Here is a 53,302-nt window from a genome sequence, read left to right on the forward strand (position 1 = left end):
GTGGATTCTGAGTGTTGAAAGTCAGTTACAACTTTAACCCTGGAGCAGTCACTGCCAGTTTGTAACAAACATGGTATACTACAGATTTTAATCGTGCATTTAAATACTCTATGGCTATATATACTATTACTACCATGCAAAGGAAACCTTTCTACCATCCTTGAGCAATATCCTTTAGTTTTATTCAGCTTGAAAATATTTATCTGAAAGTCAATAGAGCTGTTTTGTTTGCACACATTTTTTTCATATTTGAATGTAAGCACAGTATTAGCTTAATTAATCTAAGGAATAGGTCTTTTAATATTAACTAGATAATTAATTTATGGGTCTAATATGTAATATGTTAGGTCAAACTGCCCCACACCATAAGCCAAAACTGTTCTAAGGAGATGATTTTTTTTTTATCCTTGGACCTATTCTTCTCTGGAGAAAAAATTACAAACTAATTGTTGTGAAGCTGCTACATCAAAGCTTCTCTAAGTAGTGGGCTTTCCTAAACAGGACACCACCTTTGCACCCTCTTAGGCAAAGAATCTCTTTCCCTGTGTAATTTGCCTAGCTCCATCCTGTAGAAATGGTAGCATGCCACTCAAGAATGGCAATTCCCACAAGGGGTGGTGATCTGTTTAATGAGATACTATGAGGGGGCTTAAACTTTACCACCTGCAAGGCTGGGGGGAAAGAACCCTAATTAGTCATATACTACATCTGGGGAAGTGAGTAACCAGGGGAGGTGGAGTGAGGCCTTATAAATAGACTGAGGGATGCCAGCTTGGGTGAAGATTGTAGGACAGATGTGTCTCTTTAGTAGAGGAAGCCTTAAGATAGAGGTTAATCAGCCAAGTAACAGTTAAGGAAGAATGCTACAGGAGCAGGTAGGGAAAACTTTGAGGTAGAGCTAATGAGGGAATAGCTATTAGTTTGAAGATATTTGGATTCTCATTTGCACTGGTTTGTCCTATCCTGGAAGGGGTTTAGATGTTTGTGACCTGACCAGAGGGCTGAGCTATAGGAGATGAAGACTCAGAAAGATGTATTGTAAGCCCTGAGGGACAACCCAATAGGGAGGTGCCAGAAATGAAGATCCCTATAAAGATGCCCTCAGATGGGAGAGGGTACACTACAGGTGAGGACCTCCACTTACAGACACCCAGGTGGTAGCAAGGGGCAATTAAGAGGTAGCCCAACAGGAAATACACAAAGGGTTATGATCTTGTTGTAATTACAGTCACTGGCAGAACTGTTGACTTTGGATCTGAAAACAAAGTGACTGAATAATGAAGGAAAAAGCATACATGAATGCTATCACTGTAGACTGAAGCAACAGGGGTGTCTAGTTAGGCACTGGAGAAATGCTGATTATATCTCTAAGGTTGTTAGTGCTTACTCCTTTCCTTCAGCTCTGTTATCTTTCTCCTAGGCCTCAAATAATAATACTATTCTGAAGTATTTACAGTGCCTTTCCAACTTCAAGCCCTGCCCAAGCTGTTGGGAGGGCCAAGTAAGCAAGTATTGCTATCCCTGTTTTCAAACCTGAGGGGAAACTTGTCTCTAGGTCAGTTCTCAAACCCTACTTACTCATACCTACTTACTCATACCTTTTGTTAATTAATAATAATAGACAGTGCTTTAGGAGGCAGTGCTTTCTCAGGGGCTGGCTCAAGTGTGTGGAATGCAGCTTGCTGTGGGGAAGAAAGGGCCATCACAAATCTCTCTGCCCCTTGGTCTCAGTGCAGAGGACGTTTATTTGATGATGCCTTTTGTAACAAACATAGCTGTGTGTGTTTGGAAATCCAAAACAAGATGCTCCACTTCATACATGTTTTCCCCTGGAGGAGAGGGTGAAAAAACAAACATCTGACAGATGTTAGTCACATCACTGAATGCATTATTGGAAGATGCTCAGATATTATGGTGATGAGCCCAGTATGAGAACCTATGTAGAATAGAATTAATGGCCAAAATATAGTAAGTAATTTCTAAACACAGGAAGATGTAACGCCTCTCCTGAAAAGCTTTTATGACATGGCAGCAATTGAAAATGGAAAATCTCATTGATACATACCTTTAAATAATTTAACCTGTATGTTTCCAAAACAGTTTACTCTGTGTTCAAACACAGAAGCTAGGGTGCAGTGGAAGATTCCTGCTGGCAGAGTCCAGTCCCCACTGAGTCATGGTCTAGTTTGGTCTGCATTGGTCCTAGCAGTGAGGCTTTCCATCTTAACCTAGCTGGGGTTGCAGTTAATACTAATGAGGCTAGTGGCCTACAATTTATTGGGCACCAGCTATAGTAGTATATCATCATATTTTACCTTCACCCTGCAATAGATCAACACAATGTGTGTATTTTCTGCTGCCATTTGTGTGTGTGCCTTGCTTTGCCACTGTAACAGAGTGCAGGGAGCCAACATTTTGATGGCCATTAGTTCCCATTTTGATGGCCATTAGAGAAAGCTGACTGGGATAATTAGAGATAATTAGATAACTAGGCTGGTAGTCCGGGTGGGATAAAGAGCCCATCAGCCCAGAAGGATAAAGAGGCACAGGAAAGGTGCTAGCTAAGCCTAGTTGCCTTAGAAAAGGGAGACCACTGCTTTCTCTTCCCTTCCCCCATCCTGAGGAGACTGACAAATAACTGTTGTATGGGGACTGTAGTGGTATTGGTGGAGGGAACTCAGATAAATGATATTATGAATGCCCAACCTATGCGGTTTCTGTGGGGCAAGAAGACTGGAGCAAAGGGGCATGCCCTGCTTCAACCAACATGAGAGGTACATTGTTCTAAGAGCAAAAGCATAAATCCAGGGAGGAAGCAGTGATGGGTGAGCCTCAATAGGTTCATATCAGGCTGGATGAGCAACCAGGAGCATGAGCACTTAACTGAAATGTGGCTGAATAACTTGAGTGTGAATTTGGGCTGGAAATCTTGTGAGAACAGACTTCCTCTAGTACTCTTGACTCAAGTAAGGACAAAAATACTAGGAAAATGTCCTTTGTAAGGGCACTGGAGCTTTGGCACTTCTGCTTTCATCCCGTGACTGGAAATGTGTAGGATGAAGAGAGAGAAAACATTACAATAATTTTATATCAATAAAATAATAAAATCCCATTGAAATCTGGACAATTAAAAATCATTGTTAAGTTGTTTCAGGTACCACCTATACCCTTAAATCCCCTTGCCTGTTTTTGTGGTTTATATTTTTAAAAATGGTTTTCTCTCCCCTATTTGTATGTCAGAGGCCCAGTAAACAGAGGCAACAATGAAATCGACTGTCTGCAAAGTGCTGCCAAATGTATAAGGAAACATACTGGGGGGAAAAAATATGAGCAATGTGTTCCTCCTCCTCAAGTCACTCTGTTGTTTTCCTTTTATATGCTACCCATAACTGCGTTGGTGAAACATCTTAGAAGTGTGTTTGTTTTTTTTTTTTGTTTTTTTTTTTAAATTGATGTCCCTTTAAACATACTTTTTTTAGACGAAAAATATTCAGTTGAGATTTGGCTCAAATTTAAAAGTATAGTTCCGCCCTAAAAAGTGCATCCTATGGCTCTGTATTCTGAACACTGATTTGCATATTCAAATCTGCAGTGTGCAAATAAATGATATTTTCCTGCCAACCACTCCATTTCATAATCTGCAATAATAAAGATTCTGAAGGCCAAATTTTGCCTTCATTTGGTGGAACCCCATTGCCTTCAGATTGTATCCTCTGTGACCTTTGTGCAACTCACTGAGGACATAATGAAATATGAGGCTCCACAGCTCAGGGCATAATTTGGCCTCTGTTACTGGTGGTGATGGATGGAAGATCTCAGCTTCACTCTAAATCCAGTGTGGGAGATGAGAAAATCTGGGGCAGTATCAGTATATGTTGAGCCATGGAGGTTTTTACTGGACTAAACATGAAAATATCATCTAGTCCCTATCTCGTCTCATTCTGACAATAAATTAAATTGATTTTATGTGGCCTCCAATATTTTAATGTGCCACAGATTTGTATGTAGAAAATGCATAATTACATTGTAGGAGCTGTTAGTGGCTGTTGGTGTTTTAGGTTCCCAGGGAAGCATGAGGAAGAGGAGTTTTGGTTCTTGGCTTTCAGAAAGCTGTTGACCCTTTGGGCAATAGGTAGGGAATGTATTTCCTCTTTCTTGTTGCTTGCATCAGGGAGTCTTTAAATTGTTTCAGGGTGAAATTTACACTCCTCATTCCCCTGCAAGCAGCTGACTCTCTGCCTACCCCAGTGACTGCCAGCATATATAACAATAAAGGAGAACAGACAAGGGATGCTTCTGGTAAAATCATCAGCAATGGAATGATTAACAATGTTGAAATCAAAGTATTCATTGCTAGGCATCAGGGTTAACAGACAATTATGAGAAGGAGTAGCAGTTCAAGCCTCTCTGAGAGCTCTATTTCAGGCTGGCTGTGTACCAGTTCAGGGAGACAAACCTTCCTTGATTCATCTTTGGAAGGTTAGAGTTACAATTGGATTATTCTGCAGAATTCTGTAGCAGAGGGTGGATTCTGCACCAAAGGCCAGATGATCAAAGGTATTTAGGCTCCTAAAGATTCAGCTAGGTGCTTGGTGGGATTTTCAAACATGCCTAAACATGTTAGGTATCTATGTGCTTTTGAAAATCCCACTAGGCAGCACATATCTGCATCTTTTGGCACCTAAATACCCTCGAAAATCTGGCCTCCTGTTCTGTGGATGTGGAAATGTCAAATCCACCATGGGAACCTTGGCATTAGTGAAACCTAGTTCTTGTCTGAATTGCATAAAGAAGCTGATCTGAGAGGGGCCTCTGTCAATGTAAATTAAATCCTATTCTTGTTGCTCGAGAGAGGTGCATGCTGTACCTTCATTGCACTATACCAGAAGGCCATTCTGATCAATACATTGGGAGATTAGGTGGACTGTGAGTCATAAAAGCACAGTCCAACCTGTACATCTATTGGAGCTGCCTTTTTGCAATGTGGAAATGTATGTTCCAAATATAGGCATTTATTCTCTTCATTGTTTCTTCTCCCCTACCGAGCTGTGTGTAATATGATTGTGCAATGCTGAAATAAGTTTGAATCCCACTTTGCAAATATTAATATGCATTCATAAATCGGTCCCAACACTTCCTGTTATCTTATCTTGGCGCTTCAAGTGTCGATAGAGTAATTTCTGATCTCTTTCACTGCATCAATATACATTCACATAAATTCGTGTGGCAGTTTAGAGCCAATTAAAATTTATAAGCCACAAGTAGTGAGTGAAATTCTGAGGATTAATTTACTCACTGGAGTATTAATCTGTGTAATGTAGTAGGTTATCCTTCAGTAAACTTGGCTATATGGGGATAGGGAGATACATTTCCTTGCATGTTTTACTGTAAATGGAGTAATTAGTCCCACTGGGCCATCGAGCTTGAACGGCTGCAGCCAGCACAGCCTTGGTTTGAACTCTGGCAAAAAGAACCCAATCAGCAATTTGAACTCTAGTTGTGTTTATCTAGCAGAATCCATTTTATCTTCCCTGCTGTGAGCGTGAGATCAGGGAAGGGGAAAAAGTTTAAAAATTGCTATGATTATCAAAAGGTGGAACTCTTCTCTTCCCCTGTTCCTCACTTGCCACGGAGGAGAACAAACATTAGCAAAAGGAACTTGGTAAATCAGTATTTACGAGTTAGAACCCTTCACGACTGCAATACTTAACTGATCAGCACTAATGAATACATCCAAGTACTTAGATGGCCCTCATATTTGAGTGACCTCACAATCATTAATAGATTTTTTTTATCCTCACAATGGTCCGGTGAGCTGAGGGAAGTATTATTCCCACTTCACCAAGAGGGAACAGAGAGGTTAAGACCCAGATTTAGGCATTGTTGTGCTCAGTAGTGCAACACTTAAATGACCAGAAGTAATGCGCGTAATCTGGAGCAAGGGAGATCTCGATTAGATATTAGAATTTTTTTCCCCTAACTCTAAGGGTAATTTAAACTCTGGAAGAGGCATCCAAGGGAGGTTGTACATTCCCCATCATGGAGGGCTTTAAGAACAGTTTGGACAAACGCGTCTAGGGATGGTCTAGATTTACTTGGTCCTGCCTCAGCACAAGGGGCTGGACTTGCTGACCTCTTGGTCCCTAACAGCCCTACATTTCTATGATTTAAGAGCCTAGGTCTCATTTTCCAAAGGGATTTAAAATCTTCGTAGCCTAAATCTCATTGACCTGTAAAAATCAGGGGCTAAGTGACGTGCCCAAGGTCACACACACAGCCTATGTCTAAACTGAGACCAGACCCCAGGCCAGTGCCCCATCCACGAGACTGTCCTTCCTTTATAAAAGTTCTGTCCTGCCTCTAGATTAGTAGCCATGGACCACCCCTGCAAACGCACATTTGCCTGAGTAGGCTGGTTGAATCCACTCCTGCGAGTAAGGTGAGAGGAATGAGCTCCGAGAGAGCATTAGAAAGATAAATTTTTTCAGGAAGAGTTTTGGGGGAACCCACTAAAGAAAAAGCCAATAAAAAAATCTCCTGCAGAAATCCACAGCTCTGGGATTTTAGGATGAGGAGTTGCAATACAAATTCTCATAAAAGAGAGAGGCATTAAACCTATTATTCTGCACTGGCTCTTTGTTTTCATTGAGAGCACTGTGGTCATGGGTTGGGAAGCCAGTTTCTGTGTTATCTCACATTATTGCCTTTATCTATCATAGTTCCCCATCACGGGCGGTGGTACTGGAAGGGCAGAACCTGCTGAGTTGCCTTTATTATCTGGATGACATATATATTATCCCTTCTCTGCCTTGCAAGGCTCATTCTTTTGGTTTTATTTCCAGTGGACCATTTCCCCCCTATGCTCCCCTTGCCCCCCAGTACAATGGAGGTAGTGACCAGGCAACCAGCTGCACAAAATACTTACAGTGGTCTCCATGCTTCATGTTAGATTAAACAACTATTTAGGAAATGCGAAAGAAATATTTGCAGGAAAGCTGGAGCTAAGGAGGAGGACCAGCAATTGAATATCTTCTATGGCGGTGCAAACTCCACCACTCTCATCTGTAGATACAGATGTGAAAAATATTTAGCCCACTAGCACAGTTATAAAATCATCTGGTGTCTCCTGTTCCATAGAAATAACCCTCTGGCTCCAATCCTTCAGGCTGTTCCTGAGCAGCACAGCCCTAGAGATGCGGGCCCAGATGGTAGGCTGATATGTTTCTTACTGTAGTAGCTGGAGGTGCCAACCATGCTTGGGATGCCATTGGGTTAGGTACTGTACAGGCACATAATGAGGCTGTGCCTGCCCCAAGAAATTTATAATCAAAATGCACAAGGTAGAACTGCGTGCTTTTTAGACAAATGTTGGGAGAGGAAACAGAGGCACAGTGTGGTAAAGTGACTTGCCCTGGACACAGCAGGTGAGTGGTAGAGCTGGGAATAGAATCAAGTCTCTCTCTTCTCCCAGTTTAGTGCTTTATCTACTAGATTGTGCTTCCTCCCCAAACTCACCTTTGTACCTTCCAAAGTCCGAATCCTGCCTAGGGACTATCTGACTCCTGGCAAAATTTAGATCAGCTCCCAGGTGGTGATCTTGAGTGGTCACATCTGGGCTGCTCTGTGGGAGAGAATAACCCCTCCCACACACTTTCATTCCCAGCCACATCCTATGCCCGGTGCTGCATGGGTAGGGGTGGTGTAGGGCTGGTCTGGTAGCACAACTTTGGCAGAGGAATTCTCCTATGAGAGAGAGATTCTCTGATGGGGAAATCTGGCTATGTTTTGGTCCCTTTCCATGACCAGGGGCAGGAACAAGGCTCAGAATCAGGGCTAGAAGTCATATTGCAAAGCTTCCGCTGACTAGAATGACAGTGGGATTGGGCCCCATGAGTGCAATATGCTAATGTCTGTACCATGGGCCTGATTCTGTTTGCACATACCTTGGGTTGATACAGGTGTAACTCCACTGACTCACTCACCCCTGTTTTATCCTGGGGTAAATTAAAGCAGACTCAGACCTCTTATATGTAGGTTGTAGGCTGGAAAGGCTTCATACCAACAAATTGTTAGAGGAGGGAAATGCATTTGCATTATACCAGGTTATACTTAAAATAAGCTGTGAGTGGGATAAACCCAACCTCAACCTTAACCCTAGCTCAGGGAGCCCTATTGGCACCAATCCTAATCAGAGCCCAGGGAGCACAAAGTTTACTAATCCTAACCCAGCCAGCCCTAACCCTACCTTGTTTATCCCTAGCTCAGGGATCCCTATTGGCACCAACCCTAACCTTAGCTCAGGGAACCCTACCCTTTGCAACACTAACCCTAACCTTAAAAGGCCCTAGCAGCTCCAACTCCAACTGTAGCTTGGACAGCATGAAGCTTTGTAACCCGAGCGTGGGGAGCATTTCTGACCCCATCCCTAATCCTCATCTGGGGAGCCCCACCAAATCCATCCCTAAATTTGCCCCCCAAAATTGCAGCTTTGGAGTGACCAAAACTATTCATGAATTCGGGTCAAATTTGGTGAATAGTTTTGGCCAAATAAAACCTGAGGAGGAAAGCTTTGAAAAAGCCCCAGCAGTTTCTTTTGAATTTTAAAAATGAACCATTGACCCTGAACAAAATATTTTTCATTTTCTTTTGTTTTGGTGAGAAAAAACTGGAAAAAAAAATTGTTTCAGTTTGAATGGAGCCACTGAACCGGAAATCTATTATCCTAAGTATCTCTATGTAAGTGTTCATGTAATTAATGGCTTCTGAGTGCTTGCCTTTGTAACCTTAATGTTCTTTTAACATATATTTATATATTTGTGTAATAATTTATACAGTAGAAGGGAAAGGGAGATTCTGCTTTCTAATGAATGGTTATTTGCCGCTTTGCTATCAGAGTTTTCAGTTTATCCATAGACGTTTCCTACAGCTGACATTTTGATTATGGTATTAGAGAGGAAGGAATGTAGATAAAATTTTGAAGAGCTCCTCAGTTGTATTTTGAAAAGCATCAAAGTCCCTAAAGTTCAATGACATTTCAATAAGACTTGGTGTCAGGTTGCTGGGCAAAACCTGGACTAGTGGCAGGAGCTCGGTAGGTAGGAATGCCCGCTGGGGTTCAGAATCAGTATCAGAGTCAATAGTGAGGTCAAGGATCAAGCCAAAGGGAAGCACTGGAGACAGTTCAGGGCTCAGGCCAAGGGTTAATAACAGGTGTCACTGCCCAAATGGGTGTTGCGGAGTGTCAGGAGTCTACCCTCACTTGAAACTGGGCGGTTTCAAAGTGAGGACCCGCATGTCTTCCCCCCACCCCAAAATCCTAGGGTAGGTCTCCTTCAAGCTGCCACCACTCGGTCGATTACGTGGGCCGAGACACCCCTGTTTCCCCCCTTGGGAACACAGATCAATTCACAGAGGAGGAACCTTCCCCCTCCCCCCTCTCTCCAGCCTGCTCTGGAGACAGAGGTGCCTGGATTCAAACGCCTTGAATCTCACACACACAGGGAAGCAGCCCACTTCCCCCTCCCCTTCCCCTGAATTTCCCCAAGGGAAGGAATTAACCAAGTCCAAAGAAAAGAAAAGAATTTATTAAAGAGTAAAAAGAAAAATACAGAATCTCTATGAATCCAAGCTGGACACTCATAGGGTATAACCTTATCAATCTCTGGAGAGAATCCCCTCTCCCCCTTTTCTCAGTAAAAGCAATATCAGCAAACAGGAATAAAGCATTTCCTTTAGCAAACACACCATTGCAATTGTAGAAATCAAATCATAAAACTAATTCGCCTTTCTAATTAATACTCACTATTAATTAGTAGAAACTACTCCAGGAGAACTTGGGGACATGACTGTCTTCTGTTAGATTCAAAAACAGTTCTCACCCAGACAAAGGCTTCCCTCCACAGAGATTTGAAAAAATCTTATCTCTGATTGGTCCTCTGGTCAGGTGGTCACCAGGTACTACATGTTAACCCTTTACAGGTAAAAGAGACCTTAACCCTTAACTATCTGTTTATGACACGCCCCCCAAATCGCCAACAGTGGGAACTACTGGTGGTGATTTCCTCCTAGCACTGTAACATAAACAGATAAACAAAACACATGCACTATTACATATACTACTAAGTATGTAAACAACAAGATATTTGACACTGAAGAACACTTTGTATGCATTTGAGCGGACATACTTGGCAACGTCCTTGCCCATCCTCCCAGTGGAAGGAATGTTTTTAACCTGTTTTTGCTTTGTTGACCCCAGAATGGCCACTGGGATGTCAGGGCCCAAGCTTAAGAGCTTGTCCCAGTACTTAGTTGGAACTACCAACTGTCTTTGAGGATGCTGGCCTTCCTGGTGTCCACCAGAAAGAATGTCCTTATATAAAAGTCCTTGTTTTACAACAAACTGGAATTGGGTAGAAGAGCTGAGAGGCGGTGGGTTGCTTCGTGCCGCCGCCCAAAGCTTTTTTAAGGCTGTCATCGGCTTCCTGCTGTGTCTGGAACTGTTCCCTTGAGGCGGGAGACACCAGTTCCTTTGGGAGCGATGTAGGTGATGAGGTTGTTTCCATTGACTGTGGACCGCTCTTCGCTGGTGCACAAGGTGATATTTGAGGCTCTGGCTGAGCCTCTTGGGTAGAGTTGTCTGCTGCTTCTGCCAGTTTAGGCCCGTTGGCGCCCCCTGGCGGTGGAGTTGCAAGCGCTGGCGTCAGTGCTGGCGCTGGTTCTGCCGCTGGTTGCTTTTCCAGTTCCGGTCCTGGGACTGGATGTACTATGGCTGCTGTAGTTGTTGGCATGAGATCCGGTTCCACCACCTCTGTCTGGGTCTCTGGTAACACAGACAGGGTCCTGGTGGATGGCTCAGGAACAGGGATGGGAGTGCCTGCTTGTTTGGCCTGGCCGCAGGTGACCACTCCCCCACTCTTGGCCAGCTGCACATGGTTGGCCAAGTCTTTCCCCCAATAGCATGGGGATGGAATAATTGTAATAGACAGCAAAAGTTCTTTTTCCTGACCAGTCCTTGTACTGGTCTTCAGGGATGCTGTACCCATGGCAGGTCCTGTTAACCTTTTTGAAGAAGGCCTCAGTGTCCTCACCTGCCATGTAGGTGGGAAATGTTTTGGGATGGGGAACAGTGCCTTCTGGTGCTGGCCACACCCCTCTGCAGTCAGTGAATTTTATGTGTGGCTTGCTGGTGTTGCTTTTTGGTGCTGGCCACACCCCTCTGCAGTCAGTGAATTTTATGTGTGGCTTGCTGGTGTTGCTTTTTGGTGCTGGCCACACCCCTCTGCAGTCAGGGAATTGGTTTCCCCAATTCCTAACCCTTTCTATTCCCGAGAGACTGAATAGAAAAGAAACAAAACCTTTTCATTTGCAAATGTGTAGTTGCTGTTTGCTGATATACTGAGAAGACCAAAAAAAAACTGGTTTGTCCTGTTTCTAGCACTTGCTAAGTACCTCACAGTGGGGGTCCTTTCTAACAAGCCTCCTAGAAAAACTTGCACCTCTTTCCTAGCTGTTTTTAAGCAGACAGAAAGAAAAAAAGGAGAAAAAAGAAAAGAAGAAGGAAAAAAATCCTTTTCTAACACAGCCTGTTAGAAACCTTATGCCTCAGCTAAACCCAGCTGAAAATCTGTTTCCAAAAAAACAATCTTCCTAATAAGCCCAGCGGACCGGCTGGTGCTACTTAGTACCTGCAGAAAAGTGTAGTAAATCCTCTCAGAGATTTGTATTTCCCTGGCTCCAGAGGATTTCAAAAGACACAGGGAAAAAAAAATCTGGCTGGAGGGTTTCTGTCTTCCCCCCCCAAACCTGTTTTCCCTGTTGGATGGGAATGTACTTTGTCGAGCACTTCCCCCCACCTTAGGAATCCTGAGTGATACCTGATATCACAAAGGAAGGACACACCTCTAGGGAAGAGTTTTTCCTCAGCATAGCCAGCAGAGAAAAAAACCTCCTAACCCTGAAAACTGCTTTAAACTGCCTTTTCCTCCAGCTGCCTGTCCAAGCAACAGAAGAAAACTTGCTTCCAACAAAGCCTGCTGGAAAACTAAATTCCCTTCAGCCAAACTGGCTGAACTGTAAACTGCCTGTGCTCTGAGTTGCTGTACTCAGCAGCCCAGCTGAAAGGCTGCTGCTAACAATACCCCTGAGAAAAATCTGGTCTATTCCTTAGGGATTTGTGTTCTCCTGTCTTCTGATCCTTTCAAAAGACACAGGGAGAAAAAAAACCTGGCTGGAGGGTTTCTCTCTGCAACCCCCAAACCTGCTTTTCCTGTTGGATGGGAATGTACTTGGCGAGCACTTCCCCCCACCTCAGGAATCCTGAGTGGTACCTTGTATCACAATGGACGCCAGTACCTCTCCACCGGAGGCTTTGTAACAGAAAGCCCTGCAAAAAACTGAAAATACTTGTAACCCTGAAACTGCCTCAGAGTGCCTCTGGTAGAAAAGCCTTGCCTCTCTCTCTGGGTCCGAAACACCACTGCCACCATGTCAGGAGTCTACCCTCACTTGAAACTGGGCGGTTTCAAAGTGAGGACCCGCATGTCTTCCCCCCACCCCAAAATCCTAGGGTAGGTCTCCTTCAAGCTGCCACCACTCGGTCGATTACGTGGGCCGAGACACCCCTGTTTCCCCCCTTGGGAACACAGATCAATTCACAGAGGAGGAACCTTCCCCCTCCCCCCTCTCTCCAGCCTGCTCTGGAGACAGAGGTGCCTGGATTCAAACGCCTTGAATCTCACACACACAGGGAAGCAGCCCACTTCCCCCTCCCCTTCCCCTGAATTTCCCCAAGGGAAGGAATTAACCAAGTCCAAAGAAAAGAAAAGAATTTATTAAAGAGTAAAAAGAAAAATACAGAATCTCTATGAATCCAAGCTGGACACTCATAGGGTATAACCTTATCAATCTCTGGAGAGAATCCCCTCTCCCCCTTTTCTCAGTAAAAGCAATATCAGCAAACAGGAATAAAGCATTTCCTTTAGCAAACACACCATTGCAATTGTAGAAATCAAATCATAAAACTAATTCGCCTTTCTAATTAATACTCACTATTAATTAGTAGAAACTACTCCAGGAGAACTTGGGGACATGACTGTCTTCTGTTAGATTCAAAAACAGTTCTCACCCAGACAAAGGCTTCCCTCCACAGAGATTTGAAAAAATCTTATCTCTGATTGGTCCTCTGGTCAGGTGGTCACCAGGTACTACATGTTAACCCTTTACAGGTAAAAGAGACCTTAACCCTTAACTATCTGTTTATGACACGGAGTTTGAGCAGTAGTCAAGGTCCAAGCCTAGGTCAATACTGGGAGTTCAGGAATAGAGAATGCAGGGTGGTCAGGGCAGCTCAGCTAGCTAGTGAGCCACATTATTTCCTGGACATTTCCTGCAATGCCCCTTGGGTTTATATATGGCAGGGAGCCAATCAGGCATCACGAGGCTGCTATCTGTAGAACCCCTTGAGGTGGGACTTCCTGTGGTATGTGTCCACCGGGGGTAATAGGTAGGGGAGCATTGGTTGGTTGGCAGTGTGTCTGTGCTCACTGCCTGGCAACTCTGCAGTCTTGGGTTTGAGACCTGTTGGACCTTACACTTGGGCTCCTAAAGGGAAGATTGTCAAAAAGACATCAGCACGTTGGGTATACAGCTCTTCTGAAAATCTGATCTGAAGTACTACAGTGGGAACTGCAGGATGCTGAGCACTTTTGAAAGTTTGGCCCTTCATTGGGGTATAAATGGGAACGGAGCTCTTTTGAAAATCTGTCCAGGGGTGACTTAGGTATTTTTTGAAAACACTACCCCCAGGATCTGGTGAGAGGAGCAGAAATCACCTCTCAGGTTTACACCTTTTGACACAATGGGTAACTTTCCTCTTTAAAATTAGCAGTTCTCTGTGGGGTCAGATCCATTCTGTCTAGCAAATGAAAACCTATCTTAGATGGTTTTTAACATTACCTATGCTTGCAACATCTGGAACTCTTTCACATAGGAGAATCCAAGTTTTTCCCTCCTATATTATTTCTAAATTTCTTACACCATTTTTGTATTTATTTATTTTTATTGCTGGGGTATTTCAAGGCTTGCATACATGCCACAGACAGACTTCCCTGTGCAAAACAATTTTCAAATGTTGCATTTATAGTGCCTATTATTTTCTTGGTGTTTTCAACTTCTTGTTTATTTTTAAGCATTGTCACAAATATTACTACTAATCATTTATAAAAAGCTGCAAAAGTAGCTCATGCTTTATAAAACATACAGCAAGATACTCTCATAACACTGGGAGTATGCACAGAACTGCTTGATTTTTTTTTTTAGTTTAAAATCTGTCTTGCCCTATTTCAAGATTGCAGATGGCAATAGATGTTTCATTAGTGCAGTTTATTTTCCTGCCTAATTTTTGTTGTTGCTAGTTTGGGATCTTTCTTCCACAAGATATTCCTGATTTGTTCTAACACTATTGTATCTCAGTCATTTCTTTTATTTCATTCCTTTGTGGCTCAACCTTGAAATAATTTCTGAGGAAAGTTTTTTTTTTAACTTAATATAAAATAAAGAGACCTGTTGGAAATCAGACTTTGGAGTCATTTTAGGGGTAGGCATTCTGGATTTTAGGTTATGTTTTTACTGTTGCAATCAATGTCAATTTGTAGTTGGACAAATCCATGTTTACCCTCATGCCCTGAACAATTTTTTGCCATTCCTTGAAGTATTCAGGATTCATTTAGTATAAACATACCTGTCAAATAAGCAGCTGATTAAAACCAGCCTGCACCTTAAAATTTAGATCTGGATCCAAACCTTCCAAAGCGCAGGTCATTTTGGTTTTGGTTTGGCTCAAATTCAATAAGTGCTTGAAGTTTGGAGCCATTTTTGACATTCCTAGAAGTTTCAGGGGAGTGTCTGGAGTCAGATTTGATCAAATTCATCCCTGTTAATCTTCTATTCTGTGTTGCAAATTGGGCTACTTATATGAATAAAGTTACTCAAATGTGGACGTGTTTGTAACACTGTGCCTAATGTGGGTAAAATAGATAAGAGTTTTGTAAAGCATTTCAGACATGATCCAAAGTCCACTATATGACTCCAACTGACTTCAGTGGACTTTGGATCAGACCTTTACCGAGGCTCACCTCTTTGAAGTGAAGGGAAGAATATTGATTATTGCTTTCTGTCCACTGATATTTACTACTTATTTATTTTGCCATTGATTCGTCATTATGAAGAAGGGGAATGGCAAATTAACAGGTGGATGAGACATTTCATTCAAGTCAGTTTGAATTGTGAGGTTATTGTAATTAATTTAGTGTCAAGCTGCAAACAATCAGTTTTGGGGCGATAGTGATAAAATTATGCATTGAGCTATTTTCTTCTTTGTTTTGTAAGTGACTTGAATGCCAATTATAAATTTTGTCTTATTTCCTGGAATGTCTTTGAAATATTTATTCATATTAGTGTATTCATTTTTTAAAGTCACTATGTGACACGCTCTCTTCCATCCCAATGCTACAGACCTTTGGCCATCCCTTTGCTGCTGTATCATTTAACGCAGCACAAAGTGGCCTGTTGTTTGAGAGAGATGGCAGCTGAGTTTATTGATCTTCGGCTGCACCTTTATTGAATTCCTTCAATATCTCAGGATTTTCCTCAGCTCTTTGATTTGCTCCTTCCCTCCACCTAGTGTAAACTACAGATGTAAAACTATTCTCTGCTGATTAAAACGAAGAGTGAGCAAGCTGACATTGCTCTTAGCAAATATTACCCTAGCCATCGGGGCTGTGGGGAGGAAATGGAATAATCAGTTTTAATCTCTGCTAATAATACAAACGAGACATGCAAGATGGCTGGCTCCAATCATCAAATGCCTCTGATTTACCAACTCTCATCTCTTCGAAAAGAAGGGTTGAAGACTGATCATTGCTGTCTATCCACTGATGTCTCCTTCTCATTTATTTTGCCCATGACATTTATCCCACATGAGCTTTATCACATGTAACAGACACAAGCATGTCTCTTGCATGTCAAAGAACTGGCTTCTGCAGTGTAGTTGTAGCTGTGTTGGTCCCAGGATATTAGTGAGACAAGTTAGGTGACCAGGGGATTATTATGTAGTAGGCTCCCAACAGGAAATGCAGAAGTACCAATGCTTTGAGTCCTTTAGAAATGGACCGTACAAATCACTGACCCATTCATAATAGAGAACACTCCCACACTAAAAGTAGGGACCAGATGACCTGATCCATTTCTATTATTCTGTTATCATGCTAGAACTGTTTCTGTCCTGGGCTAGATCATCAGCTGTTAAATATCAGCATAGTTCCATTGAGTCAAGAGTGCTATGTGAGTTTACACCAGATGAGGATTTGACCTCCTAACTGTATGTTTTTTCCTGTTTGTTTGTTCTTAAAGCCACTGCTGCTGGGTCACCTTTAGAACTGCTTAGCAAATTAAATGCTAAAGTTCTGTTGATGAGTCTCTCCCCTGCCCACATTTTTGACAAACTCTAGTCACTGGTCTCAATTTTGAACTAGGCACTAGTGAAAACAAATGCAAACAAAAGGGAAAGAGCTATTTCCACAGCCTGATGATGGTGCAGATGGATTATTGCAGGAAGTGTTTCTAAACTGTTAAAAGTACAGTTTTGGGGGTTGGGGAGAGGGAGGATATGGAACAGACAGGAAAGAAGAAGAAAGTGATGAAGTGAAGGTGGCTAATATTATGGGCCATTTAGCCATGCCTCAGAACATGGACTTGTTTTCTTCTTTAAAAAAATAAACGGCTCTTTTCTGTTAATCTAATCCTTGAGCATCTCACCAGGGCAGCCTGGATCTCATTGATGACATAACCCCCTCCTTTTGTGCCTCCCTCTGGGCAGTAGGTTTACTTAGCTGATTAGTAGCTGTATGGTACAATTTTCAAGCCTGGGAATAATGCTTGGAATTCTTTTCTCCCCCACCATTTTATTTACCTTTAAAGAAGTTTGGTAGCTACAAGTGGCAGCCTCTGCCTCAGCCTCTAGAGGGCAACACCACACACTGGCAACTTCCTCCCTCCATAGCCTTCTTAGACAATCTTTGTCCTGAGTGTCTGAGATTCAAATCCAGTGGTCAGGCACATTTCTAGCAGCCCTTTCCCATCACATTGCAGTATGTACCAGTGATGTAGGTGAAATGTGCCCTACTGAGCTTGTAAACTACCCTTTTCTTTGTGTGGTTTTCAAACATACATAGAGGGAGCATCACATTTTTTCTCATTATACAGAACAAGGAGATGTCATGTCTAACACTCATGGCTTCATGCAAAGAATGGATGATTATGTCCCAAATGCAGTAAATACATCTTACATTTGTTGTGAATAAATGGCCCTAGTTTACTTCTTTGCTGGAGTTGAGTCTACATATGCTGAATGAATGAATGTACTGCAGTGAGATCACCTCCAGAGTCCTAATAAAACCTTCCCTGTACTCACTGATGAGCACAACATGACCTCTTCAACTACAAGCCCTTAGATGCAGCCCTTTCCTTAATGATTCCAGTGTCTTATGGTAGTTGCCAGTTGGGTGCATCTATTGGTCTTTTTATTCCCATTTTGCATGTACACTGTGCTTTGTTGCTGTTGCTAAGTGAGGGGGAAAAATGGTAGGGCTTTGTTAAAATTGGCACTTCTTAGTTTTCTGCAGGGGTTTGCGTGTAGGGTTGTTACAAGATGATTTGTGTTTTCTAGGCAAAATGTTGTGAAATTGGTTTAGTATCAGGTTATAATAAAAATAAGGGCTGGTTCCATTATCCTTCTATGTGGCTGCAGACCCAAGTCCACTAATTAAGAAGGCCAAGCCATCCAATTGTGTGTTACTGGGAAGAGTGCTCTGGGGAAAGACAGAGAAGATTTCAGTTTCTGGGGTTGCAGTTCCTGGTGCCTTTCACCTGCACTAAATCTACCTGAGCAGAAGCAGTGTCTGTGGTTTCTATATTTGAATGACTATCGCTAGAGAAGGAAGTGTCTGAATTTAAGCCATCACCACTTTAATGATTTTTAGTCCTAAGTGCAGATTGGAGCCTATGTCTGTCTTGACAAGCTTCACTTTGAATATGTGGAAGCTATTCCGGAAGGGACGAGGAGAGAAGATGCAGGGTCCAGGCATGATCCTCACCCTTGTGCTCCTGGCACAGAATGGCCAGAGAGGTTCAATGTCAACAGCATCAGTGTGGTGGGGACACCTTGGTTCATTGATGTGATCCCCAAATTCCAAGCCATGTGCCTGGAAGTAGAGAATCCCACTTGCCTCTCCTGAGGCCCGAATCCCTTTTACAACCTCAGAGGAGGGAGGAATTAACCCCAGCTCTCTGATAACCTGCCAGATGCCACTCGCTTTACCTGGGCAGGGGAAAACCTCAATTAATGCAAGACACCACCTGGGGACCCTACGGGAGGTCACACATTCACCCACCAAGATATTACAGTGTGCTGGGCCCCCAGTGCTTAGTATAACTCTGCATATGTGGACTCTCAGTTGGGTAAGACCGGCCCCTGTCTCCTAGGGTACGTCTACAAAGCCCACAGAAGAGAGTCTCCAAGCCCTGGTTGACAGAATGGAAGTCCATCCTCCTCCTTAGGCTTTAGGCTCAAAGCTCCAGACCAAGCTAGAACCCCAAAGTGCTGTCTAGACATCTGTTTTTGGAACACTAGTGTAAGCCCAGCTAACCTGAGTCTGTTGACCCAGGCTGGGAGGCTTGTTTCTGTGGGCTGTGCAGACATACCCCAAGTCCCCAGATTGGATACCTCTAATCCTTTGCCAAAGTAGCTGTACGCTCATGTGTACAGTAGCGTAACTACTTCATACTGTCCAGTTCAAGGAAACCCAAATTCCATCAACTCAGTAGTTTTACCCAGGGCACACTACAGTTTGTGAGCTGACAACAGTGGGCAACTTGCAATCTATTAGAGAAATGAATCCATATGGTTTTACCCTTGATATATTAATACTGCCAAATCCCAGCACCATATTGATCGGCCTGCTTAATTATCTTTTGTAAACAGCATGCACACTACAGAATTCTGAGTTGTAGACTACAGAAGAGGTTATGCATGGAAACGCATATGAATGCACTGAAGCCTAGAGTTTAGGTTCCTTTAGGGGAACAAGGGTTGGCCAGTCTTAATCTATATGTGTATATATAAAAGACACTTCCTGTAGTCCTAATTCTCAGATTTATTATTGTTTTGGCATTATTAGTTAAGAGAGAGTAATTCATTTTTTTGGAACAATCAGAGAGAATGCAGTTTAAATGTTAATCGTTTTTTAACTTCACATTATGTGATCCGTTAACATTAATATTTAATTTAATGCAGTCAAAAGATTAATGCCTGTGTTTATTTCTAAAAAAGGCAAAGATGCTGCAGGGTAACATCCAGCTCAGTTGCACTTTAGAAAACAGAGCTGAGGAAAATATATTCATGCTGCAATCATACAAATATCCCTTTCTCCCCACCTCCCACTGCCATCTCTCCCATTCTTTATTCCTAAAAATAAGCCAGAGGGTTCTAATGGGGACACTGATTAAATATTCTGCACTGTAATTTATGCAAAAGCAAATCCCAACAGGAATCAGGGACTCTGAAAATCTGTTGTGAAATAATTATCCTGAATGACATTGTAGAAATGGTCCATGAGGATGATGTCAATAATACATTACACAAAATCTGTTTGAAATAAACCTTGAAAATTACATGATATTCACGGGAACCTGAAAGAATTATCAGTAAACAAATTTAATCAGCTTGATGTTATGCATACCACTCAACCTTTAATTATCTGATCATCTAGGTTTTAGAAGGCTATGGGGAATTGAATGACAATACCAAGATAGAGCTGTAGAAGTTTATGTGGTGGTTGCTGGACTACCTGATTCTCTTAATTTTTGCTTCTCTCTCTTCATTTGCATTCAGTTCCTGCTGCCTTAGTGTCTTCAGTGACACCCACTGATGGTGGCCTGTCTGGTTTACTGCTGCAGTCATTCCCTTAGCAAGAAGGCACTTGTTAACAAAAGTATGAACTTGCTCAACAATGCAGCCATGCTAATTCTTACCATACAATGCGAGGTAGCCAAGCCCAGGTCTAGACATTTCTCATTGTGATATCCAAGGTGTACAGTGGAAACAGAAACCTCATCACAAAATCAAGTGTGATAGAAAGCAGTATTAAATCATCTCTAGCTCTGTTGACTCATCTTCCTGAGACGGCGAGAGTTGTAGTGCATGCTCAACTGAACTCTCAATCTATATCCAGGATTGTCACTCTATCTGGCACTCTGAAGCCGAGAATGTCAGCAGAGTCAACATGAAGTGATGGAAACAGCAACAAGTATGGCTGAGAGCTCTCTTTGTTCAAAATATCACCAGATTAAATCATTGCTGTGATCCGCAGTCTGTTACCATCCCATTGTTAAGTTCTCAACCATTTGACTTTACAAATTACATCCGTGCTACTTTGGACTGCCCTCTAGCCTGCCTCAGCCACCAGGGATTGCACTCTGCTATTCAGGCTTTTAATCTATTGGTGCCTTGGCTCTTCATCTGCAAAATGTGGGTTATGAGATTTTCCTATTGCACTGCAAGGGTAAGTTTATTAAATGTTTGGGAGATGCTCATATAGTATGGTGATGAGGGACCATAGAAATACCTAGCTAGATCAAAAGTATTACAGGAGTCTTTGGTTGCCTTCACTGAAGACTTTGGAAGTTTAAGGTTAAAATATGGTAAGCATTACATCTGAATAGCAGACACCAATAATGAAAAGGGAACTCTAGAAAAGGGAATTTCTGACTCTGATTGCTGTGTTGTAGTTTGAGGGGCCTCTTGTTCACCTAACCTACATAGGTTATGTCTATACTGCACACTACATCTGGGTCTGTAGGACCCAGACTTGTGCACTTGGTGTTTCCAGGTCTGTGCTTAAGCATCCACACTGCATTGCACGCCTGGGTTTACAATTGCTGGACCCAGGTCGCACAGTTGTGCTAACTGTCCATACGGTACCAGGCTGACCTTCTGACTCGGGTCTGTGGCTTGACCTGTGAGCACACTGCAAGATGACAGGGTTTGGACCAAGTTACAGTGGGACTCAGGCTCTGACCTGCCTTTCTAGTTAGGTCCTCAGTGTTTGCTGAGTCAGACTGATTTATGTGTGTACGGAAGAGGTGCTTGGTCTCAAAGCGAGCCAGAGCCTGGGCTTAGTGTACAGTGAAAACAGATCACATGGGAAATCATCTTCTTCATCAGACTCTGTGTAATTCCACAACACCTCTCATTTACACCCACCTGGGGTTTCATGAAATTAAATAGCTAAAATCAACAATGCAGCAACAAAGTCATATGCTGCAAGACTTTTCAGTGCCACTGAGTTGTTGCTGAATGCCGAGAGCCAAAACTTCTATGGACATATTAGGCAACAAGGTCAGTATTGTTACATATCGTATAGTTGTGGGATACACAACTGGGACTGACTCTGGAACAATGTACTAATCACTAGTAGGGAACTCCACCTTGTTTGTCTATTGATTTTTCCACAATATTTACCTGTAACTATTTGTCTGGCAGTGGTGTATAATAAGATGGCTTCGGACAATGGTTGTTCAAAGTCATGTTCGAACTGGCCTGGTGAGCTCTTATGGTGCTCTCAAAGGTCTTTAGGTGCCTAACTCTCATTGATTTCAATGGCAATCGGGTGCCTAAGTACTTATGAGGATCTGGAACATTGTGTTTATATCCATCAGAAGCACAGTATAACGCCACCATTTTGGATATGACATCTTTGATAGCACTGGTTATCCATTCATCCCTGTACGAGATGGGGAAAAAGCATGACAATAAAATGAAGATAAAATTATTTTCTTTGGCCAAAGCTTATTGTTGTTGCTATGCCCCTACTCTTCTTATAGCCCCCAAAGTGCTGTGCTTGGCTGGAGTGCTCTGAAACTGTACTTAGCCTTCCCCCACTGTGCTCCAGAGGCATTCTGCCTGTCCCAGCACTGAGTAGGCATAACGACTCTGGAGTCTGGCTCTGCATTCCTGAGGACTGTGGTTTTATAATACAGTCCTTTACCCCAGCAGCCACTACTTTGTTGGTACAAGCGAACAGTAGAGTACTTTTCTTTCTGCACTAGCAAGACTTGCTGTGCTAATCTGTTTGACTTGAAACAGTTTTTCTTTACTGCATAGATTACCACAACACATGCAAGTTAGTTTAGATTCAGAGGAAGAATAGCATGACCTTTGGAGGAATATCTTTCTTGATGATAGGGCTCTGAAGGAATTTGGAATGGAAAGGAAACATTACATATTCAGAGCTTTTTCTGAGCTGCAAGACTCAGATCAGTAGGATTGAATGTACTGAAGGTGGTACCAGTCCACAGTACTATATTGTGTGTCTAGCTCTGGATAAATATTGATTGAGCCATTAAAATTTGCTTCACAAGTTCTTCCTTTTCTTTCCTTCTCCCAGTCCCTCCCCCTCCCTCTCTCTGTAGTTTTATCTTTGCATTTCCCATCACTATCTTAGCTCAGCCATGCAAACTTGTCATGAAAACTGACCAGCTGAGACACAAATCACTCCTCCTCATGATAATGCTGATATTGGAAAAGCTAATGATATTTTATTCATTTAAAAAATACTCACTCCAGGCAGATGGGCAAGTGGAGTTTTGTGTGACTGACTCTCTAGCTCATGTTACAAAGGTGGGATGCACAAACTATTTCCTCTGTGGGAAAAGGAAATGAGACTAAGCAACAGGAGTCAGGAGCAGGGGAAGGCGGGACATGACAAAGGTACTCTACTATGGCGTGTGAAGTCCTGTTAAAAACTATTTGCCTTTGAATAACATACCTCTCATTAGTTTACTATGAAACTTATTCCCTTACCTCTGTTCAGCACCATAGTCTTGCCAAAGGACTTACTAACAAAATACTCAAAACACAGGTGACCTAGTGCTAGTCTGCACAGACTGGAATTTAGCTAGTTAAATGGGGATTTTTAATTCACAGATTTTAGTTATTTTGGCCCAAGTATGTGTGTGAACATTCTTATTTAGGAGTAAGAGTGTTCTATTTCAATTTAGCTTAAGTCAATAAAAATACATTTCAGTTAAACTATAATAGGACACCCTTAATCCAAGACAGCGAGCCACACAGACGTGTGTTCCAAGAATAACTAAAGTTGTGAAATAAAACCCATTTAGTTAGTTTGACTGTAGAGTGTGACTGTCCTACATGTGAGCTTTTTGTTCTGATTTAACTTCATTTCCCGACACAAGCAAAATTACTAGAAACATTCAAGTTGATACAAGCATGTCCACGCTAAAGGGTTGCACTGATTTAACGCAATCACTGCATGAACTGTGCATAGACAAAGCCATTAGTTTACCTGCCAAAATCTGCATGGCAAGGTAAACCTTCTCTAATCTCCTTTGACCCAACTCTTTTACTAACCTCTTTGTCCAAGGCCTATGATTTCTCTGATGCCTTGGACTTTTCTATTTTGGGCAACATTTTCAGAAGTCCCTAAGTGATTTAGGATCCCATATCCTATAAGACTTAGGCTCCCAAGTCACTTTGGCACTTCTGAATGTTTTCCCATTTGCATCAACTTTAATGATGCTCTGGGCTCTCAACATCTTTCAGGATTGGACTGTCCCAAACTCTTCTTGCAATATGTTTGCACGGGAGTAATAAGGACAGAATTTAGCTCACTGATTTTATTTTAAATGTGTATGGAGAAGTTTATGGACTAATTGATATTCATAAATGCCCCTGCTACTTGGATATGTTAGAAATGTTCTTATCTCACCACCTTTCAGCCTTCACAATGGCTGAATTCTGGTGCTGCTTAATAAAAAGTAATTCCTCTGCACTGCAAGTTAGAATATAGGTAAATTAATGGGTGGAAAATTGCCACCCAAAAGTCATGTTTCAGTTGCTACAAAGATTCCAGCTCCTGGATCTCTTCACTGAACAAGTTGTAAAAGCTTTGCATTGAATCACTTAGTATTTCTTTGTACCTTGGTTGACTAGTTTAGTCATGGGGCTCCACTTCATGTTGATTTATGTATCCAAATCCCAAAGTTACCTGCTCTTCACCTAGAAACTGTGATCGCCCCATATCCCTTCTGTCAGCTTGATAAACATTATTCCCACCGCCCCAGAAGGATTAAGGAGAACAATGGGGGTACAAATGCCATATGGCAGAGGTCACATGCTGTCTCACCACATGTTCTAGTCATTGGCAGTAGAAAGCCTTTATCTGGTTTTACCTCAGTTGTAAGCCTGTATCTATTTCTCTCTCTCTAGTCAGTGTGCATACTTTTCCATAAAGAAAATATAGAGGCTACAACATTAAAAGCCTGATCCTCCATTTCTTCTGCAGCCAATATGTCCATTAAGTCAATGGGAATTTAGGGGGCATAAGGGATGCAGGATAGTGGCTTTAGTACTAGTGCATTACAGTATGGTCAGTGCATGCTAATATGAGTCACCCTCTGTGACGCATGGCCAGAAAGGGTTAAACATCCTGTAAAATTAATTACTCAAATTCAACCCTTAAACACAGGTGGGGAGATAATGTTTGTGTTTTTGTGTATTTAGGTATGCATGGGTAGTGGTCAACTATGTAATCAGCAGTCCCTGTCTATGCTGTATTCTGATAATTCAAAGATCAAAAGAACATCTTAGCATTTAAATTAAGTGTAAACTCGGGATATCTCTGTATTCATCTCTCTTTGAAATGTATAGCAAGTCATCGGTGAATGGTGGAGGAACAGGAAATTGTCTTGTGTTAATTCATATAGCTAAGTACTGGTGATGGACCTACTTCAAAGACGCCCTGATTACCTATTGTTCCCTGAGGGACTCCAACTTATCAAAGAAGACCTGACACTGTATAAAAGATCCTTGGCTCCTGATCCTTTTTATCTCAGATCTGTTTAAACTTCATCAGGAAGCTTAAGTCACAAGATGAGATCTAAGCTAAGCTGGTACACCCTGGATATGATATTGGACATTGGACTATAACCTATGAACTAAATTCTAAAGGAACTCTTTGCAACTACAAAGCTCTCCATCTCTGCTATGAATCTGAACCTCAAGAACTGAACTCATGTCTGTATGTACATTGGTCTTTTAACCATACTCTCTCTTTTGTTTTTTAGTTTAGTTAATAAGAATTGGCTGTAGTGTGTATTTGGGTAAATTCTGGATTATTCATTAACCTGGGAGATAATGTGTCTGATCCTTTGGGATTGGTAGAACCTTTTATTTTATATGATGGAAAAAGATTTTCAGAAATCTTCATCATATTTGAGTTGGATACCTGGATGGAGTCTGGAAGCTGGGTTACTTTAAGGGAACTGTGTTGGTTTCTGGGCAACCAGTGAGGTAATAAAGAATCTGTCTTATGCTGGCTTGGTAAATTTAAGTATTGAAAATATCCACCAGTTTTAGGGATTATCTGCCCCATTCTTTGCAGTTCACCCTAACTGAGTGACCTCAGCTGGCCCCCACTGGGATCCCGGTCACACCCTCCTTAGTTGCACCTGATCTCATTCCAAGTCACTTTATAGCCAGTCTGTTACTTTAAGGTGCCACCGGACTCCTCGTTGTTTTTGTGGATACAGACTAACATGGCTACACCTCTGATTTATAGCCATGTTGTCTGTCTTTCCCCATCTCTCTTCATTTTGCTATATTGCCCCTACCATATCAGTAATATAAGGTCATAGGATCCATTTCTGCCCTGAATTACACCCAGTGCAACTCTACAGAAATCAGTGGGACTTGCAGTAGGTGTAAGTCAAGGCAGAATGTTGTCCTTCATACCATTCATGTCCTTTCCTACCAATGGGATTTTGTAATATTACATATACCAGCCTTTTTTGTTCATCATACTGCTTTTGATTCCTCAGCTAACATCTTTATATATTTTTCAAAGTATGTTTACAAAGTAAAATATGTTTTCAATTAGCTCTATTTAAGGGGAAGCTCACATTGGGTATTTCATATGGTTACACTCTCTCCTAAATAAAGGGAAATTTAAGATTGAATTTAATGGACCAAATTCCTACCAGGCAGAACTCAGTGGAGTCCTGGATTTGACCCAATGTGTCTTGATGCTGCCAGATCGGTCCATGCAGTTAGAGCTGGGTATGGAAAAAGTCCCCCCTCGTGGAAAGTTTACACAAAAATGAATTGGTTTTTTTTGTTTTCAGTGAAAATTTTTGATTTACAGTCCAAAAACCAAAACCTGACATTCAGCTTTTGGCAATCACAGAATTTTCATCCCACTTTTGTTTTTTGGTTTTCTGATGAAAGTGTAGGGAAAGCAGATACTTTCAGAGAAAATATTTTAGATTAAATTCTAATTTCTCATTTAAAAAAATTGACAGAAAAATTTCAACCAGCCCTACCTGCAGTACCTTATATTTAACTTACTTGGATGAAAATAAATTCATAAATAATATCCTGTGATGGATATTTCACAGCTATTTTAGAACAATGCTATAAACCACCCAGATAATGTACAGAAGTAGGGGGAAAGGAATTGGATGGCTCAGGGACTGATACTGCAAAGCCTTCTGATTTTGAGCACCCTATTGATTACAAGGTGGCTGGCTTACCATGCTCAAAATTAGTTGGAAGGCAGGTGGACAGTACATGAGGCCCCTGTTCACATTGTGACAGGGAGGAGAGTGGAAGATCCCAGAGGAGAAAGAGTGGGGAGATGAAAGAGGCAGGGAGGAATGAATCCCATCTTAGTGATCTTTGACTCTCCAGGTTAACAGTATGCATCTTCCACCAATTACAAGAGGTGCTTCCCAAACCCAAACTTCTGGTGCCCCACCTTAAAGATGGTTGCATGTGGGTGATGGGAAGACCTTAGTGTATACTTTTTGATCTAAGAAGTGTTTTGGTGTCCTTTTGTTTTAAGGAAAAGTGCTATGTCAATGTAAGAACACAACACTGTTAACTTTTGCAAGTGAGGTTCTCCTCTGGAAAGTGATGCTGCAAAAATGACATCATCTTGCTCAATTGATCTATTCTCCATATGACTCCAGAGTCATGGTTGCTCACTATAGTGATTCATGACTTCTTAAAAAATTCTTGTTGATGCTGATGAGCCAGCACAGCTCTAGGAGCAGGAACTGGATTATATTCCTGCTCCTGCTTTATTTCACATTTTTAAACCATGTTCTGTTTATACCTGCGTAGCCTTGCTGCAGCTGATAGGGTTGAACAGATGTCTTTGAGGGCACAAGTGGAAGACTATAGAGCTGCCCAGGTGGAATGAGGGCAGAATTTGCTATCAAGATCCTTATTTGTGTTTTGGATCCCAGCGTGAGATTGCAGTTTGGAAAAAACAACAACAACCCACCTATCTTTTAATTTGCAAACTGAACACATTTGATGAGGAATCAATTCTGCCCACAGAGCTAAAAGCACAGTGTAAAGGCTCTCTGCAACAGAATAGATTAGAAACATGATTATCTTTAAAATTCAGATGCTACAGAAAGCAGCAACAGTTTTAGAAAGATCTTAAAATCACAGGGTGAGTGTTTTCTTGCCTACTGTTTTCCAGTGTGGCTGGTTTGGATGCTCTTCTCTCATAGTAACAAGCACCCCACCCCAATTGACAGACAGAAGCTACTGGGGTGGAGTGGGGGAAACTGGGAAAATCAAAATGCTCTAGAAATAAATTTCTGCAGCACTCATCTCTATGAGATAGTAACTGAAACTGATTTTTTTTTCACTTTGAAGAAAAAGATAGAAATACTACCAACAACAAAAAAAAGTGCAAGGAATACATATCTTCCTGTTGTTGTAAAGAACTTGTAGTTTGTCTTGCAAAAGCAAAAAATCGAAAGTGATTATCCATTTCAGGTGCTAATTTATTCCACCAAGAAGAGTGAGTGTGTGTGTGTGAGAGAGAGAATACATAGGTAGCTTTTAACTAGTCTCAAGTAGCACGCTCTTCCATAGAGAAGCTGGCAGAAAAGAGAGTTCCTCTTGCTTCTGGGAATTTATGCTATTATACCCCCATGCTCTGTGCCAACAGTTATAGAAAACAACTTGTTCAACAAGTGTCCAGTGTGTCTGCTGTAGCCAGTACTGAGTCTACTGTCTGGTTTTTGGTATTCAGGGCTGTAGCACTAATTAGGCTACGGGGGGACAGCTCTGTATCATATGTACAGGCGATCCAGTGTTTGACTGGATTTGAATTTAGGAAAACAATGTAGCTGACATTAATAGCATTTGACTGGTACTGAATTGATTTAATAAACAGATGTTAAGGTTTAGCTGATAATGATGCATTACTATTCAGACCCACCCCCCACTCCAAACAGATAGGGTTGCAGTTATTCCAAGCATTAATTAGTTTATGCTTCATCATTCATACAGAGGAGAATGTAAATGGTGCTATTAACAGTAGAGAGTCTTTCTGTTATAAAATTAATTTGTTCTATTAAGCAATAACCCCTCAAATCACACAGCTAAGATAAAAAATAATTGCATTTTATATACACATGGAAATACGATAATTTGTGTTTTTTCTTCATACACTGGGAAATACTGATTTAACACAGCACATGGTGGCTGGATATTTAAATGTTTGTTCATGGGTCAGCATCTTACCTGATGCTGTTATCTAAAGATACAGTCTCTGCAGCTGATCTCCTTTGAAACTTGTTGGATAAATACAACTCTTAGCTACCTCTCTGACAAGGGAAAGACTGTCCTCAGATATGTTGATGAACTAAAATAAATAGCTGGTCTATTTATGACATTGTTCATGGCATGTTTTTCTGACTCTGGGTTCCCCTGTTTATAGTTCATACAGATTGCCCCCCCCCCCTCAGTCGCAGTGATATTTAATTGCAAGTTCCTATGGCATATGTTGCACTTATGCTACCAACAAACTGTTTTTTCTTTCAGTTTTGTCTTTTCAGCCAACATCTGCTCAGAAGGCAGTGGTACTAGAGGACTGAGTGTCAGGATTCCTGGGTTCTAATTCCAAATCTGCCAGTTGCTCATTGTATGACTGTGATTTTAGGCAAGTTGCCCACTCTGTGCCTCAGTTTACCCATCAGAATTTTGTGGCATGATACATTGCAGGGATGTCTTTTGAAGTTCATTAATGTTTATGAAATCCTTAGGTCAAAGCAAGACGTATATTATACACGCACTGTTGATCATTACTATCGTGTCAGTTTCATGTGCTGTTAATCCATTTTTAAAAGGTATTACTAAGCCTCTTCAGGTAAAATACCCAAGTACTTTAGAGAATGGATCATTTTCACTTGGGGTCAGTGTCAGCACTTCTCTGGGTGGCTCCATCAATTTCCACAAAATTTAAACTTTCGTAATACTTCCTCCAAAACTAAGTTTTAAACCCTTACAGTTGCAAAGAGAGCATCTTGAATGTAGAATGAAGCAGCACCATCTTACTAAGTCTGAAGATAGACTGACATCAGCTTATTGTCTCTGAAACCTTGTGATGCCTTTGAAGCGCTAAGTGTAGTCAAAGCACCAGCGCTGGGAGAAAGCTCTCCCAGCGCTGTCCGTACTCCACCTCCCTGTGGGGAATAACGGACAGCGCTGGGAGCCGCGCTCCCAGCGCTGGGGCTTTGACTACACTGGCGCTTTGCAGCGCCGCAATTTGCAGCGCTGGAGAGGGTGTGTTTTCACACCCTGCTGCAGCGCTGCAAATTTGTAAGTGTAGCCAAGCCCTTAGTCTCGAAGGTGCCACAAGTACTCCTGTTCTTTTTGCAGATACAGACTAACATGGCTGTTACTCTGAAACAGAAAATCCAGTTTCCTTGCCTGCCACTATGATCTCATCCTTCCCCTTTCTCATATTATCCACTGACTTCTGCATCAAGTTAGACTCCTTGTACTGACTGTTAAGTCACTACACAGTTCTGTCCTTGACTAAATCTGTAATCCTGTCTCCTACACACCATCTCATCCTCCAGTGAATAATGCCTCATCTCCATGATCTACTTTTGTTTCCCAAGCTTGTTCCATGCTGTGCTTTATGGCTGAATGACCATCTTCATTCCACTGCAGCAAATCCCTCCCTAAAACTCACTGCTATGAAACAGAGCCTCTTTCTAGGTTTCAGGCCAGAGAACAAGTGAGAATGATTCTATAGCTTCATGGTTAGGGCACTCAGTTGGGTCTTGGGTGCCAGTCCCTACTCTACTGAGTATTTAATTAGTTATTCAAAGTGGAACAGCTTCCACAAAAGAGGTTCCCATTCCAGACTATCCTATAGACCCATGGTTAAGGCACTCATCTGCAGTGTGAGAAATCCAAGTTCAAATTCCTCCTCTGAATTGGGCAGAGAAGAGAACAGAACCTGGATCTCTTATATCCTAGGTGAGTGCTTTAATCACAGGGCTACAGAGTACAAGGTGGGGATGTCTGCATCTCCTTGATTTTGTGAATGGTGTGTAAGTCCCTTTGTGAATATATTCTGAAAAAAATGGGCCAAAACTATTCAGTAAATTTGTGTTGGATTGATGAATAGTTTAAGTCAACCTGAAACTGATTTTTTTCATGAATAAATGCTGTGTCCAAAAATTTTTGCCCAGCAAAAATGCAAGGAACGCATAATATCATGCTGGAAATGAAACCCTTCCTCAGTCAGTAGGTCAGACTAGATTAACCTAATGGTATCTCTCAGCCTTAATTGTTATGATTACATAATCTTCCATTTCACAAACCACAAACTCTCCGTTACCCCATTAAATGTTGTCAGTTTCCACACTGCCAGCCAAATGAACAATTAGCAGCATATGTGATTATTATATATGTAAGTATGTCTAGGAGGAGGACTCTCTGTTCTGGAACTTGTTTCTCTCCTTGGTCTGACAGAGCTAGAATCCACTGGCTGCCTTGTAGCTCTAGCCTTGTTGTTGCAAGCTTTTGAGAAGGTGTTGGATTAGCAGGGCCGATGTGCTTTGGAGGTGCTGGCTATAGACAACCCTGCTTATAGACTCTCTTGGTTAACAGGGTAAGAGCATGTTGGGAGCTTCTTGTTGGCTTCCTTTCTGTGATTTGTCATTGTTTTAGTTGTGTGAACTAGGGTAACCAGATGTCCCAGTTTTATAGGGACAGTCCCAATATTTGGGGCGTTTTCTTGTATAGGCTCCTATTACCCCCCCACCCCCAGTCCTGATTTTTCACACTTGCTGTCTGGTCACCCTAGTGTGAATCTACAGCATGTGGTTATGTTCGTTTTACAAATTGCTAAATAAAGACACGAATACAAGAGATGAACGGGTGCTGAACTCCAAGGTCTGAACCCTCTCCCCTTTCACAAGCTCCACAATGGTCCAAATTTTGTGGCTTGATCGTATTCCTACAATACCCTCAAGCTGGAACAATGAATCTAACCCACCTCCATATTCTGCGGGAGGTCACATTTGAGAATCTGAATCAAAACCATGGCTCAGGTACCTCTCTAAGGGTTAAGTTCCCGTCTTTTATGCTTTATTCCACATCTCTGTTGTGCCAATCAGATTACCTCAGCCCAGCATACCAGCGATTTTTCTTCATTATTTTGTATCCTGCAGCAGCAGTGGAGCCTGATTGTAAGAACTGATTGACTTAGCTGGTGTCGTGGCATAACAAGCTAAAATTAGGGCTGGAAAAGGACAGCTGATTTGAATACACGTAAAGCAGCAAAGTCTGCCCAATTTTCAGTGGCTAAATCATTTGGTCAAACAGTGACTGCATAAAATTTTCTGAGGGGTAGCCGTGTTAGTCTGGTTCTATAGAAGCAGCAAAGAATCCTGTGGCACCTTATAGTCTGTTAGTCTATAAGGTGCCACAGGATTCTTTGCTGCTTCTATAAAATTTTCTGTGACCTGTCTAATCTATCTGGCCCCATACATACTACACTGGGAGATGCCTGGTTACCCTTGTGTCAAACACATACCATCTTGTCAGAGCCAAACATGAAATAAAGATTAAGTATAGCTTGAAAATATTTCTTTTTCAAATCAAGGGATAAGACAAACCATTTTTTATACCCCAAAAGGAAGCAGGGAGGGCCATGTGAGCCTGCGTTGCTCCGGACAGAGTGCACAAACACTGAATATGCCTTTCACTTGTCCTCATCGTAGGGTCTGGCTTCAATGTTAACTTAAATTACCAGAATACATCAACCTCACGCTGGTTGTCTCTCTATGCAGGATTGCAGCACCTGATATCCAGGTGATTCAGTAAGAGTACAATATTATGTAGGGGCTGAGAACCAGACATCCTGTTATAGTCTGTCTTAAAAAGTTTTGATAGGAACTTTTGAAAATTGCTTTTATAATAGGGAGGGTTCGGAAGTCTCTCCTACTCAGAAGGAAAGTGTTTTACACCCAGCTTTAAAAATAATAGTTTCCTTAACTGATTTTATTTCTTCTCTTCTTTCTAAAGCATGGAGAAGCCCCTGCCCTCAGTGAATACTTTTCCCTGTCAGTGCTTCTGCTTTGTCAGGAAACAGGGAGCAGGAAATCTTCAGGCATCCATAAGCATAAATGGGCCCTCTGGCTTGGGCACTAGGAGGACTGGAAGAGTGGAGGGGGAGCCCCCGCAGTCCCACTCTATCAGAGCCCCTGCCCCTCCCACCAGTCCCACCCTCCCGGAGCCCCTTCCTCCCCTCCACACACTCTTCTTACCTTACTCTCCCTGCTGACAAGCCCAAAGCTCTTGGCTTCCTGCTTTCCAGACCTGGTGGGTCCCTGACACCAAGAGGAGCCTGCGCTGCAGTCAGGGGCGGCTCTAGCAATTGCGCCGCCCCAAGCAGGGCGGCACGCTGTGGGGGGCGCTCTGGCGGTCTCCAGTCCCGCGGCTCCGGTGGACCTCCTGCAGACGTGCCTGCGGACGGTCCGCTGGTCCCGCGGCTCCGGTGGAGCATCCGCAGGCACGCCTGCGGGAGGTCCACCCGAGCTGCGGGACCAGAGGACCCTCTGCAGGCATGCCTGTGGCAGGTCCACCGGAGCCCCCGGATGACCGGACCCTCCGCAGGCACGCCTGCGGGAGGTCCACCGGAGCTGCCTGCCGCCCTCCCGGTGCCATGCCGCCCCAAGCACGCGCTTGACGCGCTGGGGTCTAGAGCCGGCCCTGGCTGCAGTTTTGGTAGCTGACACGTGTGGGCCCAGCTGCTGGCATGTGGCTCAATGGAGAGTGGGACCCAGGTGCTGGCCAACTGGGCCAGGTCACAGTGTGCTCCCTCCCAGACAAGTTTTAAAGGGTGTGTGGGGGGGGGACAATGGCGCTTCGGGCATTGGAACCTTTGTAGAAGTGGAGGGGCCAAAGTCAAAGTGGTGGAGGAAATTAATACTTAAAATATCCCACAGAGAGCGCCTATGTTTCTTTTGTTAAAAAGGGAGTGTGAATGTGTGGGTGGGTGGTGGGGCCCATGGCCCCTGACCCCCTGGTTCCAGCCTCTGTGCCCTCTGGCATTCCCACCCACTTCTGTCACCCTCAATAGGCTGCCCCTCTGCCTCCTTCTCAATTAAACTTCTCCAGCTTTTTCCGTCCCTGTGACCTTCATCAGTCTTCCTTGGAAGGTCTCTCTATCCAGGGTATCCGTGTAGGGTGACCAGATGTCCCGATTTTATAGGGACAGTCCTGATTTTTGGGTCTTTTTCTTATATAGGCTCCTATTACCCCCCACCCTCTGTCCTGATTTTTCACACTTTGTCTGGTCACCCTATATCTGTGGCTCTTCTTACAGCTTACTTCACTTATCAAAATACAGCAACCAGAGCTCATCTCAAGCTGCAAAATTTGGATCCAGATTTTGAGTATCCCAAAGTTTGGAGGTATTTGCATCTAGGGCTTTGATGTTTCCCATTGCAAATTTCAGCTCTGTGCTTGGATTTTAAATTACCAAAGTTAGGAGGTGGGAATTGGATCTGGGAATTCGCTTGGGCTTGGGGCTTACATGTGACCCCAGGATGGTGGATTCAATATGTGTGTGTAATTGAAACTTCTACAATTTTACGTGAAATAGGAATTGGCTCCGTGCCTAATATCCTTAGCATCTCTTTCTGCATCAGTCTCCTGGTGAGAAACTGAAATATACTGCTTTGATCAAGACAGAGCCAGAAAGATTGTTGTCCTTCTTATGTGATTTATGTTAAGGCTTATATGAAGAGTAACAGTCTGACTAGTGTAAATCATTCATGCTAGGAAACCCAGCACCGTCTAATAGTCACTGTATGGCCTGCAGTTAACTCTTTTAGTTCTGGTATTCTTCTACCCCTGCTGGACTGAGTGAATTAATAGAAGCACTCACACAGGAACAGGGCCAGATTGCACCAGTCAGGCGCTAGTCTGTGGTAAGGGCAGTGCAAAGTTGCAGTCTTCCAGAGATTGACATACAAATGCAGGAGCGCCGGCAGCCTTTTTGGCACCCTAGGCGGCAGAAGGTCCCGCCCCCAAAATACTGCTGATGACTGTGGCGGCAGAACATCCGGCCGCCGCGGTCGCCGCCCCCCAAATGTCAGCACCCTAGGCGACCACCTAGGTCACCTAATGGGTTGCGCCGGCCCTGTACAAATGTAAATTGACTTGCTGTCACCCCTTAGGAAGGGCTCCTTCCTATCATAGAATCATAGAATTTCAGGGTTGGAAGGGACCTCAGGAGGTCATCTAGTCCAACCCCCTGCTCAAAGCAGGACCAAACCCAACTAAATCACCCCAGCCAGGGCTTTGTCAAGCCTGACCTTAAAAACCTCTAAGGAAGGAGATTCCACTACCTCCCTAGGTAACCCATTCCAGTTCTTCACCACCCTACTAGTGAAAAAGTTTTTCCTAATATCCAGCCTAAACCTCCCCCTCTGCAACTTGAGACCATTACTCCTTGTTCTGTCATCTTCTACCACTGAGAACAGTCTAGATCCATCCTCTTTGGAACCCCCTATCTGTGAACCCATTCTAGTGTGGAAGAAGGGGTAGGGTCATGACCTCCTTCCTGGCTCCTTTGAGTTGACTACCAGTGGAGGTAGGAAAAGACTTATGGCCCTTATTCCCATCCCTTGTAAGAACCAGATACTTTGTAGTCCATCATAGGAGAATCACTGATTTTGTCTGTTTTACTGCATTAATTATGCTGGAAGTGAATCGCCTGAGATTATTCTTATGTTATTTTATCTGTAACTTAGTCAATGCATATTGCTCTTTTCCATCTATAATTAGATTAATGTTATTGTTATACTGAATGATGTTAATGGCTGCCATCAGGTGATACAATCTCAGGCCTCTTTAGGTGTGTGCCAAGCACTCTTTCAGGCTCAACAGAACAAGTGAGCAGCCCCTTTATGTAAAAGCAGCTTCAGAGAATAGTGGGACTGGCTGCATGGCAAGTTAAGGCTAACCCAGTAGGGTTTTCCCTGGGGCTAGGATATTGGCTGTAGGCTGTGTGTGTTGCATGCAGAAAGCCAGGAGAACTGGCAGTGTGTGACCCTGACAGAGAGAGATTTTCTTGGATACAGATACATCCATAGAATTTAAATTGTAACAAGACAGAACTTTCCTTCCTAAGGGTACGTTTATACTTACCGCGCGGGTCGACGCGGCGAGTTCGACTTCTCGGAGTTCGAACTATCGCGTCTGATCTAGACGCGATAGTTCGAACTCCGGAAGCGCCGCGGTCGACTCCGGTACTCCACCGCGGCAGGAGGAGTTGGCGGAGTCGACCTTGGAGCCGCGGAGTTCGCTTCCGCGGCGTCTGGACGGGTAAGTCATTCGAACTAGGGTAGTTCGAATTCAGCTACGTTATTCACGTAGCTGAATTCGCGTACCCTAGTTCGACCCCGGGGCTGTGTGTAGACCAGGGCTAAGATTAGAGTGGTGTTAATGGGTCACCTCACCTTGAATGGTCCCTTGAAATATGTGTTCATTACTTATGTTAAGCAATCTTTTCCACCTTGTATTTAGCTGTGATACTCTCAGATAGTTTCCAAGACCTGAAGAAGAGCTCGAAAGCTTGTCTCTCACCAACTGAAGTTGGTCCAATGAAAGATATTATCTCATCCCTCTTGTCTCTGATATCCCGGGACTGACAAGGCTACAAGAACACTCTTTAAAATTAGTAAAGAATCCTGTGGCACCTTATAGACGAACAGATGTTTTGCAGCATGAGCTTTCGTGGGTGAATACCCACTTCGTCGGATGCAAGAGTGGAAATTTCCAGGGGCAGGTAAATATAAGCAAGCAAGAAGCAAGCTAGAGATAACGGGGTTAGATCAATCAGGGAAAGTGGCCTGCACTTTCACAGGCCTTGGGTGGCAGGCCAGTCCTCGTCCACAGACAACCTGCCAACCTGAAGCATATTCTCACCAGTAACTGCACACCGCACCATAGTAACTCTAGCTCAGGAACCAATCCATGCAACAAACCTCGATGCCAACTCTGTCCACATATCTACACCAGCAACACCATCACAGGACCTAACCAGATCAGCCACACCATCACCGGCTCATTCACCTGCACATCCACCAATGTAATATATGCCATCATATGCCAGCAATGCCCTTCTGCTATGTACATCGGCCAAACTAGACAGTCTCTAAGGAAAAGGATAAATGGACACAAATTAGATATTAGGAATGGCAATATACAAAAACCTGTAGGAGAACACTTCAACCTCCCTGGCCACACAATAGCAGATCTCAAGGTGGCCATCCTCCAGCAAAAAAACTTTAGGACCAGACTTCTAAGAGAAACTGCTGAGCTTCAGTTCATTTGCAAATTTGACACCATCAGTTTAGGATTAAACAAAGACTGTGAATGGCTTGCCAACTACAGAACCAGTTTCTCCTCCCTTGGTTTTCACACCTCAGCTGCTAGAAGAGGGCCTCATCCTGATTGATCTAACCTCGTTATCTCTAGCTTGCTTCTTGCTTGCTTATATTTACCTGCCCCTGGAAATTTCCACTCTTGCATCCGACGAAGTGGGTATTCACCCACGAAAGCTCATGCTGCAAAACGTCTGTTAGTCTATAAGGTGCCACAGGATTCTTTGCTGCTTTTACAGAACCAGACTAACACGGCTACCTCTCTAATCTTTAAAATAAGTCATGTGTAGTCACCAGTGAGTCTCCCATTGTGAAAGGTATCTCACGTGACAAGGCAGACAGACTCTGGGTTTGGCTACGCTTGCAGGTGTGCAGTGCTGGGAGTTACAGCTGTCTTTGTACAGCTGTGTAGGGAAAGTGCTGGAGTGTGGCCACACTGACAGCTACCAGCGCTGCGGTGTGGCCACATTTGCAGCATTTGCAGCGGTATTGGGAGTGGTGCATTATGGGAAGCTATCCCACACAGCACCTCATCCCAGTTTGGCGCCGTGGGTTGTGGGAAGGGGTCGGAGGGTGCGGGTCATACTGCTTCCTGTCCCAATGCCCCATGATGCATCGCTTCACATCCCAGCAATCCCTGTTTTTCTGTCCATGTTTGGCACCATCTTGACTCTCTCAACGGTTTCTGTGCAGCGCGATTTCTGTGGGAAATGGAGCCCGAACTGCTGAGGAGTATGCTGACGAGTCTCGCCAGCACATCACGTTTGGCAGTTGAGCTATTCCTTAAGATCCAAAGTGATGAGGAGTCCGATGATGATAGCGAGTCGCCTGATGCGTATGACACTAAATTGCTTCTGGCATTCACGGAAATGCTCAGCACCGTGGAACGCTGCTTCTGGGCTCGGGAAACAAGCACTGAGTGGTGGAATCACGTCGTCATGGAAGTCTGGGAGCAGTGGCTGCAGAACTTTCGGATGAGAAAAGCCACTTTCATGGGACTGTGTGAGGAGCTCGCCCCCACCCTGCGGCGCAAGGACACGAGATTGAGAGCTGCCCTGGCGGTGGAGAAGCGGGTGGCTATTGCAGTCTGGAAGCTGGCAACTCCAGACAGCTACCGATCGGTCGGGAACCAGTTTGGAGTGGGCAAGTCGACCATTGGAATCATGTTGATGCAAGTTTGCAGGACCATTAATCGCATCCTGCTAAGAAGAACTGTGACTCTGGGGAACGTGCAGGACATTGTGGATGGCTTTGCACAAATGGGTTTCCCTAACTGTGGAGGGGCGATAGATGGGACGCATATTCCTATTCTGGCACCACCCCACCTAGCATCCGAGTACGTTAATCGAAAGGGATATTTCTCTATGGTTCTCCAGGCGCTTGTGGATCACCGTGGGCATTTCATTGACATTAACACAGGCTGGTCTGGAAAGGTGCATGATGCATGCATCTTTCGGAACACTGGCCTGTTCAGGAAGCTGCAGGCACGGACTTTTTTCCCAGACCGGAAGATCACAGTAGGGGATGTCGAAATGCCCATTGTGATCCTTGGAGACCTCGCTTACCCCTTAATGCCTTGGCTCATGAAACTGTATACAGGGAAGCTTGACAGGAGCAAGGACTGGTTCAACTACAGGCTGAGCTGGTGCCGAATGACTGTGGAGTGTGCTTTTGGCCGTTTAAAAGCTCGCTGGAGATCTCTGTATGGGAAGCTAGACTTGGGGGAAAGCAGCATCCCCGCGGTTATATCCGCTTGCTGTACTCTCCATAATATTTGTGAAGGGAAGGGTGAAACATTCAGTCAGGCATGGACCTCTGAGGTTCAACGCCTGGAGGCTGAATTTGCACAGCCAGAGAGCAGGGCTACTAGAGAGGCCCAGCACAGGGCTGCAAGGATTAGGGGTGCCTTGAGGGAGGAATTTGAGGCTGAAAACCAACAGTAATGTTTGGTGCCTTGCACGGGAGTGAAGTGCAGTGGTTACAATGTTAGTAGGAATCTGTTTCTCCTAAGCTGATTTTCAGTGCCTGTTTCTTTCCTGGGCTAAGGTATCTTTGACTTTCTGCAATAATAAAGACTGTTTTCAAAGCCAAGAATTCATTTATTGAAAAGAAAATAACTTTATTGACAGACACACAACATTTTGGGAACCTAAAAGGGCAGGGGGGTGGGGTGGGGAACTGTACAGTCACAGGTTTGAATATGTCCTGTCTGGAGTGCTGTGCAATGACTGCTGCACTTCAGGGTGCATATACTGCATGGTGATGGGGGTTGAGTGCAGAGGGTAGAGGTTGTAGTTCTCAGGGCTGGTTGGTGAACGTACAGGTGTTGGAGGCAGCTGGTGGAGGTAAGAACCTGGATGCTGGGGAAGGGGGTTTTGAGCTGACATTGGGGCACAAGGGAAAGAGCTTTGGGACGGGGGGGGGGGGGGGACACGGTGCGGTAGTGCTCTGCCTGCATGGCTATGAGTGCTTGGATAGAGTCTTCTTGGCGCACCAGGATGCTTATCAGCTGCTTTGTGCTTTTCTTCCTGGCCGCTGCGTTTTTCTGGCGGATCCTGCTTTCCCTTTCCCTCCAGTCCTGCACTTTTTGATTCTCTGTGACAGAGTGATCCATAACTGCTTGCAGCAGGTCTTCTTTGCTTTTTCGCGGCTTCTTCCGGAGGTTTTGGAGTCTTTGAGTTGTTGATAACACGGGCAGCTGAGATCTCAAGGTTGCTTGTGGAAAGGCAAAAAAGGCAACACTTAACAGAGGCAGCATTGTTTATATCAGACAGTTATTCCCACACAGTGAAGGAGTTTACAGTCTTCACAATAGCATAATTTTCCCATACCAAAGAGAGCGCACATAACCCACAGGAGCCCCGAAATGGTGAGTAACGGGGACGGATTGCTTCAGGGCTGTACTGGCCTCGGGGTTTCTGTGTGTTGGGGAAAGCAAACAGCTGCAGGGGGCACCTACACTGAACACTCTCCCAACATTTTCCACAGGAGTTTGTCCTGGAAGATATCTTGCTGCTGCGGGTCACCTGGGAAGAGCGGGAGGGTCTTCTACTGCAATGAGGATTCCGCCCTGGCCCTTATGCAGCTTGCCTGTGTCTTGCAATGGTCCCCCCCACCCCTCGCAGCACAGTGGCGTGGACGCGTTAGCCTGACTGGGACAAGGACCACAGTGGCTCTCCCTATAAACTTGTGCAAGTGCATTGCCCATGCTCTGGCTGAAACTTTTGAAGAGATTACCGAGGCCGATTACCGCGATGTGATAGACCACATCAGTGCGCTATTCCACATCTAGGCATGCATGCATGCAGCCCTAACCTCCCTCCTCTCCTGAAAAATTTCCATCCTGAAAACAAAAGCCACTTACCGGGAACCCGCTCCTCTGTTTGTCCTCCACCAAGTACCGGCTGCTGCGACTGGCTACCTTCCTCCTGGCTTGAGACAGCTCCTGGCTGCATGCCTTTAGGGACTCCCGGGTGTCTCCCCCCACCCCAGTACCTTCACTCTTGGTTTTCTCCTCCATCCCCTCCTCCTTCCCCCCCTGCTCTGAAGTGTCCATCATAGTCCTCGGATTGGCAGTGGGGTCACCCCCAAGTATCGTATCCAGCTCTTTGTAAAAATGGCAGGTCGTGGGGGCAGCGCTGGAGTGGCGGTTTCCCACGTGGGCTTTGCAATAGGCACTCCGCAGCTCCTTCACTTTAACCCTGCACTGCACCGCGTTCCGGCCATGGCCCCTTTCCAGCATGGCCTTTGATACCTGGCCAAAGGTATCGTAATTCCTACGGCTGGAGTGCAGCTGGGACTGCACAGCTTCCTCCCCCCAAACACTGATGAGGTCCAGCAACTCGCCATTGCTCCATGCTGGGGCTCGTTTGGCGCGTGGAGGCATGGTCACCTGGAAAGATTCACTGATTGCACTCCACACCTGGCTGAGCAAACAGGAAGGGGATTTTTAAAATTCCTGGGGCATTTAAAGGGCGGGTCACTTGAGGCCAGGGCAGTAGAGTTCGAACTGATGAGCAGAGTGGCTGAACAGGCATTCTGGGATACCTCCGAATACCTCTGGAGGCCAACAGCGCTTTTGGTGGCCACACTGGCGGAGCAGCGCTGCATCACCAGCGCTGCAATCGTTATTCCCCAGGCCGAGGTGGAGTACAGCCAGCGCAGTAGCCAGGGAGATACAGCTCTGTATGTGCCTTGCAAGTGTGGATGGTGAGTGAGTTGCAGCGCTGTAAAGCCACCACCAGCGCTGCAACTCTCCAGTGTAGCCAAGCCCTCAAGATCTGCATGCTCAGAGTCTGAAGGAGCCATCTTGTTATGTATCTAATAAAGAGTGTTGCGGTTTAAACTTTATATCCCCGGTCTCACTCTGGATTCCTGAAGTACAGAGGCTGTAGCATACTAACACTGAAGATACTCTCAGCTGCCTGACTATGCTAGGAAACATGACAATTTCTCTCTTTGCAATATACAGTAATTAGTATAATGTTGGCATATAGACAAAGATAATAATAACTGGAGCTAGGTGCTTACTGCAAAAATAGTGTTTGTGAAAATTTGTTCGGTTTCTGAACAACTTTTTGGTTGGACCATGTTTGTGTCCTTATTAATGACGATTCAAAAACACTTGCAAAAATGGGTTTTTGTTCAAACAAGTGTGTAGGGAATGGTGGTTCTTTGTATGAATTGCCTAATTTGTGTGCCAATAAGCATGTTTGCTATATGTTACTCACTATTCATCATTTGTCTTGCGTTCTTCTCTCTTTGAAAATGTCCAGTCATCCAATCAGGGAGCAAATACCAATACCAAGTGACTTAGATGCCCAATTGCTGAACATATTTCCACAAACTGCTAGAGTGAACTGCTGCCGTTGGCAGAAATTTGCTCACATAGACTATTCAGCAAAGTCTTATAACTAATATATTTGTGGAAAGTGGGAACAGCTTGTCAATGATCCATGTACAGAACAAGGGACTTAATTTGTTGAATACTTATTCATAATGAATTAATCGACCAGTTCAAATAATAGTACCTAAAAATTCCCTGGCAGTTTTACAGTAGGCTCCTTCTTTTCCTGACCCAAATTGTTTTGGAGTTGTTGTGTGGCTTTAAAAACTTGCTGTTTCCATCCCAGACGTGACTGCATCTCAAGGGTGGGTATATGGCGTGTATGTATATGGTCATATAAAGGCTCCAGTCCTGCAAATAAGTACTCACTTACTCGTGTGCTTAATTTATTGTTGTGAGTGGTCCTTTTGAGATAATTGAAATCACCTGAAAATTGAAATCATACTCATTATAGTAACCTTAAATGTGAATGAGAGTTTGCAGGATCAGGGCCAGTTTGTAGAAAATATTTAGGCACCTTTCAAGGCTGAGTGGTGCTATACAATTTGCACATAGCAGTAAATGCAGTATTAGGTCATTAGTATAATCATCATTGCATGTTCTTATTTATAACTAATAAAGTATTTTCAGTACATTTCCTTTTTAAGCCTTTCTTCATATGCACATCAAATTTGTGTAAAAAAAGCACAGAATGAATAAGTAGTACAATGAAATGGAATTGATGGTCTGTGAGGATGAACAGTGCCTGATATATTGGAAATGGGTTCAAATACAACACGTCTATCTGAAACCTTCGGTGCTATGCAAGCGGTTAATATAGCAAAGATTGCATATTTTATCCTTGTTTTAGCTGGTCCTTTTATAAGAACAACTGTTATTGTCAGTCTAACCATTATCATATTTTAATAAGAGGAGATGTCTGAAGCACATCTGTGCTGCAACTAAGTAAACAAAGAATATTTAGTACTCTCCTAATGGCAGTAACAATAACTATGTGAGAGCTCTTTGGGGAGGAGGGAGGTAACTTTCTATTCAAAATCGAACTAGTGTACATGGATTTATGGTGCTTTTTTCAAATGGAAGGGGGGAAATGTTTTGCTCTGGGAGATGAGAATTTACTAGTGGATTCAAGTGCAACTTTAGAGAAATACGATAGTATTAGATGTGGCAATATCACAGTATTGTTTTATTGGCAATTAGATTTCAAACTGGCAGGAATGTATGAAAATAAGCCTCAATTATGGGACTGTGGAGTTTCAGTGCCATCTGTCAACAGTTTGCTCCTTATGCCACAACATGTGTACCTTTGGAGGGGAAAAAAAGATTTAATAGCACGAGTGAAGAGGTAAAACACACCAAATTGTACTTCAGTTTTTATAACTAATGTTTTCATTTATGGGATTTGATGTGGTACAAACAAATTTACATTTACCGTGACACACAAGCTGCCAGGTCTCCTGATTCTTGTGATATATTGTAAAGAAAAGCAATATATCCTACTTGCAATCTTCTAGGAGTGCTTGCAAAATCTGATATAATACATGCATAAAAAAGGTGTCCCATAACTCCTCCCTGAATCATTTGCTGTTGTAAATAACCTGTCTTGGGAAAGAGGTGGAAAAAATTAGAGCCGTGCCAACTTGTGGACGTTAAAGATTTTCAAGGAACTTTTTGTGATGGTTCTGCTCGAAACTCAGCTCAGGTGACCATATTATGATTATTTATTAGCATTTGATTCTGTTATTTATTAGTAGTACAAGTCATTCTAAGACACTCAGCACCAGATTGCCATTATTAGAATACTTACAGGCCCCAACCAACAGCAAGACCCCATTGGGCTAGTGGCTACACAAACACATTGGGTATGTCTACACAGCCTCTGGGAGGTGTAATTCCCAGCTTGGATAGACGTACGTGTGCCAGCCCCACTCGAGCTAGCGTCTAAAAATAGCAGTGTGGCTGTGGTGGCACACAGCTTTGGGCTTGCCACCCAAGTATGGTCCCACTCAGCGTCTACCCAACCTGGGAATTATACCTCCCAGATGCTGTGTAGATTTGCCTGTAGTAAGACAGTTCCTGCCCTGAATGCTTTCCAGTCTAAATAGACAATATAGACAGAGAGTGGGAGAAGTAGAAGAAAGAAATACAAGAAGAAAGCTAATATTTTGAGACTAAGTCCCAGATCCACAGAGGGACTTAGGCATTGCAATCACCAGAGTTGCAATACCTTTTAGATGCCTGGAAAATCACTGGAACAATAATGTCTGAATGAGGTGCCCAGGCTTCCTACACAATGATTAATGTCTAAGTTCCTTTGTGGATCTGGCCCTAGAGGTTTTGTTCAGGGTCGCAGAGAAAGTCTTTAGACGAACCAGGAAGCAAACTCAGATTGTCTTGAGTCCCAGGCTAGTGGCTGTAAGGAGGTTATCCTTCCCCATGGAACTATAACCAGAGAAAGGCACACTTTATTCCAGTCAAAAGAGAAGCAGCATTCTCACAAAAATGGGGACTTGTATTGGGAGAAGAAGTTGCTGAAATGACAGTGGCACAGATTGCTTAGGTTCTGGTCCTGCAAAAACGTATGCACATTGTGATAAAGCAAAGAAACTGCCTGCCAGCACAGCAGGGGTTAAAGAGAGCCACCGCTGAAACCACTAGACTTCCCTGTTACACACATGCTTAAGATTACTACGATGAATAGGGACTACTCACCATAGGTGAAGTTTGATTTCTATATTTGGGGAGGCAACTCCAGTCAGGTCAATGGGGCCGTGTGTGGGGGCAAAGTCTGTGTTGGCCCGAGGCTTGCAGTTTTAGGGGCAGCACCCCCCAGACTATACCGATGAGTAAGTGTTAGCCGGTGGCTGTAATCCTGCACTTCTAGATGAGGAGCAATACTTTGAATTTCACCCAGTGCATTCACCTTTGGCTTTGGATAAAAAATTTGAGCTCTGTCCAATTTCTATAACAGTCAAGCTGGGTGGTTTCAGTTTGTTTTGCAAGCCCACATCAGTTCAGCCTTTAAGTTTGCAAATCCAAAACCAGCCATAGCTCAGAGACAGGTTTTACTTTATCCAAACCAATGCTGGGAGATGGTTAATAATAATAATAATATGGTTTTGACTCATCCCTGTTTGTATTCTCTGCTTTTGGTCGGTCTTAATCAAAAACTAAAACCATTCGGACAAAGTATAGGTTTGCTCTTTGCAAGTATAGTATGTAATACATTGATTACATCAGTGATTATATCAATTGCAAGAGAGGGTACTATTTCAAAGGCACTTTGTGACAATTGTAACAACATGTGAGCAGGTGGCATTTCCCCCCGTTTTAAAATGCAGTCAATAGATGCTGTGTGTGAACTCGCCCCCTTCCTGGGGTTTGGTTTTTTAAGAAATTCACACAACATGAACTCCGGCCCAAGCCATCTCCCTGGCCCTGCTTGCTTCCAGGCTTCCTCCTTAAGATTACTCAACCCCAGAGTCTAGATTTCATCCTGTGCCACTCCTACCTGCTACATATTCCTGGTTGAGTTAATTAGCTATAGCCCCCTCTCCTCCCATAGTGAATCATCAGAAATCAATTGGCATCTTCCATTGCCTGTAGGGCTAACAGGGTGGGACACCAGAAGGAAATAGGCAACCTGTTACAACCATTGTGCAAAGGCTTCTGGATCAGTCCAATCTGTCTATTCCCATACTTACATTTGAGATGCTCAATCTAAACTAAGGGGTGTGTGGGGGTGTGTGTGTGAGTGAGAGTATATAATATATATAAAAATACATTTTAGATATGAATGATTTTTAAATCCGTTCGTTAAATATTTTTAATGAAGTCTGCACAGTCATCAGTTTCTGCGTAAGGAGCCCAGGCAGGGGTCAAGACTGGGAAGTGTTGATAGCAAAGCTATCAATTTTATGGATTTTCTTTTCATTCTCAGGTTGTGGTGCTTTTTCTGGATTGCTCCAGGATTCCTACACATGAGCTGTAATTTCAATTCCCCTAATGTGCCTGCAGAAGAAGGGATATGTAGGAGTAGATGTTTCTCTTACACTAGACTAAATGAGGAATAACTCCAAAGAGTTCAAAGGAATTACACCAATGTAAAACCAATGGGTGGGTGAGAAGAAAATTAGATTCCTTGTGTTCAGTGCTTAGCTGCTTGTACGTGAACACTGATCATTACTGATTTAGTTTGCTTCCTTTTCTCTTCTCACAGGTAGCACCATGGAGTGCTTTCCCTGCTCTTTGAGGAGTCTGGGGAGAGGAAAGAAGCAGTAAAGAGTTGGCAACAGCAGTAGCTTCAGGCACAAGCCTTGCAAAAAGAGAGTCCCTGAATAGCATGAGCAGCCTGAGATGAATGGTGGGGGTGGGGGCAGTATTAAGGTCCACATCTGGAGAGGAGAATCTGGATGGTGAGTAAACAGATAAAGAAATCAACTAACTGAGCTCAAGTAAAAATATGGAAAGAGACCAAAACAGTAGGAGCTAGAACAAAAAAGAAGGGCAAGAGACAAAAGAGAATTACAGGAGAGGTGAGAAAAAGATGGCATTAGGCAAAAAGAAACAGGTACACAAAAGTAGGTATTTGAAAAATTATTGAAGATAAGTATAAAAGAAGAAAGAGGAAGGAAAAAAGACTTACTAAGAGGTGACCTGATTTCTTGTGAATAAGAGTGGAGTTTGGCCAGTGTTATCAGTCCAGTTGCTTAATCATTTCTAGTATAGTTTCTGACACACAATTTTATTTTATGCACATTGAAAATCGGTGTCAAACGTTTTGGACACTTTCCCACCTTGTGTTGTGTCCCAGCTGGTTCAGATGCTGAGAACAGCACTGGTTGAAATTTTATAAAAATGTCCCCACTTCTTGACCAACTATAAGAGTGGATGTCCCTTTTTTTAAAATAGCGAAAAAAATCTTTGAAGTGTGTGTGCTGAAATTTTCTAAAACAATATTAAAAGGAAAATACTTAAACTTGTTTTCTGTGCAATTCTGCCCCCTCCCACCCGTTTTTGACCTGCTCTAGTTAACAGGGATATGGATCCTAGACTGACAAGGAAAAGCTCTTACAGTTATGCATGGTTCTAGAATGCTTTCAGTCCCTCCGTTAGACCCAATTTAGCATGTAATTAGCTTTGAGTACCTGAATGGTTCCACTGAAGTCAATGACACTCTTCAGGTGCTTAAAGTTATGCATGTTTAAGTACCTTGCTGAACTTGTGTTAACTAAAATGTACCCACAGGTTATTTAAAAAAACAACAAAAATCCACACTTGAGTTAAATGAAATGTTTGTAATAAAAAAAGATATTGCCATCTAGTGGTGATTTACAACATAGCTAGTTTTGGTGCATACCTGTTCCTTTTATTGCTCACTAACAGTGAAAAGCTGGATATCTCTGTTTTCCCCCTGAGTGCTAGCTATTCAAACTTGCTCAGTTTTTACTCCACAAATGATGAAAGCTCATGAGCCTCACAAAAGTGCAGTGAAAGTCAATGAAGAAACAAAAGTGGCAGAACATTGGGGCAACCCTTCTGCCAAAATTAGGAGATTCTTCTGCCAGAACCCATGGCACAGAGCCCTTGGATGTTGCAACTCCATGCAGAGCAGGGTGGTGGTGGTACAAGGTGCCTACAAATCCCCCTCCTCCTCCATGCTGGATGCACATGCAGCCTCAGCAGTGGGTAGTTCTTGCTCCAGAGATGGCATAGCCAAAGCAATATGTCTGCTATGGCCAGAGAGATGTCTGTACATATGCTGTAGCCAGGAGATCATGCTCCCTTGAGACTGGTGGCACTGGCTAGAAAGGTTTCAGAGTAGCAGCTGTGTTAGTCTGTATCTGCAAAAAGAACAGGAGTACTTGTGGCACCTTAAAGACTAACAAATTTATTTTAGCATGAGCTTTCGTGAGCTGCAGCTCACTTCTTCGGATGCATAGAATGGAACACACAGACAGGAGATATTTATACATACAGAGAACATAAAAAGGTGGAAGTATGCATACCAACAGGAAGAGTCTAATCAATTGAGATGAGCTAATTTTTTCCTCCTACTGATGATAGCTCATCTCAATTGATTAGACTCTTCCTGTTGGTATGCATACTTCCACCTTTTCATGTTCTCTGTATGTATAAATATCTCCTGTCTGTGTGTTCCATTCTATGCATCCGAAGAAGTGAGCTGCAGCTCACGAAAGCTCATGCTAAAATAAATTTGTTAGTCTTTAAGGTGCCACAAGTACTGGCTAGAAAGGCAGCTTGGATCCCCCCTGCCCACACCTCTCCAGCCTTTGTGTAAGTAGCCTGCTTCAATGGAAGTTGCACCTTCTTACACCCCTGCCAAAACTGGTCTATGCTAGAAAATCAAGCTGGTTTAACTACATTGGTCAAAGGTGTGAAAAATCCACACCTCTGAGCAGCGTAGTGAAGCCAATCTAAGTCCCCAGGCTAGGTCGATGGAAGAATTCTTACAGGTCATTCTTTGGAGCTGTCCATCAAACAAAATGAAACCACAAGAGAGAAACTAAACACAGAAAGCATTCATGATTAGAATAACCCTCCCCCCTCACGACTTAATACCTACATGCCACATGCCGTAGGAAATGCTGTATGTATTTACACTGGTCTAGAATAATCATTGTGAAAATGGACCCAACCAAAAACTACTCTTCTGCTCACCCACGAAAGCTCATGCTCCAAAACGTCTGTTAGTCTATAAGGTGCCACAGGACTCTTTGCTGCTCTTCTGCTATAATGATCTTTGTGTAATGTAATTTTTTCCTGCAACTTAAAGAATTACTTGTTCTTAAGTGAACATGTGAGTAGAGTTTTGAAGGCCAATGTCTATGCACTTACTATAGTTTGTGGTATGTATGTACTTGTCTGTAGGTACCGTTTTACATCCTGTGTTCTGGAAGAGTCTGACTTTGAGCATTGAAAGTAGAGATGACTTTTGTCAGTGGGAGCAGGATTGAGACCCAAATATTAAGGTAATTCATTAATACACATTTTTGTATGAAACAATGTCTTCTGTTTTTTCTTTAAGTCCCATGTCACCAACAGAAATTTTCAGGACTAATCTCAAGTTAATATTGTTGTTTTGTGGCTCACAAGGCAACTTTCCCTGGAAATCCGACATGGCGAAAATGCTGCGAGGCTGCTGACAGATAATGTGTGTGGGATTTTTTCAAGCAGTCAGACAGAGAGGGATCAGTAATTTCATTGCCAGTTCAATCTGGGCCTTGTGGGCAGACAGAGGCCTGGGTGTCTGGAGTCAGCAAGCACATCTCCAGAGTAAGAATTTCAAGAAAGCAGCACAAATCACTAATAGAGAAGCTGACGTTGAACAACGGAGGCTGAAGGGTCTGATCTGATTCCTGAAGTCAATGGGAGTCTTTCCATTGCCTTCAGTGGGAAGTGGATCAAGCCCTAAAATAAAGTGTCACTTTAAGCAAACCCAATCCACAATTCTGTTAGTTCCAGAGGGTTTTACCTACTGATGTTTCCCACAAACAAGGTAAGGATTGGGGGGAGGGGAACAAGAAGAAAAGAGAGAAAAAATGAAAGAAAGAAAAAGCTCCAAGTGGCTCCTGACAGATGGTGCTAGAAAATGAGTATCTCTTTGGCACCGCGAATGCTCCCTCCGGGGTTCCTCATTCTCCGATATTCTCTTTCTCTCTTTCTTATTTTCCTTTCACTTGCTCCCTGACACTTGCCTTCATTTGCTGTAATTTAAATGAGAGCGCAGAAAAGGGATATTCAATTTTAATCTGTAAAGAGCTACTCCTGGGTTTGAAGCATCCATTTAACATGCAGGATGAGTGAAAAGAGGAATGGAGACCAGGGCTGCTGGCTGTCAGTTTCTGCCAGAGCAGTTGCTGCCATTCCTTGGCTGCTATCAAAGATTCATCAGGGGGAAGTCACTGCTTTGCAGACAAAAATAACAGATGGTCGTTCATGTTTGCCTTACTCCAGGGGCCTTGCCACAGTGAGCAAGGTCCAGGAGAATTTGAATAACTGGGGGTGTTCTTTTGTGTGTGCGCTCGTGCATATTTGAGATGTATTTTTTTGTTTTTGTCTTTGGATTTTTATAAACTTGCTAATGAATTTAATGATGAACCTATAGATTTTCTGAGATGCTTGCAGGATGCGTTTGTTTTGAAGTGCATTTTAATTAAGTTTTCCAGCTCTCATCCAACATTTAGGACTGTTCTGTTGCAAAACAAGCAGCTTACCACAGGTGGCGGGCATTGATGTAGCTTTAAAAACATCTTTTCCTGCTGCCAACCTAAATAAACATGGGTCTCTTTGGAAAAATACCCATAATGTTATCCCCCCCAACCCTTCAGCAAACTAAATACCATGTAAGCAAAATAAATACGTGTGTCAATCAGAGAGAGTTTGAGCAGAATAAAATAATCAGTTTCAACATTTCTCTGTATTTTTAGTTCATTTCAGTTATACCTCCTGCAACTCAGATAGTTTTTTAGACTATTTGGTTCATCTTTACAGTTACCTAAAACTCATCAGCAGTTTGTCTGATTTCAGACGTCTATTAAATATCAGATGTGACAAAAAAGGGACCTTTTTTTTGCCTGCCTTGCCTTTTTTAAAATGCTTTATTGCTAACAAATGCATAGATTGTTATTCATACATTTTGCAGTTGAAACTCATTGCCAACTAGTGAAGAATGTACATATGAAGAAATTAGGTTGCAATGAAGCAAAGTTACTTATGATTTTCCCTCTGCTTTTTCCATTGTGTTCACATTTTTTCCTTCCTCTAAGTGGTTGTCATTTCCCAAAACTTCAAACAGAGCTGAAGCTGCCCTATGGGATTGAGGCTTCTCATGCCTTCAGTAAAGATGGCTACTATTTCACACTGTGTGCAGGCAAAGGCTAGGAAGTATGTTTTGAATGTATGTGTGTGAGGTCCACTGCTGCAGCCACTCTAGTCACTTTGGGTCCCACTCTTGCCTCCACCCTCCAGTCCATGCATGCAAGGGAGAGGGAGTGACACGCAGGGGCAGAAACATAGATCAGCCCCCACAATATTTCCCTTGTGGGGAGGCTAGCTCCCATTGCTCCTGTGTGCCGGGGGCTGCCCCTAGTAAAGAGGTTTCCCATTGTTTTCAGTGGAAGAAAAGCCCCAGCTTGCTCTCAGAGCCATCACAACAGCCATCAAGTTTCTCAGTCTCCAGACCTGCCTGTGTGTGACTCAAGCAAAATATATGAAATGTGGAACACCTGGGTTTTGTTGCCAGATTATAATGGTTTTTAAGTATAACACCAATTTAAGGTTAATTTCTCATTGAATGAAATAAGAGGTTATTAAAAAGAAAACTATAAAACGTGTGTGACCGTAAGGATTCTCCATGCAGGCTGCCAGCAGGCTTTGGACCCTAGATATTCAGTTCCACAGCCAAGACCTCCACAATTTGAGCTAAAGGTTATCCTTTATATGGAGTAGATATTAGAGAGGTTTGCAACACACTCTTGACCAAAGGATTACCCCACTATTTGCTAGACAGCCATAGAAAGTTGGGGATCAGGACTCCTGGGTCCTCTTCCTGGCTCTGTGTAGGAAATGTGGTCTGATGACTACGGCAGTGGTTACACTGTCCTATTCTCCATTCCATCACAAGTGACCGCATGCAACCTCTTACTTGTTTGTAAGATGGGGAAATGTAACTTGCCTGGCTCCAGGTCAGGGTATGAGGCCTTGCTCAGTAAGGAGGTATTAAGTGAACAGAAATGTACACAGCAATTGAGTGGAAAAGGTGAGATTTAAAGGAACTCGCCTGACTTCCAACTAAGTGCACCTTCTCCCAGTCTAAAGATAGTCTGGTGTGAATGTTTTCATTCTGCCCGGTCATGCAATGCTAGTGAGCAATGTGTAGTAGCGGCTGGCACTTCTGAAGCATGGACCTTTTCCACCAAGACTAGGCAGACTGTGATCCTGAAATTGGGGCAGAGGCACACAGTGCATTCCTCTGGTGGATTCAATGTGGATGTGAGGAGGCATCCTTTTCAGACAGGGGAAATGAGGAGAAGCAGCAGGCACTGGGATCGGGGCCTTGGCAGACGTAGTGTTTGGAGGCTGTGAGTTGTGAGTGCTGGTGCAGGAGGAACTGAAATGACTGTTGTAGAGTCAAAACGTTACACACGTCACAATAACTTCTCTCTCAGTTGGACACACTACCTTAATTATGACTTCAAACGTATGTCATGCACATAACCTCTGCACATATGTCAATGGTGAGTGTTTTCTGAGGTGGTGATTAGATTGTATGTTACACTGTGAGGGAAATTAATGTTTGTTTCCTGATCTGTTGGAGGCCAAAGGAAGTTCCTTGTGAAGATGAAGAGTCTGTCATCTTTGGTGAAAAATGTGTCATATGGGCATTGGGGAACCTTTTAAGAGGTGTCCCATAACTAACTTCCATGTTTTTAGGGGGAATGTGACACTTATCCAACTGTAATCCTTTAAAAAATGTTTTTGGCTTTGGAAAGCAATATATTATAACCTGTCCCCTGCTGTGGCTGGGATCATGACAGGAGGCAAAGTCCAAACCCAGTGTATTCTCTGCCACAGGGATAATTCTGCTTAGAGTGGGATTTCACAGGTAGCTCCAGTGCACAGTGCTATCAGATGGGATGTGCTTTCCCCCTAAGAAGAACAAACACACCCACTCACCATCCACTTGCCAATGCTTGCTGCTGTCGGCAGCATGTGTGTTAGTGGTTCTGGGGACTGAACCATGCCCCAATCCACTGATCATACCTCCTTATGGGTGTGGGATGGTAGTTTATGTAGGCATGTCCCCTGCTACAGTTCTGTGCCCTGCAGAGTCCTTCAGCACCATTGCTTTAGTTCAGTGGGGAGTTCTGTGTAAAGCCTGATGGTGGGTTATGGCCCAGAATAAGGTCCACAGTGCTGAGAATTCATAATAACCTTAACTGCAAAGAATTGTGGGGAAGGGTTTTGTGACTGAGCTCTCTCTCTCTCACTTACTTTCTCAGGACTCTAAACCACAAGGTATTCGTGGAAGGTGTGGATCTTAGCTTGGTTGCTTTTAGAGAACTTATTTACATCTCAGAACCTTTCTGTAGCAACATTCTTTCATCTTGCAATTTCAAAGCACTTCCATTAAGCCTCACAACACCCCCCTGAGGAAGGGAAGTTACTGTCATCCCCATTTTACATATGAGGCAACTGAGGCACAGAGATGTGTAATGACTCATCCAAGTCATTGCCGCAAGTCAGTGGAAGAGACCGGACACCCAGATGAATGTTCCAACCACCATGTACTCCCATGGGCGCCAACTTATATGGGCTCGTGGAGCTAAAGCCCCAGGAATATTCAAAATCAGGGGCTCTGCTCCACCAATATTTGGAGCTAGGTTTCGCCCCTTTAAATCCCAGCCGCGGCCGGGAATCAGAGGGCTCTGGGCTGCCTGCAACCGCGGGGAGCCCAGAGCCCTTTAAATCCCAGCCGCGGCCGGGAATCAGAGGGCTCTGGGCTGCCCGCTGCGGCAGGGAGCCCAGAACCCTTTAAATCCCAGCCGCGGCTGGGAATCAGAGGGCTCTGGGCTGCCCGCTGCTGCG

At 43.4% G+C, this 53,302-nt stretch overlaps 1 long non-coding RNA gene across 1 annotated transcript; it reads left to right on the top strand.

Moving 5' to 3' along the window:
* Nucleotides 1-795: 795 nt before the first annotated feature.
* LOC123374884 lies at nt 796-53,002 on the top strand. The gene is made up of 3 exons (XR_006581234.1): nt 796-1,126; nt 48,584-48,684; nt 52,717-53,002. It is a non-coding gene; the product is annotated as an uncharacterized LOC123374884 (long non-coding RNA).
* The last annotated feature ends 300 nt before the right edge of the window (nt 53,003-53,302 follow it).

The sequence above is a fragment of the Mauremys mutica genome, chromosome 7, assembly GCF_020497125.1.
Source record: "Mauremys mutica isolate MM-2020 ecotype Southern chromosome 7, ASM2049712v1, whole genome shotgun sequence".
Lineage (NCBI taxonomy): Eukaryota > Metazoa > Chordata > Testudines > Geoemydidae > Mauremys > Mauremys mutica.